Source organism: Gracilinanus agilis, chromosome 1 (assembly GCF_016433145.1).
Source record: "Gracilinanus agilis isolate LMUSP501 chromosome 1, AgileGrace, whole genome shotgun sequence".
NCBI lineage: Eukaryota > Metazoa > Chordata > Mammalia > Didelphimorphia > Didelphidae > Gracilinanus > Gracilinanus agilis.
In genome coordinates, this window is record NC_058130.1 from 501,645,110 (window position 1) to 501,710,846 (window position 65,737).

Here is a 65,737-nt window from a genome sequence, read left to right on the forward strand (position 1 = left end):
AACCCAGATCAAACAGCTTATCAGCTCCTGATAGGGAGAGAGAAGGGAGGGAGGGAGACAATTTGGATCATATAACTTTAGAACATGTGTATGGAAAATTATTACATGTAATTGGTAAAATAAAGTATCTTTACAAATCACCCAACAAAAAACTAACATAACACCTCAGAATTCTAGAGCAGCATGACCCACAAAAAAATGGGGTGATGTAATTTTTTAGCCCAAAACACTTTAGAAGGTCAGAATGAGGGCTCTGTTGCACCAGGATAGATGTGGAGTGCAAAGCACCATGCCAGAATAAGCCCCTACAAGGCAATGAGCACTGGGCACAGCTGAAACAGAAGCAATAGTTTCTCGAGTTCTTAGCCACAGATTGTAAGGGAAAGAGGGGGGTCAGAAAACTGCTCAGAAGGAGATTAGAGGGCTTCCTTTGCTGGCTCTGGGTGCAAGACTCTTGTTACATTGTCCATGCACAGATCCAAGTAGTAGTCTTGGGGTGAGTTTTCAGGGTGAGGAGGAGCACTAGCAAACATCAGCACTTGCAGCTACAGGGAAATAGGACCCAGGTCACAGTTCCAAGTCAGAAAAGAGTGCTTGTGATTACTCACAGGCCAAAGCACAGGCTGAAAGAAGATTAAACACATCTCTCTTTACAGCATGCCACCTTGGAAATGAAAGAAGATAGATCCCCAGAGCCAGCTCCAAAGGCAGCTGCACAAAGAACCTGAAGCCTGGAACAGTGTCCTTTCACCACAGTGACAGAGTCAATTTTAACAGTTTTTATAATTAAAAAAAAAGACTGGAAAATGTGCAAACAACAGAAAAAGAAATCCAACATAGAAAGTTATTTTGGTGACAAGGAAGACCAAAAAACAAACTCCAAAGAAGACAACAAAGTCAATACTGCTGTTTCCAAAGTCCCTGAGAGAAGTATGAATTGGTCTCATGTTCTCCCCACCCCAAATTAATGGAGGAGCTCAAAAAAAAGATTTAAAAAATCAAATAAGAGGAAAAAAAAGAAAAACCTGGAAAAAAATGAGAGTGATTTAGGAAAATCATGAAAAAAGAGTTAATAGTTTGGTAAAGGAAGCACAAAAAATACTGAGGAAATTAACATATTAAAAAACAGAATAAGCCAATTAACTGGTCAAAGAGGCACAAAAATCCAATGAAGAGAAGAACTTAAAACTGGCCAAGTAGAAAAAGAGAGGTAAATAAATTCACAGAGGAAAGGAACTCTTTACAAAGTAGAATTGACCAAATGGAAAAAGAGGTGCAAAAGTCCATTCAGAAAAATCATGTCTTAAAAATTAGAACTGTGCAAATGGAATCTAATGATTTTATGAGACATTAAGAAACAATTGGAGATAAAAGAATGAAAAAATAGAAGAAAATGTGTAATATATCTTTGGAAAACAACTGGCCTGGAAAATAAGTCTAGGAGAAATAATATAAGAATTATTTGACTCCCTGAAAGTCATGATCAAAAAAGAACTTCAATATCATCTTTCAAGAAATTATCAAAGAAAACTTCCCTGATATTATAGAACCAGAGGGCAAAATAGAAATGGAAAGAATTCAACAATTACATCCTGAAAGAGATCCAAAAAGGATAACTCCCAGGAGTATTATAGCCAAATTCCAGAACTCCCAGGTCAGGAAAAAAATATTGCAAATAGTCAAAAGGAAACAATTCAAGTATCATGGAACCATACTCAGGATAACACAAGATTTAGCAGCTTCTATATTGAAGGATTGGAAGGCCTGGAATATAATGTTCTAGAGGGCAAAGGAACTAGAATTTCAACCAAGAATCATTTACCCAGCAAAACTAAGTTATACATCAGGGGGGGAATGGGTATTCAATGAAACAGAGGACGTTCAAATTTTCCTGATAAAAAGACCAGAGCTGAATGGAAACTCTGACTGAAATACAAGACTAAAGAGAAGTTTAGAAAGGTAGACAGGAAAGAGAAATCAAAAGACATTCAACAAGATTAAACTTTGTATATCTCTACAAAGAATTTTACCATTATTAGTGCAGTTAAAAGAAGATAGATGATAGAGGGCTAGGGTATGAGTTGAAATTATGGGAGAATATAGAAAAAATTAAAACATGAGAAAGAGGAATGCATTGAGATTAGGGGGAAAGGAAAAACAATGGGGTAAATTATTTCATATTAAAAAGGCATGAAAGAACTTTTACAGTAGGGAGGAGATGGGAATAGGTAAGGAGGGAGGTATGTGAACCTTATTTTCATTGGAATTGGCTTAACAAAGGAAGAATATGCCCAATCAATTGGGTATAGAACTCTATCTTACCCTATGATAGTAGGAGGGGAAGAGGATAAGAGAATGAAGATTGCAGCCAATAGAAAACGAGAGCAAATTGGGGGAAGAAGTTATCAGAAACCAAATTTGGGGAATTAGGTTGGAGTATAATACATCACAATCATAATGGAGCAATCTTTTTTTTTAACAAGTCTTTTTAATAAGGGCCTCATTTTCATAGAAAAATGAGTCAAATATATAAGAATACCAAAAATTCCCTGACACATGGTCAAAGGATAAACAGGTCTAGAAACAGGCAGTTCTAGGACAAAGTAATTAAAGCTCTCTTTTGTTGTGCAAAAAATGCTCTAAATCACTATTAGAGAAATGCAAATTAAAGCAACTCTGAGCTACATCACACCTATCAGATTGGCTATTATGACAGAAAAGGAAAATGATAAAGCTTGGAGTAAATGTAGGTAGCAGGGATCCCAACTCCTTCATAGGCACTCAAGGTACTACATGCATACTGAGTATGGGTGAGTCTTTATTTCACCCAATAATATAATTTTCCCATAAAAAGAGCAATGCCTCTTCTTTGATGGGTAGCTTGAATCAGAAAAAACATTTTCTAATTTCCTAAAAGCAATCAAGGTCTATGAAAGGAAATTCTTGGTTCTCTTTGAGTTCACACTTATGAAAAGTTCCTTTTTTTCTAAAAAGTTCTCTTTGCCTAAATTGAAGTTAAAACTTTGACAATAACTTAAGTACCCCTACTCAGTACCTTACTAGATTGTGAGGACAAGAGTAGCTCTCCTTTGTCTACCTTTTGCTTGAATCAAAACAAGCTTGAACTAGGTGGAGGAGCTCACAAATCACTTAGTGAGTTCACACCTTACTTGATGCTAGGTGAGGAGCTAACAAGATACTTGGAGAGCTCCACCTTTTCCCCCAAACTCAAACAGCCAGAAACTTAAGAGTTCACACACTTAGAAAGGTGTGAATCCAAAGGTGAGAACTCAAACAATTTGGAAACTCTTATTGGCCCCAAAAGGGGCACGGATAGGAAGCCACCATAAAAGCCATGAAAATCTCTGAGCAGTTAGTTTGGTGAAAGTTGACTCTAGTGAAGAGTATCTCCTGGAGATAGTCTTCGAGGGAACTTCACTGGAGACTGTGGCTTGGATTGTGGCATCAACCTTGGATTCTGACTCCTGGACTACTTCGCTGGGTGAGTGAAAAGGGCTGACTACTTTCCTAGTTTCCTAAGAGACTAGCTACCATCTTGGAGGAGGTCTCATGGTTACTCACTACCCACCCTCCTGGCTGAGGACCAGTATAGGTATTTTCTCCAACCTCTCTCACATTTCTCTACCTTATTGTTTCCCACTCTATTTTGTAAATAAACTTCTGATATAATAATAATAACTCTGGCTACCACGTTATTTCACATAATTTAAGTCCAACCACTAAATTTAACCCTCACATATCACTTTTTCCTCCTATTCAACTCTGGGTCAACTCATTGTCTGTTGGGTGAAATAAAGAGTCACCCATACTTAGCATGCATTTAGTATTTTGAGTGCCTGTGAAGGAGTTGGGATCCTTGCTACTTACATTTATGAAGAACTAGACATAAACTATATCATGAGTTTCTTTAGGAATTTCCCTTGAGAATTTTCCATGTGGAAACAATGACTAAAAAAAATTAATACAGTATCAACAGGTTCCTAAGTCCACATGGGTACTGCATCAGCTGTGCAATCTGCACATTCTCATAAGGACTGTCTGGGCTCATTGGTCAGTCTTATGTTTTCATTGCTGTCCAGTTGTTTCAATTATGTCCAACTCTCTGGGACTCCTTTTGGTTTGTTTTTTTTTGGGGGGGGGAAGCTACTGTAGTGGTTTGCCATTTCCTTCTTATTTCACAGATGATGAACTGGGGCAAACACGGTTAAGTAACTTTCTCATTCACATAGCTAGTAAGTGTCTGAGACCAGCTTTGCACTCAGGAAGATGAGCCTTCTGACTTTAGGTTCGACACTTTACCCACTGTGGAAAATGTGGATTTATCCTAGCTGCCCTGTGGACCCATGTTATATTCCTCATATTGTCTTGGCTTCATACCAAATCATGGGGAGAAAGGGCTAGTGCTCTGCTACACTTTGAAAACTGATCCACCCACCAAGATGGGAGAATTTCTTGAGAAGTCCTGTCTTAAGAGTCTGAAAGGAGCTGGAGTAGTCTATCATGGTCCCTTGTCCCCACGGTAACTGAAAAATCTATTGATTGAGAATTTTTACTTCAAGGAGGCTATTGGAGACAGCTCTAATATCAGCATTCTTCGAGTTCAGGTTTGGTGCTGGGATAAAAGGAGGCTCCCAACATACCACTGAACAACAAATAAAAGGAGGTTTACTTTACCCTAACGCGGAAAGGACATACAATAAGGCTAGAGTGGCACTTACTTTCTTTGGATATGCTCCTCTTTAACCTACTTATCCGCAAATAGAAACACATCTGATCATCAGAGGAAGTTATAGTGAAGGACATGATAACTCACCTGGTCTTCAGATTTGTCAAGTCTGAGGAGCTCCAACTATCCATGGCTGGGACTTTTTTATGTCTTTAGGGGACCAGGATGTTTCTTTGGGAAATGTGGGGCCAATCAAATTCCAATAACAGTTTTGTCTTCTTTTAGGAAACCTATTCCCTAGGGATTAGGGAAGGTGAAGGGGCTTGAGCTGCCCCATGTGGTGGGTAGAGGGGAAAGAAGTTTCTAAATATTAGTGCCATTGCCTGGAGTATCCAAAGCTTCTTTGAGCTCCTAGAGAAGCTTGCATATATCACTGTCCAATAGGGAGCTATTTTCTGGGGGTGACCTCAAAGCTGGCCCTACTAGATGAAACACCTTGAAGTCTGCCTTAGTCTGAAGCCAATCCTCAGGAATCCTCTGCTGCTTCTGACCTGGGTGAATTCAGGCTGGTCATTCTTGCTTTCTGAGGCCCTGGAAAGTCCTCTACCCACTTCGTAAGAGTCTAAGGAGCTTGTGGGATGTCAATTCCAACTATTGTCTAACAGTTTGCATCCTATAGAACAACAAATATGATGCTATTTCCTTAATTTCCTTATTTCTACCTGCTCCAACTGTCATCACAGCTCTGTAAGTTCATACTGGAGTATTTGCAGTACAAGCCAATGGTTCTGTCATTGCTGTCTGTGGACAGTTTGTTAGAGAAATCAGACAATACTGTCGTAACCCTGCACAGTGGGGCTGATGTTAGCCACTGGTCATAGGAGATAATCATCAGGATTTAGGGGTGGGTTGTGGGGAGTCACCTGAGGAAAGAGGGTTGGGGTTTGAATAAAGCTACAGGTAAATGTCAACCAAAGTATAAGCTGGGTTAGCAATCTGGCTTTCTCTGGAGCAACAAAGTTCAAGGGCAAGTAGAAAGCTGGGTTCACGAGCAGCATTTTAAGTAGGGAAATTTAGTGCCAAGTCAGTTGGCAAGATACAAAATGGGTGAACTGTTTTTCTCATGCAGCCAGCTTTCCCAAAGCTTCTCCCTTCTTTGGTGATGGCTTAGATTCTTTCTTATGTGTGCTAATGCACCAATATAGTCATAGACCTAATCTGCTGTAATGCCTCCTGACTCAACCACACTAATAAGGCTGTGAGTTTGGGTAATATTCAGTTCATCTTCCTGCCCAAGTCACTAACTAGATTTGGCTCCTAATTTTTTCGTCTGCTTCCTCTCTCTTTTCTTAAATAATTTTTCATTATGAATAGTCACAGTACAAATAAATGGAGTCACCATATGTAAAGTATGCTTGGCAGGCAACTTCTGAATAGGGATGTCTCCTGCATGTAGGAATTAGAGGTGGCTCCTGTGGGTAGCAGAGATCACTCTTTCCCAGGCTTGGATCACTTTTGCCTCAAGAGATTATTTCTACTAGGGTGAGGGGCATATTTATTTTTATATTATCTCTCTGTGCTTACAGACTCTCCCGTTTATAGAAACAAATCCTTATTTAAACGTACTATTTTGAAGTGCCACCACTGCCTTTGTGAATTCTGAATGGAGGTACTGTCTGGTCCTCCTTCCTCAGCCTCTTAGAAACCTTTCAATTCTTTCCCTATATCTCCATCTCAATCAGGGTTATTCATATATCATGCTAAGCCTGTAGCATTTTGCATAAGATTCTCTTAACTAGCGGCAAAAATGTTAATTCCACACTGCTACTGTGTGAGAAGCAGAATTGGAAAGAGAACTTTGAAGAGTAGAGAAGTTTTTTATTCCTTCTTCAAGAGAGACATATGTGATATGTGATTCCAGATTCCCTTCAGGACCAACTCCAGGAAGGAGAAAGAGAAAAAACTCTGGCAGACATGCAGGGAAAGCCAACTCCTCAGACTCCTCAATGTATCCTTGATTTCCAGCTTGCCTCTCTAGAAACCTCACAGAATTTCTTCTTGGGTGATATCAAGCTCTCTCTCTGTGTTGAACAAGAACTTACCTTTTTCCAAGCTAAAGAATTTCTTCTTCTGTATTTTCTAGTATTCTAATCTATAAAATATCTCTAATTTACATTTACTACCTCCTTGAATAAAAGGGGCTACTCACTATTCACTCTTTGTGACAGTCTTTTGTATAACTAGCATTAGAGGTAAGGGTCTAAGATGGAAGAGATTTAAGCTTGGAATGCTCTCTCCCTTTAATTGAGAGTGACCAAGAAAGTGCTTGAGTCTAAAAATCAGCAATATTTAGGATCAGCAACTAGATATAATTCTAGTTTGATATCCATTTGTTTCACAGGAGAACAGAGTATCTAATTTTATACAGTTCCTTATCCTGATCTCAAGACAAGTATCACATTCTCCTTTGGATAGAAGTGGGTGAGATTGAAGAGATATTTATTCTTGAGCTACCTGTCTATATATTCAGACATTTCATGTGGATAAATGCACCTCACAACTTACCTAAGGATCAGCAGCCAATATATTTTCTTTTATCTAGATGGAGACGTAAAATAATGGCAATGAAAGGATAATGAGGAATGAGAGAAACTCATTAGGAAGCAGCCATTGGATTATCTTTGGCCAAACTTGCCCTCTCCTATTCCTATTGAAGGTAAAACTCCCTATTCCTAACAAAGGTAAAACTGTCCAGCTTAATGAAAATGTGAACTTTGAACCAGTGCATTTTTAATAACCAAGTGAGGAGAAATGCATGGCTCTTTCCAGCTGTTGTATGGTCTCACTAATATATACTTTTCAGTTCTTGGTAAAGAGAGGAAAGAACAAATTTTCCTACTCAGTATCTAATTCCCATGATTATCTATTCATTAGGTCTTGAAGGAAGGGGAAGAAGAACCAGTATCCAAAAGATGAGTGCCCAGCTTGACCCTATCTGCCTCAAATCCCATGTGGTATTTAAAGGCAGGGAATAGCGCTGATTCTCTTCTCTGGCTTCTCTTCCTGAATCCTTCCAAAAACAGAAGCTCAGATACCCAAATTTAAAAAATATTACCAATGATGCCTTCTTGAGTCTCTTGTTTCTATAGCAGTACTTACAATAGATGCTCTCTATTAACAAAACTAAAAATTAAGCAAAGAAAATGAGGAATAAAATTATATATAGAATCATAAACTCTATAATTTTTAACCTCTGAAAATGATAAAAATATCTCATTTGTTTTGTGCTCCTTTATGATCTCATTTTCATCTCTGTACTTATCAGATTTTTTTTGTAATTTTAGTCAGTGTCTATGTTCTGTTTCTGCTTCCTTTGCTCTGCATCAAATAATAACATCATGAATTTAGAACTATAATTTGTCTCCTTCAATCCCTTCATTTTACAGATGAAGAAACTGAACTTCAGAAAAAACTAAGTAATTTTGTCATTTTGGGGGAGGTAAGAGGCAGAATGGAGGTTTTTAAAATATAAAAATATAAAATATAAAAACAATTTATTTTTAAAAAATAAAAATGCAACTTTCTTATCTTTTCTGATTTCCTGTATAGTGAATATATCAGTTTCAATATAAAGGTTAGTGCATGGTACCATTTAATCCAATAATGCCACTAATAAGCCTATATCCCAAAAAGATCATAAAAAATTTTGTACTACATATATAAAAATTTTTATAGCTGCTCTTTTTGTGGTGGCAAAGAATTAGAAATTTAGGGGCTGTCCATCAATTAGAGAATGACTGAGCAAATTGTGATATATGATGATGACAGAATACTAATGTGTTGTAAGAAATGACAAACAGGATGATTTCAGAAAGAAATGAAAAGACCTACCTGAAATGATGCAGAGTGAAATAAGAAGAACCAGGAGAACACTGTACACAGTAACAGCAATATTATGGGGATGATCAACTGTGAAAGACTTAGCTACTCTCAGCAATACAATGATCCAAAACAATTCTGAAGGACTTAGGGGTAAAGTATGCCATCTCCCTCAGAAAGAATTGTTGGATTTGGAACGTAGCCCAAAGCATTCAGATCTTCACTTTAGTTTATTTGTTTTTTTTGCATTGATATTTTTGTTTTTATATGATTATTCTCATACAAAAATGATCAATATGGAAATATGTTTTGTATGATAATGCCTGTATAACTCAGATTGAATTGCTTGCCAGCTCCAGGAGGTAGGAGGGGAAGGAGAGAGGGAGACAATTTGGAACGTATAACTTTGGAAAACTTATGTGGAAATTTGTTATATATGTTTGCATATAATTGTTGAAATAAAATATCTTTCTAATAAAAAATAAAATATATACCACTAAAAATAAAAAAAAAAATTAAAACTAAAAAAGTATGTCAATTGGAAGTGGAAAAAATAAGGTTAGTGCATTGGTATCTTGAAAAAAGTTGTCATGGAAAATATGGTTCTGGTTTGAGAAATAAAAGAGACAAAAGGTAAGTAGACTACATAGAAGTTTTATATCTATTTATCATAAATCCTTTCTTCAAGAAAAAAATTGAAAGGGACCAGACATGGCAAAGACTGAAAACCATCATAAAAAAAATCAGTATTTTTTCCTTTTTTTATTTAGAAAAATTTTCCATAGTTATGCGATTCATGTTCCCTCCCTCCCTCTTTCCTCCCACCTCCCAAATCCAATAAGCAGTTCCACTGGGTTATACATGTATCATTGTTCAAAACCCATTTCTGTGTTATTCATATCTGCAGTAGAGAGATCCTTTAACATCAACATCCCAATCATATCCCTATCACACTACATGATTGATCACATAAAAATCAATATTTTTATAGATAGAAATGATGGAAAAAAATTTTTGTTCAAAATTAATTTGCTAAGGGAAATATCAAAATTAGAATCAAATTCAAAGAAAGAATGAGACCGAAAAGCTATGTAATCAAAATAGCTTTGATTTGACTGATTTAAGCAAATAATAGATCTAGAAAACTGGATATAGAAACAGACATGGTCACTTTTTTAAAAAAATCATGTTTCCCAAGGAAGTTCCACTAATATAAATCAACCATTACAACAATTGGGCCAAAAAGTAGAAATAGAAACCACTTCAGCCAGCAAAAACTGGATCTCCTTGTCAAGTGGAATGATAATGGCAACAAAGGGCAGCACTGGTTAAGAATATAAACTCATTTATAAAATTTTAAGGTAGAGCATGGTGATAAATTAAGAGTGATATCATCTCATAAAATAGCAAAAAACAATGGAAGGAAATGATAACACAGAATGGCATTACTAATCTGCAGACTCCAGGGTTACAGTTGGAATAATAATTAATAATTGACTTATTTATTCAACAAACCCTTATTAAGTATCTACTATGCATCAGGCAGTAAGCTAGCTACTGGGGATATAATATTTTTAAAAACTTCTTTTCCTCAATGAGTTTATATTCTAGCTGAATCAAAAACAGATTTTAATCATTTTCCATTCCACATTGGGATAGTCCTGGGAGACACACTTTAAGAGGTCAACCATACTAAGTGTCTACTATTGGACTATGAGTTATGAAGTGACTATGTCTTTCTGATTTCTAAGGAAACTGAAGCACTAAAGGATAATTATGCTGTAATTCCCCTTGAGTACCAGAGATTATACTTCTTGTTTTATTATTTTAATTCCTTCCTTATTATTTACAATGTTTCATGTCTTAACTAAATGCTTTTAATAGAGTTTATTCAGCTTTAGAATGGTCTACTAATAGCATAATAAATAAGTCAGATAGGATCTTGGGTCATAAATTTAATAATTATTACTCCAAACACCTACACTGAAAGTGAGAATAGTTGAGGTATGTTATAGAAATATGTACAATTATACTCAAGACTTCAATCACAAAATCATCAGTGGTGGATTAATCACAATAAGGCCTTTATTTAAAGTTTTAAAAAATTATAAGTTATTTTAACAAGCAGTGGAATCCTCAAGATAAACTAGATGTTGTGAAAGCTATTCTCTGGTATTTAGGTGTTGTTCCTTCATGTAATCCATTCCTGAATGGACAGTAGACAATTTTTAGGTTCTTCATTTGGCCAGAACCAATGATATTGCATCTGTTTGCTTTAGAAATCTGGTTGTCTTTTCTCTTGTGTTTAGCAGAGTATATAAATTTGCCTTATGTTGACTTCTGAAGACAGTATGCAGAGGTGTGCTAGTAAATGTTTAACAATCAGCTTTCAAAAAAAAATTATGCATGGCACACTTTTAAACTTAATCTGTATTTGTGTTAACATTTTCTCCATCATTTAAAAAAGTCTAGATAATCAACAAAATGATAAATCAATCCTTGATTGTAACTTGAATACTGCACCAGATCTCTTCCATCAGAGCAGTGAAAGAAAACCTTTATCAAAACACACTTCTCTTTCTTATGACTTACATATGGTCAGAAAGTCACTGTACTGAGTAACTTCTGATTTTACATCTCTGTTCTCGTGGCAAGAAAGAGCATCGTTAAAATGTTGAAAAATACACTGGAAAAAGAAGAAATCCAGAAGATGGAACAAAGACATTTTATTACTACCTTATTAAATTTAAGATACACTTAAAAAAATCTAAACTGTACCTAATTTCTTTAACAATACTATTTCTTGTTAATACTTTAAAATGTTTGTTTTTGTTGATACTTAATAATAAAAAGGAAAAACAAGTAAATTATTATACTCTTTTATTTCAACTCAGGGAAAGTTAAAAATGTATTTAATATTTTTTAAAATCTCACTGTCGATTCATTAAATGTATAAAAATGCAAAGAGCTCTAATACTAAAGACAAACTTCATCTATTTCATAATTTTGCCTCTGGCTTATCTAGCTACCAGGGACACTGAAAGATACAAGTTCTTAGAGATGGTAAATATTTACCATTTTGTTTCATTGCCAGCTATGTGTTCTACATCTTCTATCTCCTCTCAAGATCTATTTGTGATTATACTTCAGATTTATATCATATTTTCCCCATGACCACTCTATGAGTTAGGTAGTGCAAGCATTCTTTACAAATGGGGAAACTGAGGCCCAGCAATTATGGGATAATTGAAATCATATGACTATAGGTGGCACATCTGGCACATTCTTCATTCAGAGCTTTCCTCCTATGTTATACTGTTTCTTCTAGAACAGAGGAAACCAACAGTGAAGTATGTTAGGTATTTGGGGAAGTTTTCTTTCCAAGAACCACATCTTTGTAAATAATAATAGTAACAACAGCAACACAATCTGGAAAACAACATAGAGAAAAAGGAAGTTCAGAAAGGGACACAGAAATAAAGAGGTTAATTTTATAATTATCTTGTTAAAGTTAATAGATTTTTATATTTTTACAGAAGAACAAATAATCAAAGGTTATACTTTTAAGTATAATCTGTTAAAAAAACTTTTTTGCATATTTGAATGTTTGTGTTTGATGATGGTTGTTAAGTTTATAATGATTCAATTTACTTTAAAGTGCTTTAGAGGCAAAAGAGAACAAGATGACAGAAAAAGGGAAACATTCATTTAATGCTTTATCAAAATATAACACAAAACTACACAATTACAAAAGGAAGAAGATCCCTCTGGTTTGTGTAGCTTGAATCCTTCCTTGTTTCTCTTTGTCACGCTTATGAACATAACTGATTGATATACTCCCAACCCAACAGCAATCATTTTTCATTTTGGCAGATTGGACTTTGTTAAATCTCTTTAGTCTTTCTAGTTCCCAACTCAAATTTGCAAGCAGCAGAATCTCAGCTTCCTTCTCTAGGAATATGTGTACTTTTATTCTTGGGTCATTGAGAACTCATGGCATTACAAAAGGACATTGCAGTCTATCTTGCTGTTGGTTAAAATGAAGGGAAATGCTAGCTCACCTTATGAAATTAAACTCCAGATCTTGAGAGTTGGACTATTTTGGATGCTCCCTTCTTATCTATGGATGCAAATAAGCTCTGACTTGTATTTAGATCTCCTCTTAGAGATTTACAGGTAGAGATGACTCATGCATTGTGGGAAAAAATGTGAGTTCCTAGAACTGGAATAATGCCCTGTACTCAACAGGAGACATCAAGTAATAGAGATGCTGGTTGAACTCAGTCACTCAACAAAAGACGGTTCCTTTCTTGCATAGCAATGTATTAGGTGCTGAGTAAGATCAGTAAATTGGGAAGGGAGGGGTATCTGATAAGGTAGTTAAGGGCTTGGATGATAGTGTCAGAGCTGAATTTAATAAGATGAAATCTAAAAGAGATAAATATGAAGTCTTACAGTTAAATTTAAATATCAGGTATATCAACATTAAGTTGAGAAGTACATCTAGACAGTAGCTACAAAAATAGCTAGGGTTTTAATAGAATAAAGCTTAATATGCCGTTGTGATGTTGTGATATGATGGCTGAGAAAGTTAGCCTTAGGTTGTGTTAAGGGAGGTATAGTGTTAAAGAGAAGCAGGGAATTGGGGGGGGGATATTTGTAGCAAGTTTCTCTGATAAAATTCTCATTTCTGAGATATATATATATATAGAGAGAGAGAGAGTGGATTCAAATTTGTAAGAATAAGAATCATTTACAAATTGATGAATGTTTAAGAACTTTGTGGATAGTTTTCAGGGGAAGAAATCCAAGCTATCAGTAGCCATATGTAAAAATGCTCTAAATCATTAATAATTAGAGAAATGCAAATTAGAATGATTCTGAGGCACCATTTTATGTTCATTAGATTGGCAAAATTGATAAAAGAAAATGACAAATGCTAGAGGGTCTTTGGCATAATACCTACATTAATGCATTGTTGGTGGATTTGTGAACTGGTCTAGTCATTATGGAAAGCAATTTAGAATTGCCTCAAACCTCATAAACTGTATTTTATAAACTTTTTAACCTAGCAGTATCACTACTAGGTCTATACTCCACAGAGATCAAATGAACCTATATGAATGAAATTACATACAGAGCTCTTTTCATGGTGGCAAAGAATTGAAAATGGAAGGAGTGCCCATTAATTGGAGAATTCCTGAACAAGTTTTGGTATATTAATGTTATGGAATACTATTGTGTTGTAAGAAATGGATGAAAGTGATGACTTCAGAGAAACCTGGAAAAATTTGTATGGAACTGATGTGTGGAAATGATTTATACCATAACTGATGTTGTAAAGACAAACAACTATAAAAGACTTAGGAATTCTGATTGATACAAGGACCAACCACACTTCCAGAAGACTCACGATGACATGCTTCCCAACTCCTAATAGAGAAGTGATGGACTCAGAGTGTAGATTGAAGCATATTGTTTTTGGATGTGACAAATGTGAGAATTTGTTTTGCTTAAACTGTACAACTACATTTATTTATAACAGGTTTTGTTTTTCTTGTTTTCTCAGTTGGTGAGGGAAGGGAAAGAATTTGGAATGAAAAAGAAAATAATATTGAAAAAGAAAGGAAGGAAGGAATAGGAAAAAAAGAAAGGTAGGAAGGAAGGGAGGAAAGAAGGAAGGAAAGGTATATTGTTCAGAAAGAGGAAGATTCTTCTGTACTGTGTCCTGGTTAGACCACTTCTGGAATATAATACTCAGTTTTGAGTACATTTTAGGATGTATGTTGATAATCTGGAAGAGCAACCAATATAGTGAAAGATCTTGAGATTATTACATTTGAAGAACTGTTAAAAGCAGTTATTTCTAGCATGGAGAAGAGGAGACTTTGGATGGATATGATAGCTAATTTCAAGTATGAGAAGGGGCTACGGAGTGGAAAATGAGCTGGAGAAGGATATAACAAACTACTCAAGTATCTTTGCCAAGAGAGCATCAAATGAGGCTATCAAGAGTCAGATGTAAAATAGGAAAGGACCTGTTTGTACAAAAATATTTATATCTGCTCTTTTTGTGGTGGCAAAGAATGGGAAACTAAAGGGATGTCCCTCAATTGGGGAATGGCTGAACAAGTTGGTAGTATATGATGGTGATGAATACTATTGTGCTATAAGGAATATATGTATGAAAATACAATTTTTAAAGAATCAGATGTGACTGAAAAAATCAAGAACAACAACAAAATGAAGGGGAAAAGAAATTAAAGTTATTCTGCTTGGTCTAGGGACCACACTGGCAGTAATGTGTGGAAGCTGCGGGCAGATTTATATGTTAGGTAGATATACCAGAGATATACCAAAGTAGCAACTGCTCCTGGGACTCACAGGAACTCAGACTACCCACCCCTCTCTGTTCTCTACCCAGCCATGAAGTTTTGTACCAGATTCTTTATCAGGATTCCATAGTCTCATATTAATTGATCCTTCCTACTCCAAAGATAATGCTACTTTGGGCTCTAGTCCAGGGTTTCCTCCCCAAATGGGGGGAAGTTAAAAAAAGATTCCTAAGGTACAACCAAGAACAAGGTACAGAATGATTTATTATTCCCAAAAGGGAATGCCAAGCACAAAAGAAGCATAGCATGCAATATAGAATGATTAGAACAAAATTCATTAACTTATTTCTACTGACACAATCCATTGGGAAGCTAATATTCAAATCTGATTTGGACACAAAATAGTTTTTACCAAGGCAACTAATCAGCCTTTTCATATTTTACCTTTACTGACATTTTATTACTACCTTATTAAAGGATGAAACACTAACTTCATTCTTCTCTCTGATGGTCTGTCTCTCTAGTACTAACTCTTCTCAGGATACTTGTTCATTCCTGAGCTGCAAAGATATTCTTTTCTGGAGTTCACCAGGATCTCCCCGCCACCCCTTTAACATCTTCAGATCCTTTTTTCTTCATTTTCACACTATTCTTCAAATTCTTGTTTATTTTTTATTTTAATTAATCTTCTATTAACTATTTCTATAACATGGTCATCAAATGTGTTGTCTGAATAATGAGCATAATATTTATCATAGAATTTGGAGACATTTTAGTGGCTATCTAGTATATATTTGATAGGATCATATTTTCATTATTTTGAGCAGAAAATAAAATATTCTGCTTTTGGAGACCTACAGAGAAGAAGCTTAATTGGCTCTGTGCCCACCCCCCAGTTATGTTGTAATTACTTTGTATATACTAATCATGTACTTATATAAGTATATATTGTTACCTCTGATAGAATATAAATCTCTTGTGGTCAATACTCTGTTTTCATTTTTATCATTGTAACCTCAGGGCCTACCATAGGGAACATTACAGATAGTTAATAATTGCTTGTTGATTGATTACAACCTCCTTAGACAATTTATTATCATCAAGTTCTTCCTCATGCATACACTCCCTTATGTATAAATATCTTTTAAAAGAATTACATTAAAATTTTATTTTTATCTTAGTTTTAGATCTGTATTCTCTCCCTCCATCCTCATCTTCCCCCCACCCCCTTCCCCTTAGAGAAAGCAAGAAAAACAAAATCTACTATTATAAACATACATGGTAATACAAATAAGAAGAATGAGTCTAGGGCACTATCTATTACACCATGAAAAAGTGCTGTGTACCTAAACTGAGTATTATCACATCTCCCAGAGAATACCAGGGCAATCCAATATACTATTGCATCTCTGCAAGAAGGTGGAAGAGAGGATGTCATAGACTATATACGTATAGGAGATTCTAGGCAACCCATTCATATCAGTCTTGGGAAAACTTTAAAGTTTTCTTACATTCTATCAGATAAAAAAGAAAAAGCAGCTACTCAAAATGAGAATTTTGTCAACTTTAAAATTAGTCAAAATTTTTTGTTCCTTTTATCAAAGAAGTTCTCCATTGTTCTTCTTTTTGCTTTTTTAAAAACAATTTAAATAAGAACAATTTTCCCAACATATTTAATCCTGGTGCTAAGGAATCTAAAATCTTGGCTTCAAGATATTTTATTTCTACTAAACACTTTTATCGCATACTTTGCTGACACTTGATAAGATGTTTCTTTGCCATCTCCTGACTTTGGGCAAATTGTTTTACTTCTCTTTCCTTTGATTTCTTTATCTATCAAATAAAGTCAGATGACATGATCACCAAGGTCCCTTTCCAGCTCTCACATTCTATTACTGTGGAGCTAAGTCAACAGTCTCCAGGGTGCTAGAAAAAAGTTCTGAGCTCTGATACTAGCAGCTGTGGGAAGATTAAGAGAATTGTTATTGCCTGCCCATACAGGCACCAAATGTGTAAATTATGTCATTTGGTTTTTCCCATCATGGATTGACCTTGAGGCAGATGACACACCTGTCTTTCTTGTTGACAGGTTTTTCAGGCTATTTGTTTCTTCCATAATCAAAGAGCAAACAACAAAAGAAAAAAATTATAACAACCTATCCTAAAAGAAATGGAAGCCTTGAAAATCCTGCCCCAAACCACCCACCAAAATAAAAGAAGGTAGATAGTAGGATCCTTAGCATTGGAGGGAAATTAGTCCTGTACCAAAGAGAACAAACTTAATCCCTCCTCCCAATGACAATCCTTGAAGTACTTAAAGATAAGTATCATGTCCCCAATTAGTCTTCTCTTTGTCAGGCTAAAATAAACCCATTTCCTTCCTCCTGAGATATAGATTCAAGGCCCTTTACCATCCTAGTTGAAATGTTTGAAATAGACGTAAGAAAGTAAGAATCAATCAAAAGAACACACAAATGAGAAGAGCTTTTGTGCTGTTTATAAGGTTATTGTTTTAGTTCTTTGAGCTCTTTAGAGGAAAGACAGTAGATGAAATTTAGGTGGTTGTGTGGAACTCGATCCATTCATTTATCAGTTAGTAATGTACTGAATGAACCTTATTGGGTGGACCTCCATTCCTCATCAAGAAGAGACATCCTTCTGGACATTTTCTAAGTTATCAATGTCCTGCTTAAAATATGGCTCCCAGCACTGAGCACAACGCTCCAAATGAGTTTGGTCATTTCCAGTATAAAGGTCATTTTCCTTTTCAGAGAAAGCAAACAAAAAATAATTGGCCGACTCTATCTTCCCTCTTTTGTTGGTTTTTGTCACTATTATTTCATCCTCCTAAAATGAAAACGGGTCCTATGCCTTTCTGATTGTCTCCTTTCTCTAAATATTGGTAAAACAACAAAAAACAACTCTAAAACCTTTTTTATTAACCTTAACTTCCCTCACCAATCTCAGCTCATTCATTCTGAGTTTTAGTATTTTTCTAGTTCCTGGTCACATGTAGTCATATTCTATTGTCTGGCCTTGCTTTCATCTTCTGTATATTTCTTTTAAAAATTTTAAATGGGCTGGTGAGTTCCTAATGCATCTACTTTGGTCTTTTCAGACAAATCCTACAAATTCCTTCCTCATTGCAATTATTTCTCTTTGTCTCTTCAGAATTTTATTCTTAAGGAGGCAGCTAGATCACGCAGTAGATTGAGAGCCAGGCATAGAGACAGGAGGTCCTTTATTCAAAACTGGCCTTGGACACTTCCTAGCTGTGTGACCCTGGGCAAGTCACTTAACTCCCATTGCCTCATCTTTATTACTCTTCTGCCTTGGAACCAATATAAAGTATTGATTCTAAGATGGAAGGTAAAGGTTTAAAAAAAAAATTTTTTTTTTAAATAGACTTTCATTCTTAAGCATTTTCCTTTCCTCCAGGGCTGTCTGTCCCTGAATCATGATAGTATCTGGGATGCTACTAATCTTTTATCTGGATTCTTTGACATCTATGCATATCAGACAAGGGCCCAGATTTCCTTTCTTTCTCTATTGCAAACTCTAGGATGGATGGATCATTTCCCTCCAGGATTTAATCATTATTTCTTTAGCAACCAGTTCCTTTCTATGAGGGAAAATCAGATCAATAGTAGAATTTCCTTTTGCTAGTTCTTCCTCCTTTTATGCTTAGAAAAACCTTCACTTGACCTGGCCATTTTTTCAAGCTATCATTTAAATATATAATTTGTATCCCTCCTTTTATTCATAGCTAAACTTTTAGAAAGAGTCCTCTATCAACTGTCTCCATTTTTTTTAGTTCCCACCAGTTTCTCAATCTCTTCCAGTCTAGCTACCATTATTTTATTGACATGCCTTCTAAATTATTATTAGTGAGCTTTTACTGGTTAAATATAATTATCTGTTCTCAGTCTTCATTTTCCTAAACCTCTCTGCAGTTTTTGACACTGTGAGAATTTATTCTTCATGTATGGTATTAATTCCTGTATATTAGGGAGAATTATTGTGTATTCCTGTTTCTGTGATCTGGGTCAGAGATATCATCTGGTTTGCTGCTTTTTGCAATTTTCTTTTTCCTTAGGAAGCCCAAGGAATATCTTCCTTTTTAATAGAATTTGGTTAATAAATGAAAGGTTCTTTTCCTGCATATTTAGGTATTCTCCATGATATAGGTATAATCAGAGATGGATAGGTTGATGGACCACCTCTTATTTAGCTGTTAGCAGTTAAAGATGTCTTGGGATGGTCAAGGGAGGAAATGAATAATGAGCTCCTAAAAAATCTATTTTATAAACTGCCTGACCCAATTCAGGTCAATTCTGTTCATGAGAGAGCCATGGAGAGCTTTTTTTTTAGTTACAATGCTAGCCTAACCAATAACCCAATATAATCAATAAACTTATATTCTTACTGGAAAAATCAGTTTCTTGAGATAACTTTAATTATAACAACACTATTAAATACCTTCTTCTAAACACTCATATCTCCTTCCTGGCTTCTGTGATTCATTTATCATATCATCAGTTGTTAAATCTTTCATATCTTTAATATGTCTTACATCTATCCATTTTTCTTCTTTATGTGGCCTATTTTGTTCAGATTATCAGCATCTCTCACCTAGTCTATTGCAGTGGCCTCCAAATAGGTCTCTCTGCCTCAAGTTTCTCTCCACTCCAATCCAACCACCACAAAGCCACCAAAGTGAATTTTCTCAAGGGCTGTTTTGGTCATGGCATGGCCTAATGAAGGAATTCCAGTGGCTCCCATTTTGCTTATAGGATACATTACAAGCTCTAATTTGGCTTTTATAGTCCCACAACCTGGCCCAACCTTCCTTTCTAGCCTCATCACACATTACTCTCCTTCCTATTCTCTACTATGTAAATAAACTACCCTTTTAGTTGTCTCTTACACATGGTAGGCATGGCAAGATTTTGTCTATCTGGTTTCTCTAGGTCTCTTTGAATTCAGGATGAACCACAACCCAAAGAAGCTCCTGACTTTTTGAATGATGTCCTACTCACAGAAATCTCCTAAATAGCTTGTTTCTTCTCGGCCACCTTCCACACCCTGTCCCCAGATAAAGTGGTTCTCCTTAAAAGTATTTCTTTTTTTTCTGGGTTAATATATTTTTTCCTCCTACCCTTTTAAAAATTTATTAATATAGTATACCTGTCAGATCTCTGGGAAAGGAAAGATTTTAAAACCAAGCAAGAGTTAGAGAAAATTACAAAATGTAAATTAAATGGTTTTGATTATATTAAGCTAAAAAGCTTTTGTACAAACAAAAACAATGTAGTCAAAATCAGAAGGGAAACAACAAATTGGGAAAAAATCTTTATAACAAAAAACCCTGACAGGGGTCTAATTACTCAAATATACAAGGAGTTAAAGCAATTGTATAAAAAATCAAGCCATTCCCCAATTGAAAAATGGGCAAGAGACATGAATAGGCAATTTTCAGGTAAAGAAATCAAAAATATCAATAAGCACATGAGAAAGTGTTCTAAATCTCTAATAATTAGAGAAATGCAAATCAAAACAACTCTGAGGTATCACCTAACACCTAGCAGATTGGCTAAAATGAAAGAAGGGAGAGTAATGAATGCTGGAAGGGATGTGGCAAAACTGGGACATTAATGCATTGCTGGTGGAGTTGTGAACTGATCCAACCATTCTGTCTGGCAATTTGGAATCATGCTCAAAGGGCTATAAAAGAATACCTGCCCTTTGATCCAGCCATACCATTGTTGGGTTTGTACCCCAAAGAGATCATAGATAAACAGACTTGTATGAAAATATTTATAGCTGCGCTTTTTGTGGTGGCAAAGAACTGGAAAGGGAGGGTATGTCCTTCAATTGGGGAATGGCTGAACAAATTGTGGTATATGCTGGTGATGGAATATTATTGTGCTAAAAGGAATAATTAAACTGGAGGAGTTCCAGGCGAACTGGAGAGACCTCCGGGAACAGATGCAGAGCGAAAGGAGCAGAGCCAGAAGAACATTGTACACAGAGACTGATATACTGTGGTAAAATCGAATATAATGGACCTCTGTACCAGCAGCAATACAATGACACAGGACATTTCTGAGGGATTTATGGTAAAGATGCTACCCACATTCAGAGGAAGGACTGCAGGAGAGGAAACATAGAAGAAAAACAACTGCTTGAACACATGGGTTGAGGTGGACATGATTGGGGATGTAGACTCGAAACGACCACACTAATGCAACTAACAACAATTTGGAAATAGGCCCTGAACAAGGACACATGTTACAACCAGTGGAAATGTGCGTCGGTCATGGGTGGGGGGAGAGCCGGGGGGGAGGGGGAAAGTAGGGGCATAAAGTATGTAAACAGGTTAAAAATGAATATTAATAAATGTTTAAAAAAATTTATTAATAGAATTTATTCACTAGTGTCTCCACCCACCCTCCCCACATCACAGAAGGCTTCATCATACAAATCAAGTCTTTCACATTTCCACCTTTCAGCTCACTCTCTGGAGGTAACATTTTATTCTTCCAGTATTAATTCTGTAGCTGTGCATGATGTTCTCTTGCTTCTACTCATTTCGCTGTTCAAATTTTTTTGAAGTATTTCAAATCTTTTTCAACTGACCTAACTTGGGTACGACTATCTGATATTTTTTTGCAGTGAGAACTAGGTCTTTGTTTTCCCTGCCTAAAACAAAGGCTCATCTTCTTAACACTAATATTTTAACAATGTTGTTGTATGGTGCTGTAGTAGAACACTTCAGTCTTCAAAGAATTGAAAATGGGTCATCAGAGGATACTTTAATGGCCACCCATCACCTCCTGGATCTAATAGAAACCCTCTGCTTCACATTCAAAGCCATTTACATCCTGGCCTCCTCCTACCCTTCCAATCTTCTCATATTTTTCCCTCCAACTTCTCCCACCACACTCTGTGAGTTAGTGACATTGGCTTTCTTGCTGTTTCTTGCATAAGATACTACATCTCCAGACTCTGGGTGTTTTCACTGCCTTTTTTCCATGCTGGAAGTACTCTTCCTCTTTATCTCCATCCCTGGCTTTCCTAGCTTCCTGTAAATGTCAGCTTATATCCTATCTTCTATTAAAAAGCCTTTCTTGATGACTCAATGCTAATGCCTTCCCACTACTGATTATCTCTAATTTAATGTATATATTTATCCTGAGTCTATCCTTTGTGTGTATATATATATATATATATATATATATTTGTACACAGTTGCCTTCATGTTGTCTCCCTCATCAAATTATGACCTCCCTGAGAATAGCAATTTTTTTTGTCTTTCTTTGTACCCTAGTGCTTAGTACAGTGACTGATAATAAATACTTTAAAATTAAATATTTAATAAATAAAGTTGACCAACTGCCTGGAGAGGCACATGGTACATGTGAGAAGTCAGCAACATATTACAAATGAAGAATAAAAGATGTCATGAAGAAATGTAGGAGCAAAACAGATGTACATGGTGACAGCAATAAAATAACCAGCTCATTTGACTACTCCACTGGTAACCAAAATGTCAACAGAAATTGAAAAAAATGCTGTATAAATATATTTTGTCAATCCATTACAGTGAACTTATGGAGACCTATTTGCCTCAGTTTCCTCATTTGCAAAATGAGGCTAATAATAACACCCATTCCCAGGGTTGTTGTGAGAAGAAAATAAGATAATCATTGTAAAATTCATAGTACAATGCCTGGAACATAGCAAACACTATATGAATGTTACTGTTGTTGTAATTGATAAGAATCGCACAGATTGGTCAGGTGTGAATAAGTTGTGATATGTCTTGGTGAAAGGGAATACACGCACTGATGAACTCATAGATCCATTTCATGCTTTGGATTGTAGGGATTTCTAAGTTCAGAAATAGATGTGGAATTTATCACAACTCTCTCATGTTCAGGTTCCAAATGCCTCTGTTACACAAATTTGTTTAAAGGAAGAACAATTTTCCCTTATAGTTCTTGGACTTGGAGCATCAAAAAGGATCTGACAATGGGGATGTTTGTGAAGGATGCTAATTACTTCCTCAGCCAGCTTTAAATAGGTGACCTCAAAACTGGCCTAGGAGTAAAAGAGCCTGGGATCACGACCAGAGCGAACCTAATGGTATCAGCTCCAACACATGCCAGTCACTCCTAGGATCACAGTCCAGGTCAAATTATACTGCAACTTCCTCTGTTTTCTCAGAGAAAGATAGCCATCAGTCTGGCCTGGCTAAGGGAATTTGTAAAACCCATTACAAGATAAGGAGAAAAAAGAAAAGTTAATTTATGTTGGTTATTAGAAAGGAAAATGATCCTGGAAAAGGGAGGGGAAAATGCCTTTCGCCCTGTACTGTGACTAGAGAATTATGAATCTCTTTAAGAGTAAAAGTACCCAGAGCCTCCCAAATTTCTCTCTGAAGGAGGCATCCCAAAATGCATAGACTTAAAAAAATAGATGACTTGACTTTGTTCTTATTACCACAAGATCCTTCCTTGTGAGGGGATGACCAATTCACCCTTTGGAAACTAGTTACCCTGCCCTTGGAGCTCCAAATCAAGCCATATTCCAGCCAGGTTATGCATTTTTAACATCTTTTGCGAAGAGCAAATAATGATCAAACCTCTCTGGTACTTCAAGATTAATATCAGAAGATGGGGGAGGGGGAGGGGGGAAGACCTGTTTCTTCTGTAGAGTTGTTTAATTTTATAGCAAATAAAGGGTAAAGGGGACTTTTCTAAAACATTTGCTTAAAGAGACCAGAATAATACTTTGTCCTGGATCCCTTTATCACCTAGATCTAAAAAAGGAGGTGGGGAAGGAAGAAAATAGGCAAGAGTACTGGAGTCCTGAGGAAAGGAAACATCTGTTACTAATGTAGGTGAGGGTGAGATATAAATTCAAGAAGTATGATTTCCAGATAGTATAAGCTAAGGGGTTTGTCAAATTCTGGAACTCTCCCTGACTCTCTCTACCTCTATTTTTCTCTCTTTCTACTCTTCCCTTCTCAATGCTTTGTGGAAACAGGATAAATATTAGGAAATATTTACATTTCCCACCTATGTGCCTCATCTCACTTATTTCCCTCTCAGCTTCCTTTCCCTCTTTGTTTTGTTTTCCTTATCCTTAGGAAGAAAGAAAATGATAACGAATGGAAGAAAGGAAGAAGAAAAAGATAATGAGTGAGAGAAAGGCAGGAAGGAAGGAGGGATAGGAGAGAATAAGGAAAGAAAGAATGAAAATGAGAAAGAGTAGCAAGGAAGGTGGGGAGAAAGAAGAAAGAAAGAAAGGAAGGAGGGAAGGAAAGAAGGAAGGAAGAAAGAGAAAGGTAGCAGATGGGGAGAATAAAAAAAGATTCTGGAAGCATAAACAATAACTTTGAAGTTTCCAGCTGCAGCCCAGCCAAGTGACTGAAGGGAAGGGGCTGGCTCGAGCCTCCTTGAGTCAAGAAGATGAATGACTTTTGTTTTGTTTTCCTTTGTGCGGTGTCTTGTGGGACAGAACCCTTGGGGTCTAAAAATGTCCCCTAGGGATACAGGGTCTGTTTTATCAATGATTTGTAAATATGGGAACAGAAACAAAAACGGCGGTAGAATTATCCTCCTCAGCCTTTCCTACAGCTCAGCAGTATGAGCTGGGAAAGGAACGGGCTCAGGAGGGCCAAGAAAAAGTGTAGAGCTGGAGGTTGTGTGAGGCCAGTGTAGTCCTGCATGCCAACAAGCTCCGCAGGTTTTATCCGACAGCTAATTCTGTTGATAGGGAGCTGGCAGGCGGGCAGCCAACCGCAGCAACTGGCCGGGAGCAGGCAGGCTCCAGAAGAGGTTAGCGACTTTTGAATTCCCCACTCAATGGAAGGGAGGCGCCTCCGGGCCACTCACTTCCTGGGCTGGCCAGGGGCATCTAGCCAACTGCTTCTGTCACTCCTCTTGGACTAGGGTCCTACATTCCCACAGTGGGCGGGGAAGGCAGTCCGTGGTGTTCCAAAGGAACCTGAGCTGCTCGGTCTCCCGGACTCTCTCTCTCCTCTCCCTCTTCTCACCCCCTTCCCCCCAAACAGGGATGCTAGTGCAGCCTCTGCCGGAGGTACTCCTTCACCTTCCTTTGTCCCCTCCCGGGTTGTTCCTCTTCCGAGACCCTTACCCAGACGGCAGTTTTCTTTCAAACCCTCTTATTATTCTAATCGTGTGCAGCAGGAGGCTTCCTTTCTAGAGGGGATTTGACATCAGTTAGGATCTTTCTAGCTTTTTTTTTTCTTTTTTCTTTTCCATTTCCCATCTCACACACTTAAGTTCAGCCAATCTGTGGCTCTTCTGGGAAGCTAGGCATTCCGTCACCTAGTCACCTTCGTCTGTAATCCACTCCCTTCCTCAATCAATCAATCCAGAAGCATTTTTTAAATTGCACAAATGGAGATATATACACACCCTGCCCATTAAAATACTTCTTACGTGCCTTCGAGGCTCAGCTCAGGTGTTACTTCCTCTTTCAAATTTTCCTGATTCCTTTAGTTATCAGTTCTTTCTTCTTAAATTGTCCCATAATTTACTTCTTTTTGCATATGCTGAATGATTTTGTTGTGGGGGGCTTGAGGTGAACTCCCTGGGTTGGGTTTGGGAAGGGTACCTTTTGCAAGGATGCAAGACTCCCGAAACTTAGCTTAAAAATGAAAAGAGAAATGTATTAATTTAGAAGGTAATGTTGAATCTGGCCAGGAGGACAGCATAGGCGGAAGACTGCCTCCTAGGTGGAACAGCATAGATGGAAAGCTGTTTCCCATGACATCAATTCCGAGATCTTTATACTCTACAACAGTGAAGATGTGACTCTGTAGAGTGGTATGCACTGAGGCATGGGCAGGGGGAAGGTTTGCTTGAAGACATAGGGGGTGACTCCATAGTTTAGAGGACAGATGGATGTCTGAGATACAACTTGATGATATCAAGGATTAGATATCGGTCCATCTAGATTCTAAAGGATGACCCAAGGAGGATAATCCTTTTAGGGTCTTATAGGAGATATCAGATGTTTTGGGTTAGGAGTCACAAGGATTGAAGGGAGCAAAGGAATTTCCCTGCTTATAGTTTGCCTGAAACACTTCTATAGTTTTGGGGGTACAATGCCCATGCCAGTTTCAGTACAATTTATACTCCTTGAAAGCTGAAGCTACTTATTTCTTAATCTGTGCTCCACTAGTATAGTGCGTTTCATATTGAGATGCTTCATGAACATTTGTTTAATTTAATTACAATGATGGGGTCTCTGGTCTTCTCTGTTTGGGTTGGGTCTGGTGCTTCATTGGTAGCATAGTTTTCTGCTTACATGATGTGATTAGAAGGGTCCAGAAAGCTCCGCTGGTCCAAAATATCTTTCCTATTACTCTGACACATTCCTGAAATTCTCACCAGTGAGTAACTTCTTTGGGTTAAGACACCTTAAAGGACCATGTTAAAATGAAAATATTAGTTTTGTATAAATGGAGATTTTGAACCTTGGACTTCATCTCCCATAAGTCCTTAGTTTTCCCCAAATCCCCTTTAATCTCTCCTGCACCTCCACGTTTATGTGGTCACCTTATTGTTTTATAGTTGGCTGTAACTCTTCCCTCTGCCTGTTTGGTGATTTGGATGGGGAAGGGAGGTAACAGGATGAGGGTCTTTTAAAATGACTCTCAGCATGGCACGTGGCTTCATTTTTCTAATGGCTACCAATAAATCTTTAAAAACCATAATATTTTTAAATCTATCCTTTTATATCCTTTTTATTTCTTATAGCTTACAAGGGATTCAGATCAAATCCTGTGGGACCATTTAACAGATTATTATAGTTTCTTTATCAGATTAACTAACCCAGATAAATGAGTAGTCAACAGAACAATGGTTTATTTAATGCCTACGATGTGCCATCATTTTACTTAAGTGCTGGGATTCAAAGAAAGGCAAATAAATAAATAAATAACTTTATGAATGAATAAGGTTTTGCTTTTCTGGATAATTCCAAGACCTGGGGAGACCCAAAATTCTTTGTAGCTATCTCCTATATTTCTAGAGAATTACTGGAGTCAGGCAACATTTTGGGTAATTATAGGGAAAAAGATCTATTATACTGTTTGGAAAAATTATCATACTGTTTGAATCCAACCTTATGAGATTAAAGGTTCTCTATATCCAGAATGTCACCTGACCCAACCTTTGTAAGAATTCTGGAGATGGCTATATGGTACTTTAGGTTTCCCCAAATTCTGGATCCATCCAAAGCATTCTTGTTTTGGGTCTCCACATTATAGGTCTTGTTTTGGTTTCATCCAGTTTTGAATTTTGGAATCCCTTTTACTTTGACTTAGCTCAAATTTTATTGAACATTTACATTTACTATATCCATCTCAATCTACCTTACTTTCAAGTTAAGCAAAATCACTTAACTGTGTTCTTGTTCAGGCATCCTTGCTTAAATCCTCTATGATGTAAATCTTCCAGAGTGGAGATGAGGGAGCCACACATTCTTTCCTACTCTCTCTCCTCTACCAAATAACCTAATACATTTCTTTCTAAAACTATTTCAGATTTTGGAATTTATTCTCACTTAACAACATTCTCAAAGAGCTCAGAGTCTAATGGAGGAGACATTTAAACCACTAAGTGCCAACAAGATGTAAACAGATTACATAAACTTGACATAATACTGACATATACAGAATATATAAATTGGAGCTAAGGACAAATTAGAGATAATCTTAGAGAGAAGGAACTCACATTAAAAAGGATATCCCTTTTAATGTGAATGCTTCCCCTCTAAGAAGGCATGATTTTAGCTGGGATAGGAAAATTTTGATGGTAGGGAAGAAGCTGAAGAGAGAAATAGAGTATGGACCCTATCTAGAGAGATCCCTATCTAGGATCTGAAAAGACCAGGGAATACAAGCCCAGATGGCAATTCTATAGATAACGAGATAATGACCTTTTTTTAGCATATGTTCTAGAGCTACCAGAGATATTAAAATGAGTATAAAATAATATCAAACACATTAAAATGAAAGTCTTGTTTTAGTGTTTTTTTGTTTATTCCCTTTGTTAGGATTATGGTCACAAGGAAAGGAATAACTCCTTTCTTCTCTTAATGAAGAAAGGTTTGGTTCCCATTATATATATAATATAATATGGAAGAAACTAGGTATAGACCAACATCACACACACCAAAAGAAGGTCAAAATGGGTATATGATTTAGACATAAAAGATGATACCATAAGTAAATTAAAGAAACAGAGAATGGTTTACCTATCCAATCTATGGAGAAGGGAAGAATTTATAACCAAATAAGAGAGAAAGAATGTTACCAGATTTAAAATGAATAATTTTGATATATTAAATTTAAAAGTTTTTGTTCAAACAAAACCAACGTAGCCAAGATTGGAAGGGAAACAACAAATTAGGAACAAAATTTTATAAAAAAATTCTCTGATAAAAGTCCAATTTCTCAAATATGTAGAGAACTAAGTCAAATTTATAAGAATATAAGCTATTCCCCAATTGACAAATGGTCAAAGGATATGAACAAACAGTTTATTAGATGAAGCAATCATAGCTATCATGTGAAAAAATGTTCTAAATCATGCTTGATTAGAGAAATGTATATTAAAACAACTCTGAGGTAAAACCTCATACCTATCAGCATTGACCAATATGAGAGTAAAGAAAAATGATAAATGTTGGAGGGGATGTGGCAAGACTAGGACACGAATGCATTGTTGGTGGTGAGCTGATCTAACCATTCTGAAAGGCAGTTTGGAACTATACCCAAAGAGCTCTAAAACCATATATATCCTTTGATGCAATACTATTACTACTAGGTCTGTATCCCAAAGAGATCTTAAAAAGAGGAAAGGGCATACTTATACAAAAATATTTGTAATAGCCCTTTTTGTGGTGGGTAATAATTGGAAAATGAAGGGTTGTCTATCAGTTGAGGAATGGCTGAGAAAACTGTGGTATTTGATGGTGAAGGAATACTATTTTTGCTGTAAGAAATGATGATCAGGATGATTTCAGAAGGAGATGGAAAGATCAACACAAACTGATGCAGAGTGAAATAAGCAGAACAAGGAGAACATTACACACAGTAAATGCAATATTGTGAAATGATCAAATGTGATACTTATCTACTCTCAGCAATACATGATCTAAGACAATTCTGAAGGACTTATGACAAAGAATGCTGTCCACTTCCAAAGAAAGAATTGTTGGAGTTGGAATACAGATCAAAGCACACTATGTTTCACTTTAGTTTATTTGAGATTTTATTTCGGAGTTTTGATTTTATATGAGTATTTTCTTACAACAGCAAACAATATGGAAATAAGTTTTGCATGATAATACAAGAATAACCCAGATCAAATTTCTTACCATCTCCAGGAAAGGGGAGAGAAGGAAGAGAGGGAGACAATTTGGATCTTATAACTTTAGAAAACTTACATGAAAAGTTGTAATTACATGTAATTGGTAAAGTAAAATATCTTTAAAAAATATATATATATATATATATCTGCTATTTTATACTCTAGGTACTTGGGCATCTATACAACTTAAAGGATAGAATTACTGAGGAATTAGGTGACACCTGAGCTATGAAAAATCAAAAAGAACCTAAAGGGGGCAGCTAGGTGGATTGAGAACCAGAACAAGAGATAGGAAGTCTTGGGTTCAAATGTGACCTCAGATACTTCCCAGCTGTGTGATCCTAGGCATATCACTTAACCTCCATTACTTATCCCTTACAGACTTTCTGCCTTGGAACCAATGCATAGTATTTATTCTAATATAGAAGGTAAGGATTTTTTAAAAAGAGAGAGAACCTGAAGAAGGAGCTCCTATCATCAGCTAGGAAAGGCTTGATTGAATATGCATGTATGTTTATATAATTTATTTTTATATATACTATGTTATATATACTATGTAGTATGTATATTTATGTTATATTATTTTATATATCATATATTTTATATATAGTATGTATTCTATAGAGTATTTGGGTTTATATATAGTCTTCATGGAACTGTATGTGTATATGTGTGTATATGTGTGTGTATATATAATCTTAAGGGGGAAATCACAAATAATTTAGGGGATGGACAACAACAACAAAACACTTCCTGTTGAAAAAAACAGTTTAACTCTCTTTGGGAAATAAAATCTTAGTCTTTAGTTCATAAAGAGGCACAAGCTTTCAGCAGAGACAGTCAGGGAGTCTGCCTTTTGTCATCTGGAATAATGCAGATAAATTCCAGAGAAAGATGGCGCTCATCATGGAGACCATTCAGATTCTTGGACAACAGATGAAGTTAAATTTCAAAAAGCTTGAGTTATCCTTGCTGGATTAATGAACTTACTTCAAATAAATTGATTAAGATGGAGAGAACATCACAGGTTGTTAGAACTAGAAAACATCCAACATCTTCTAAACCAATCCTTTAAAGAATAAGAAGACCGTAAGGTGGTTTGTCCAAGTCCACATAACACTTTTGTGGCAGAGCTGGAACAGGCACGCACCCATGGCTTTGGATTCTCTTGACTCAAAGTCCAATTGCTCTTGTTCAGAAACTTATAATGGGAAGCAAAAAGTTCTTTGCTCATCTATCCTAGAGACTCCATGTATATTCAGTTGTGGTGCTTTAATTGTAAAGTCTCTGATGATGTGTGACAATCATCCCCTAACTACAAAGCCAGCTAATCCATTTGCTTTTTCATTAAATGGTCGTCTCCATGTTTGGCATTCTACCTCCCTCTTCTGTGTGTTTGCATGGGCAGCTCTCTCCCTCCCCACATGTCTATAATATGCTTCCTTCTCACCAGAGCCCAACCTAGCAGAGTGTTAATGTTGGAGGGATTATTGCCTTCTCCTGGTGGTAGTGTCAGATGGCTTGGGACTGGTAGGAGACCGCTGCCAGGAGAAAGTTTTCCTGTATCAGCTCCCTGGGGGCTCAGATGTGTGCCTTTCTTGCTTCCAGACTGCTCCCCATTCCTGGTGTTAACCTTTCCCAACTACTACACTGTCTATCGCACCGGCCCAGGTTGGGTCTGGCCTAGGGACTCCTGTCACATAGGACTACTGGAATCAGCAGTGTTGTCTGTATATTTTGGCTTCAGAGTATTTGGGGGTGTTTCTTCCCCTGACTCCCCAACTACATTTCTGCCAGATGCTGAATGTTGGGTCATGACTCTTGTCCTCATCTCCATCTTTCAGGATTTTTCTTTACTTTTAAGGCTCAGCTCAGCTGCTCCTTTCTCTGTGAAACTTTCCCTCATCCTCCAATCTTTAAGTGATGTTTTTCTATTTAGTTTTTTTCTAAAGCACTTAGAGTGCTTTTGAAAATGAGAGTTTTGTGTTTCCTTTGCCTAGCGTACACTCTGCCTAGAGAAAAGGAAGGGGCAAAGCTGTAGAGGAGGAAGGAAGAGAGAGAGAGAGGTTGAAGCACAGAAGCTCACAGGGACACATAGAAACAACAACATATGGAGGCTCTGAATCATGCAGCTTTGAGTGTGAGGAAGAGGTGACAACAATTATGGATCTTGTTCTCTATCAGAGGCAGGTTTTGGCTGTTGGTATTCTCGTTCTTCCTTTTCCCTATCCCCTTTCCGAAGCAATACCCATTGAGAGCTTCTCTTTCCTGTGGGAGATAAGGGATCTTGGATATCATGGTCCAGCAATTCCACTGGGAAAATTGATGGTCCCTTAACTGGGGAATAGTTCCTTTAAGAGTCCTTGAACTAAAGGTTTTCCTCACTGAGTGATTTGGCATCATTTTGCTTAGTCCTTGATTCATTGCCCATGACACAGTGCAAATTAGTTTCCTTCATCTTCTGTCAACAGAATATTCTTTATTTTTCTTAGACTGCCTACCTTAAGCCTTTGTCCTTAAGGGAAAGTACTATGTCATTTTCCCTTTTTGTATTTCCAGTACTTGACTCAGTGCCTTGTATGTAATAGGTACCTAATGAAAAGCACTGGATTTGAAAATGGAAGACCCTAGTTTGAATTCCAGTCTTGTCTTTTATTCCTAAAGTGATTTTGGGAAGTGACTTAGCTTTCCTGGGCCTCAGTTTCCTTAACTATAAAATTAGGGAGTTTGTACTCCATTTCAAAAGGTTTTCCCAGATCCAAATTTATTGTCCTGTGGTAATTGTTATATTAAATGACAATAATGTGTTTATAGATTGAATGAGTGAATCTTGGCACTAATGACTGATCCTCAGAATGAGTTTTCTCCTTCAGCCTATTTGTAAAGCAGTGATACATTCATTACAAAGTCCCTGTAAGTTGAAATTCTTATAATTTCAGATTGAATTTATCTGAATTCAATATTTAGATTGAATACTGAATTGAACAAAATTATAGTTCTAAGGAGAAGCCATGGCTCTTGTCTGTGTTCCTTCTTTCCTGTTTTTTCCCTCTCTGCCCCAAAGAAAATTGAAAACTTAGAAATCTTGTCACATTATTTATTCTAAACTTGTTCTTTCATCTGAGACAGCTTTTCCTACCCCCTGCCCATCTGCAAATTCTACAGGGGATTTGTGGGCTGGGAAAGAAATGAAGATTTGCTTCAAAGAGCCCTGGTAAGAACTGAAGTATTTTATTGGACTTGATCCTAACAGAGGCTATTTTCTTTCCCTACAAGTCCTGGAAATTCTGATTCCTCTGGCATGAGAAAACACCAGCTTTGGTCATTCTGAATGGAGACGCCACCCAGACCGACCAACCTGGAAGCTGGCCTTGTCTTCAGCAAGTGGTTGGGGCATTATTCATACAGGAAGTTTCAGATGGGGCTGAGTGTGAAATGGGCACCAGAGCTGGCATCACTCATCTCCAGTTTTCAGAGACCTAGCCAGGCAGCTGAATTGTCAATGTGTTCTGGGACTTTTCCTACTGACTGAGGGTTTAGGGATGTAGAACAAATCAGAAAGGAGAAGAAGGCTCTTATGTTAACCCAGGGCTGAAGCACTTCCTGAGCAGAGTTGGTAATATTAAAAACAGACAATGGAAAGAATGTTTTATATCCTTTGGTCCATTCTAACTTAGGGAAAGGGGCAATGGCAGATTTAGATTCATATTTATTTTCCTTCCGTGGTTGATCGAAAAGGAGTTTGTCATTCATCCAAAAAGGATCACACATTCCCTGGCATTTCCTATTGTTTTTATTCATGTCATACACAAAGCATACCTACTACTTTTTATCTGAATGGCTGAGACAAAATATGTACCACATGAGAACAGTACTCTATTGGCATTATATAAATAAATATTAAATAACTTACATTTTGAAAAAAAGGTTACATTTTGCATAAATCTCCATGTATAAGTACAGGCATTTGTTATACATTAAATAAATTAAAACAAAAATAGATAACATCTCCAACTATAGGATAGTAGATTGGGTACAGATGCCTAGTTTCATTCCAATCTTTCTGTACCCAAATCTTGAATAACTTAAATGTGCCATTATTTAAAACTCAAAGGAGGCTTTTATCACAGTACTTGATGCTGAAGGTTAAGAATTATATTTGCAGAATATAGGCAGGTTCTAACAATTTGAATTTGGTGGATTAGACCATGAGATGTGGAGTTATGGTTCTGTTTCTTGCTCATGCCTTGATGGATCAGGTTAGGCCAGTCTACTCTTAAATTTGTGATTGATTGGAGACTTTAGGGACAAAGTAACACTGAGGACTGGGGAAAGTGGATGGTCCCATAGTAACTATATCCTTTTGGCAGAGGGGGCCTTAAGAAATGGACCTAAATCCCATATGGGATTTGAGGGAAGGGGTTGCTCGTTTTTTATCTTTGTAGTCCAAGCTTTCTTCTGAACTTTCTGGTTCAGAGCATTCGGGGTAAGGCAGGCAAACTGAGAATACTTAGGGGAAGGAAGTGTGAAGGTTGAGTCACACTGAATGAGCTGTGTTCTTGGGGTACAGGCCATGCTGCTTTCTGTGTGAGTGCAGCATGATTCTCTAAAGGACTTTCCAGCTGCAAATCTAGGATTGCAAAAGGCAATGGCTATACAGAATAAGTTGCCCAGATAATTTTCTTCCTTTGCTTGCCACACTTTAAAGGTATTAGACTGTGATATTTTGGGGGATGTTTTATTTTTTTAATAGCTTGGTATTATGTGATGTGGGAATGGGTCAAAGCCATGTGTCTGTTCTATACAGTAAGAGACATTCTGACTTATGGCCCAAATGAGACTTTGGGACTTTAGGTGTGAACCAAAGCAATGGCAGTAAAGAAAGTTGTGTAAAAATGATAAAACATTAGTAGTCACACTCTAAACCTGATCAAAAAGGAGGTGATATGAAAAATAGAAGTCATCTTAATCTTAAAGGAGAATACTTGAAATAAGATCATTCTTCTAATTTTCACTGACAAAAAAAGACTTAATGAACTACTGATAATCTCTCTCTCTCTCTCTCTCTCTCTCTCTCTCTCTCTCTCTCTCTCTCTCTCTCTCTCTCTCTCTCTCTCTCTCTCTCTTTTTTAAACCCTTGTACTTTTGGTGTATTGTCTCATAGGTGGAAGAGTGGTAAGGGTGGGCAATGGGGGTCAAGTGACTTGCCAAGGGTCACACAGCTGGGAAGTGGCTGAGGCCAGGTTTGAACCTCGGACCTTCTGTCTCTAGGCTTGACTCTCACTCCACTGAGCTACCCAGCTGCCCCCTACTGGTAATCTCTTTTACCAAATATGAAAATTGATTTTCTCTATCATACTGCAGAGTTCCTTAAAAAAGGATTTATTTTCTTTGGTCAAAGATTAATTTTCAAGACTGAAGAAATGTATGTGCATGTAAATGATAGGAACCAAAGTCATATATACTTAGGTTATAGAGTTTGAGCAAAGACAAATTCTTCATTCCTTAGCATGATGTCATAAAAAAATTGAGTTTTGGGTTTGTATTTTACTAGGCTATTTGATCATGGGCACATAAGTCACTTAAGTAAACACTGCGCCTTAGATTTTCCCATCTGTAAAATGGGGACGATAAGATTTACCTATCTGCCTATCAGGAATTTGGAGAGGATGAAATGAAATATTGAAAATACTTTAAAAAACTTAAAGTTCTTAACAAATATAAGGTATTATTTTTTCCCACTATTTCCCCCCCCCCCACTTTCAAATATGTTGATTTTCAGCACTCAATTCTTCAGGAACTGGCACATAGAAGAACTAAGGATTCACTCATGCAATGGTGCCAAAGGACTGACAGAAACATCTTGATGACAGACTGAAGCTGATATTAGAGTTGGTTAAAGGAATATCTTTTGGAACTTTATCATACCCGATATGAATATTCATTAAAGAGGAATGAATAAACAAGTAAATGTGGTAACAGGAATAGCAAGGACCATTGTGCTCACTTATGACTCAACAGCCATTCCTTATAATGACATCAGAATCGGGAACAGTGCAAGAGATTATTGAGGGAAGTTGAAGACTTAGATGTGGAGGGATCTTAGAGCTCAATCATCAAATCCCAGGGTTCTTAACCTATTTTGTTATTATTTATTTTGTGTGGAGGACCCCTTTGGCAGGCTGGTGAAACCTACAGACCCCTTCTCAGAATATTGTTTTTAAGTACATAAGATAAAATATATAGAATTATAAAGGAAATCAATTATATTGAAATATAGTTATCATAATATACATATTTTTAAAAAGGTTAAAGACCCTAGGTTAAAACTTCTTGATCTAATCCAACCCCTTTATTTTATAGATGAGAAACCAGAGGACAGGAAACCTCTTATGAAGGTCTTTAAAAATAGGAAAGAGAAGTTTGCTTCAGACAAAGTCGTGTTGGAAAACAGGTGAATGGACCACATATCAACTCAAGATCCCTTTCAGGCTTGTGACTGCTTCTAAAAAGATCTCTTAAATAGATCTTATAAATGTTATATCTTGTTTTTGAGGGGGAATCCTTTTCTTCCATCTCAAGGAGATGTATGAAAAAGGAAGGAATAATGATATATTCTGGATTATCCACTAAGAGAGGGGGAATGTGATTCAACACCTTGTATAATTAGGTTATTAGATGATTCTAGTATTTGGAGCTGGAAAGTATCATTGTCTCTGCAAAAACAATCTGAATTTTCAGTAATCTGAATTAATTCAGCAGCTCCAGGAAGGAGGGTCACCTTTCAGTCAGCCTCAAAGGCGCAATTTGTGGCTCCCAAATACTCTGACTTCTTCTTGTGCTTCAGCCACATTTTCCGGAGGATGTTGGGGGTTCCACAGCTAGTTCTGCCTGTCAGTGGCACAGAGGCTTCTGCTCCCTGGGGGAAGGCCGGATCATCTTCAGGCATTTTTCTCGGCAGTCTTCTAGGTCTAAAGAGAGAGGTAGAAGAAGAAACAGAAATAATTTTTACTCTCTGTTTCATCTTGAAACAGTGATCTTGATCAGTGATCTTGAGTCTCTCTCCCTTTGCAATGGGCCCCTTTCCTGGGAAGGAGAAGAAACCCTCTGCCCCTTTCCTCAGACTACCTCCATTGGGGCCCACTTTTTTGATGTTGAAAAAACTTTCAGTTCTTCCTATTGTCACTCATAGCTTAGGATTTAGGAACCTCCCTCCCCAAATCTGACTCCAACTTCCATTTCTAGCCTTTTTTATAAACTAATAAATGTTATTCAATGATTATTGGTATTGTTATTACTATTATTATTCATTGTGTTCCAAACACTGTAGTCTCAGAGTATATACACAGGCCTTTAGATGTTGTTCCATTTTGCCTGACTCTGTGGCTGTATTTGGGAGGTTCTTTTCTTTTCTTTTTTTCTTTTTTGGTCATTTAACAGTTGGTGTGCCTGTTTTTCTTCCCTTTTTCTTTGGGGTTTTCTTGGCAAAGATACTGGAGTGGTTGGCCATTTTCTTCTCTGGCTCATTTTATAGATGAGGAAACGGAGGCAAACAGGATTAAATGATTTGCCCAGGGTCATAAAACTAAATGAATGAGGCCAGATTTGAACTAGAGAAGGTGATTTTTCCTGACTGTAGGCCCTGTGTTCTATTCATTCTGTGTGTGTGTGTGTGTGTGTGTGTGTGTGTGTGTGTACTATATGTTGGTCCACTTACATAGTTATTTGCTTTTTTCCTCCTTCATTATTTTGTGATCTCTTGGAAGGAAGGGACCATGGTTTTTCTTTTTTTTTTTTTCCCCTCTTTTTTTGGCCTTTCTTGGTATTTCCAGAGCCCAGCACTGTGCCTATTGATTGAAGGTACTCCCTCCTTACTCAGCCATTTCAAATTCTTACTTTCTTTCAGGCTTCTTTTAGGTATCACCTCCTTCCAAAAGACTTCTCTGATGCCATGAGTTGAAAGTGACTTTTTTAGATTCAAATTTTTCTTGAATTCTCCTTTGCCCCTATCATGTTCTATCTTTAATCAAAAATCAGTCATTCAGGATTTTGTTAAGCACCTACTATGTGCCAGGTACTTTTTGGGAAAATGTATAAAGAATGAAAAAAACTCTTACTCATAAGGAGTTACCATGTATCCTATTTATTTGTGTACATCACATTCTCCCAGCTGACTGTGAAGTACTTCAGGATCCATAGTGCCTAGTATGGTGGCTTGCAAATGGTAGATGTTTACTAAATGTTTATTGAATGGAATTGAATGCTGGGTGGTGCAGTGAATAGAGCACTGAACCTGGAATCAGGAAGCCCTGAGTTCAAATTTGACCTGGGCAAAGTCTTTTAACCTTGTTTGCCTCAGTTTCTTCATCTGTCAAATGAGCTGGAGAAAGAAATGGCAAATCTGTCCAGTATCTTTGCCAAGAAAACCCCAAATGAGATCATGAAGAGTCAGATATGACTGAAAGAACACAACAACAACAAGGGAAACTAGGGGGGGAAAGGGTTTAAATTTTTTTTTTCAGTGTCTGGTGTCATGAAACAAATGCAAATATAAGTGTATTAGAACCAGCTGCCTAGACTGTTTTCAAATGCATTCATTTACATTGAGCAATCATCTATGACTACTGGGATGCAAAGTAATATGCAGTGCAACAGTATGGAAAGTCTCTTGGCTGTGACTCTTGTGGCTTAGCTCTCAGGTGTTAGCTAATGATTCAAATCTATTTTTAAGTCTTTCTGACAGATTCTCCGAGTTGACCAAATGGTTTTGGTTTACACTGATCTCACTAGTTTTTAAATTCTTACATAGCATTTATTTTCTGACTCTCTCATTTTGACACATAATCACATCCAAACTTGGATTCATGGTTATAGATGTTTCCGTAACTAGACTGTAAACTCCTTGTAGGTAGACTCTGTTTCATAGATGTAATTGAGCTGTTTGATAATGTAAAGGCACTCTGCCAAGCTCCAAGAATAGAAAAGTTAACAAAGGATCAGTCCCAGCCTTCATATTCAATAATTAATTTCTAGATCCTGTGCATGCACTATATTATATTCTGTCTTATGGACAAGCTAATTTATAGGAGGAGCAAACACAATTAGGATGGAAGGAAGGATTAATTAAGGAGGGAGCCTTGGAGCTGAATCTTGATGGAAGAGGAGGCTTCTGAGAGGTGGAGGTGAGAAGGAAGTACATGGGAGATGGTCTGTGGGAATGCACAGACACCGGAGATGGAATGTTGCACGCAGGTGATAGCTGGTTGTCCAATTTGGCTGGAATGTAGAGTGTAAATGGGAGTGAGAGACTCTCTTCTATCCCTCTTGGCACATGTCAAAGCTCTACTGAGCACATACTAGTGTTTTAACTTGACTTAAATGACCTTGACTTGAAGACTCTTATTTAGCATCTTCCACCCTTGGTGAGATATTAAAAGGACAGGAAACAACATTTATCCACCCTGGCAGTCCCTACCTGGTGGATTTTAACTTTATAGTAGTTCTCCCTGACTTGTTTCTTCCCCAGTAAAGACACCCTCCACTTATCTTTCAGAGTGACCTTCCTGAGATTCAGGACTGACCAGATTATCCCACCTTTCCCCACTTAATAAACTTCTGTGGTTCCCTATCACTTTCAGAATGAAAAATAATATATTCTCTCTGATTTTTATTTATTAAAAAACAACACCTTACTTTCTGTTAGTAACTTCTTTAAGGTAGAAAGGCAAGGGCTAGGCAAATGAGGTTAAATGACTTGCCCAGGGTCACAGCTAAGAAGTGACCAGATTTGAACCTAGGACCTCCCATCTGTAGGCCAGATTTGAACCTAGGACCTCCCATCTGTAGGCCTGGCTCTCAATCCACTGAGCCACCCAGATGCCTCTCCATATTGTGTTTTCTTTACCTCAATGAGGAACCTTTGCTTTAATTCAGAAGGTAATTTTGATACCAATTACTTAGACTCTGAAGGTGATATATCTTGTATTTACATAGTTATTTATACATTGTCTCCTCCTTTAAAATATGAACTCCTTAAAGGCAGAGACTGTTTTTGCCTTTATTCCCTCCCCACCCCCCAACCCATATCCCCTGCCCAGGGGCCTGGCACCTAGAAAATGCTTAATACATGTTGACTGGCCTTTTAAAAAAAATGAACAAAAATAAAACCAAATTGATAGTCCAGGGCCCAGCACCTAGAAAATGTTTAATATGTGTGGACTGGCTTAAAAAAATTAACAAAAATAAAACCAAGGTGATATATATCCATCTCCTAAGAGCCAACCTTCTAAAATAGATGCCCAAATAAGTGGAATTACTTTTATCAAAAAGTACTTCAGACCAATCCTGGAGAAATAAAATGATGGGGCAGCTTTCTAGAGAGCAGAAATTTATTGCCCTCATTCGAAGGTGATTTATGATGGACAACGTTTTTGAGTCACTGGATGACCTGTGACCCAGACCACCTGCTACTCCTCCGCCTCTTTCCAGACAGGCTTTTGCCATGAAGCTGTCATCCCAGACCGTGCAGCCTCAGAAACTCAAAGAACTTACTCTTTTGTCAGAGTTCGGCCACTTTCTTCTGCTGCTGCTACTTCACTGACAGGAGGCTGTTTCACAGTGATCCTGGGCACGGAGAGGGAGGTCTGGGGTATCTGTGCGGGGCAGAAGAACACAAGAAAACCGTCAGGATGCAGCTATAAACCCATGTTTCTAGTCACATTGGCTGGTAAAAAGGGAGACTTTAAAATTGAACAAAAAGGGTCAGAGAAAAAGCTGAAAGGGGACAATCATTTGATGAAATTGCTAGCATGGAATGAAGAAAGAGTTTTGGCACTTAGAGCCATTTTTGACTTTTGACTTTTCCTTCTTCTTCATCCCCCCCTTTTTAAAATTTGTTGTTGAATCTGAATATTAATTCTTCATTTGAAAAGACTATTAGATTAGTGACTTTGTCTCCATTCTACAACCATTGCCAAGTCAAGGCCTTTTCCACCTCTTGTTTGGACTAGTACAATAGCTCATATTTCTGTGCACCTAAGGATTGACAGAGCACTTGCTTCTGTAAACCCTGTGATAGGAGTGTTAAGTACTATTATCTCCATTTTATAGAATGCAAAACTGAGGCAGAAGGAGGTTAACTGACTTGCAACATAGCAAAATAAATATCAGGGCTGAAATTCAAATTCAGATCTTCTGACTCCAAGACCAGATCGGTGTTCTTTCCAGTAATAATCATAATGATAAGTATAATAAGGATTTATATAGCATTTACGATGTGGCTGGCACTACGCTAAGCACTTTACAAATATTATTTTATTTGATCCTTGTAATAACCCTGGGAGACAGACCCTCTTATGATTCCTATTTTATAGTTGAGAGAACTAAGGCAAACAGGGGTTAAGTCACTTGCCCAAGGACACATTGTTAGCAAGTATCTGAGGTCAGATTTGAGCTAAGGTCTTCCCAATTCTGTGCTCAGCATACTGCCCATTTTGCCATCATGCGCCATGGTGGTCACATAGCTTACAGCAGTGATTCCCAAACTTTTTTGGTCTACCACCCCCTTTCCAGAAAAAATATTACTTAGCCCCCAGGAAATTAATTTTTTTAATTTTAATAGCAATTAATAGGAAAGATAAATGCACCTGTGGCCATCACCACCCCACTGGATCGCTGCAGCACCCACCAGGGGGCAGTGGCACCCACTTTGGGAATCACTGGCTTACAGGGATGTATGAGGGTTTTGAGTCATTCCATGTCTTCCCTTCTGAGGCCACCATCTTTGATTTCTGTTCTCTGTCTTCTACTTTACAGTTATTGCCATCATGACCACCTGATCCCCCTGATCCCCCAAGCCACGGCCACTGCTGTCACCCTTCTGAGGACAATGTTTAGTCCCGAGGCTAAGTGTTACAGTCCTTCAGGCTCCCTGGCTATTGTGGTTGTCATCCTTCTTCCTTTGGTTTCCAAAGTGAGAATCCAGGACCAACTCATAGGCTATATGAACTTGGGCAAATGACTTTATTTGTCCAATTGGGATGATGATACTCAACCAATCTACCTGATAGACAATTGTTGAGGATCAAATGAAATAATAGTTTGGAGAATTGGCTTGATTGTTTTTGGGGGGTGGGGATAAAGAGTGAGTAGGGTTATGTTATGGTCAAACTAAAGCTGCTATGGGTAAAACTATTTTTTAAGCAGTGGATAGAAGGCTGGAAGCAGTTTGGTACACCACCGACAACTATTTGTTATCAGGAGAGTAGGGATAGGAAATAGGAAGTAGGAAAATAGGAAAGTATTTATAATTCTTATATTATGTCTTAAATTCGAATCCAATACTAACATATCTAAATAAACCCCCCAAATCGAACTGCTTTCTTCTCAGTTTCTTCTTGCCTGGAAGAGCAAACATCCTTAAACTTACTCTCACTATCTAAAATAATATTCTCTATATAACTAAACTATGCTAATTAATAAAATCTTCTTTAACCTCCTTAACCAAGTACCAGAAATTCAAACAGTCAGTGGTGGAAACTGCCTGTCACAGTGACACAGATGGTTCCCCTGAGCCCTCAAGTTCTGAGAAGAAGAGCCTTTAGGGTCAAGCCCTTCCACCTCACGGTGCGGAGAAAACCCCTCAGATATAAACTTCTTTCTTAGTTTTGTATATAAACTCCAACTCTAAATAGCCAACTGCCAGATATTCCTAACACTGACACAGAACCTTCAAACTCCTCTCAGACCGAAGCCAGAGCAAAATGGACTTTTTCTAACTGATTTCTTCCCTGTTTTATAGTTTTCTCTTAAAGAGACAGAGTTCAAGTCTGTCTGCTACTGCCTCTTTAAAGAGACAGAAGGTGAGAGTTGTCTAATGCTATCTCTTAAGGAGAAAGTGTACAAATTAAAATCCTTCCTCTGACCTAAAACTTCTGCTCCTAACGAGACAGAGTATAATTACAAAATTCTTTATAGCAGTTAAGGAGGTAGAGAATTGGGGGGCTGAGCCCAAAGTCAAGGTAAGAAGAACATTTGAAAAAAACCCTGTACTGGCAACTAGAAAAGCTGGATTCTAGTTCTTTGTCTTCTTCCGATGCCTTCTATGATTCTGGCTGAGTGACTTATTTTCTCTAGGCCTCAGTTTACTCATTTATCAAATGAGAAAGTTGGATTAGATAAGACCTATATTCACTTCTTTCATCTTTGAAAATCTTTACAGTTTATTTAGAGTTTTTTCAGGATCTCTTCAAACTTCTGAGCTCATGTCATCTTAAACTGCAGGCGTGACTCCAATTAGTCAATAAACATTTATTAAGAATCTACTATTTGGGGCAGCTAGGTGGCTCAGTAGATTGAGAGACAAGTTGCAAAGCAAGTGAATCTTGGCTGGAACTCAAGAAAAGAGTTCCAAAAAGAACGTGGGAACAGACTAAAGGGAGGACTTGAAGCTGGAGCTGGGAGCTGAGTTCCTATTTCATTTGGAACTTAGGAAGGTGAACTTCCTGGAAGTTAACTGACCTTCCTGTGAGGAGCAGTGGAGCCATTGGACCTGTTTCCAGCTTCTGGACTTATCTCTCCCTCTGTTCCTGCTTTTGTTCCTGTTGTGTTCCTGAATTTAATTTTAACTTACCTGTGTGACTCTGAGAAGAAAGCCAACTTGAACCTAAACTGTGATCTGTCTGTGTTCCAAGAACCCTGCAGGCATTTATTTGCCTATGGATCTTGGTGACCCTACCATCTGGTCATCACCCTTATCCAGCTGACCTGATCTATTCACCTTTACCAAAGACTGTTTTGGAGTGGCCTTAGATAGTGAAGTTAGAATAGATATTTTGGGGTACAGCACAGAGAAGTCAGGGTGATAGCTTCAAGATCAGAAGGCAAGTCCATGTGGACCTCTTAGATTGGTGGGATGATTTTAGAGTGTCTAGTATTAGAAAAAAAAACCTTCGACCCTTCTTCCTATCCCATTCCTTGTTTATTTACATCATTAAACCTTTTATTGCTACATAAAGCAGTCAGATTGTGTTTCTGAGAGATCTAAGACAGAGGGCCACCATATTTCCCTCTAAGCCTGAGACAGACAGAAACACCAGACTTTCAACTTCATCCACCTTTTTAGTGGTCAAACTCACTTCTTTCACAAGTCACATCCTATTGCCTAGCTCTTACCACTCTTCTGCCTTGGAACCAATACACAGTATTGATTCTAAGGTGGAAGGTTAGGATTTAGGGGAAAAAAAGAGACTGTCTTACAACAATGACCAATATGGAAGTGTGGTTTGTATGATAATACACATTTGGCCCAGATCAAATGGCTTACCATCTCAGGGGAGGGGAGAGGGAAAGGAAAGAAGAAAGGAGATAGTTTGGATTTTATAAATTTGGAAAATGTATGTTAAAAATTATTATTATATGTAATTGGGAAAATAAAATATCTTCGAATTGAGAATTTTAAAAAGAGCCTACTGTTTCAGGTACTGTGCAAAGTGCCGGGGATACAAAAGAGGCAAAAGACAGTCTTTGCCCTCAAGAAGCTTATAATTTAGTAAGGGATACAAACAAAAATGTACAAAGTGAGCTATGTATAGGATAAATAGGAAATAATTAAAAAAGAGAAAAGGTACCAGAATTAAGAGGGTTTGGAAAAAAGCTCCCTGTAAAGTGAGATTTCAGCTGGGACTTAGAAAAACTAAAGAAATCAAGTCATAGCAGAGGAGAGAGAACATTCCAGACACTGGAAAATGCCCCAAATCTAAAAAACACAGGAATCCAGGGTTACTGGCCCAAAGAATACCCATCGAAGAGTAAGGTATAAGACAATTGGAGAGGTAAAAGGAGGCTAGGTTATGAAGGGTTTTGAATAACAAACAGAATCGAAGGCAGGCTGGCTGCACAAGAGATATTAATGTTTACAAGATGAAAGAGAGGATGTGGAATTTATTCAGATGCCAAAGGATTCCTTGGCAGGAAAGAAAAAAGGAATACTTATTCTAAGTGATTTGGCTGAGTGGCGTTTTGTTTTCTTGTGAAAATCTTATTATTCCTTCAAATGTAACTGGTAATTAACGAGCTATTCTCAAAATGATTTAGTGAATGACTGGTAGTAGGCATTAGATAGATGTTTGTGACTGATTGATTGATTTGGCAAACTGGAGGACTGCCCCTCTCCCCCAGGCCAGGCCACCTAGTGTGAGGCAGTGACAAAAGAAGGAACAAAAACATCCTCTGTGTCTCTTTGTGACCAACTTGGCAAGGTTCCCTACTACATTAGACTAGCTGCATTAAAATTTAATTTTGGCTTAAAAGAGAGCTATTAGTGATATGTAACTAATTAGTAAGGTAAAAACCAACGGTTTTAAAAGCAGAGAAGATTTCTATTTAATAGTGAGATGCTTTTCTATCATTCTCAAGTCTAAAACGCCGGACGCTCAACTCCTGATCATGGAACAGGGGATAGGCATAGCATGGCAGATATAGGTAGCTTAATTTCTCTCACTTACCAGAGATTTTCCATATGCTCGATTCCCACACAAAATTAATGGTTTGGGATCAGGAATTCCCACTGCAGAGCAGAACAGAAATAGCATTATCGTTTAGCAGTATCATCTGTCCTGCCTCTCTCTCTCTTTCTGAATCTGATTCTCATAGCCAATATTCAATGTAAAGACATTGAGGACTGTACTAGATGCTAAAATCAGAAAGCAGCATGAGCATCTCCAGAAAGGCAACTGGAAAATTTCTGGCTATTAGGTGACATAGCCTTCTCTCTTAGTACTTTTTTTTGATGGGGAAAGTTAAAAAAGAACCATTCCTGTACCTCTGTAATTTACACCTAGGGATCTAGCATCATGGGAATTTATCTGATTTGCTTCAGAGAAGTGGAAATTGCCCAACCCAGAGAGTTCAGTCTTACTAACCTTGGAAGTACATCACAGTGTCATAGAAATAAAGAGTTGTAAGGGACCTCAGAGATTGCCTATGGTAATAACAACAATATATTTATATTGCAGATTAAGGTTTGCAAAGTGCATTCCTCATAATTACTCCATAAACAAGGCAGACTAATTAAATCTCTGATCAAAGCATGTCAATAATATCCTGACACATAATCATTCAGCCACTTCTTGATGAAATCAAGCAATGGGGCACTTCATTACCAAGAAATCAATGGATCAATGATCACAGGGTCTCTGTGGACTCTTTTAAAAAAAAAAATAAGAAGCTCCCTTTCTTGTGTCAGTTATTCCTTTGGAGATGAAATAGGAGAATCCTGTCCGTCTGCTAGATGGATCCTCTTCTTATAAGAGACCCCTACTTGCTGACTTGTTGAGCCTTCCCAGATCAAAGAGCATCATATAAAAAAAAGGATTCAGCCTCCTTCAAAAATAGATGTGTCTACCAAGAGCAATCTTTGTAATTTCAAGGTATGGTTATATTCTGTAACAGTGATTCTTTTTTTTTTTTTTTAATAGTAGCATCATCCATTTATTTATTTATTTATTTATTTATTTGCGCCTTCACTCATTTATTTATTCATTCATTCATTCATTCATTCATTCATTCATTCATTTATTTATTTATTTATTTATTTATTTATTTATTTGTGTCTGTAAAATTAAATACTTATTTTTTAGAAAAATTTTCCATGGTTACATGATTCATGTTTTTACTTTCCCCTTCAACCCTCCTTCCCCCATAGCTGACACACATTTCCATCTCACAGTGATTCTTATTTTTTTTTTAAACTCTTACCTTCCATCTTGGAGTCAATACTGTGTATTGGCTCCAAGGCAGAAGAGTGGTAAGGGTAGACAATGGGGGTCAAGTGACTTGCCCAGGGTCACACAGCTGGGAAGTGTCTGAGGCCAGATTTGAACCTAGGACCTCCCGTGTCTAGGCCTGGCTCTCAATCCACTGAGCTAAACAGCTGCCCCCCTCACAGTGATTCTTAAAGCATTTCTCAGGAACTGAGATCCTTTCAGGGTATCCATGAGGTCAAAACTATTTTCACAATAATAATAAGACATTTTAATTTCTCATATACTAAAAAGTTATAGATATAATTCATATAGACGAAAGCTATTTTAATAATTTTTAAGAATGTGGAGGGGTTCCTGAGAACAAAAAATTAGAGAACCACTGTTTTAGTATAGTCTTGTATGATTGCCAATTCTCAATTTTACCTCTGATGACTATTGCCTTTTGGAATTTTATGATAGATCCAGTCAATGAAAAGAGATAGATGACAATTTAAGAGAGTGGTAATAATGCTCTGGATGTCTCCTGATTCTTTAATTTTACTTAGCTTGAAACATAGATCAGATCAGAAAGGGAATAGAATTTTAAAGTCCATTTTAGTTGAATGATTTGATAAAGTTAATTTTTGATGATGAGTGCTTGTTAAGCTACTTGAGAGCAAGGACTGTTTTCTTTCTTTCTTTTTTTATCTTTATTTTCCCAGAGCCTAACACATTATAAGGACCTAATAAAATCTTGCTGAATAGGTAACCATTTTGTATCAAACTCCTAGTGCTTCCCAATATTATCCTGCTTATTCTCATAATATCTTAGTAAAGCAGGTCACAGGATCATAGAGTTTAGAGGGACCCTAATGGTCCATTCTTGACTCCTCTTCCAGATTTGGAAACAGAGGCCCAAAGGCACATAGCCTATAAATAGCAGAGCCAGGATTTAAACCTAGGTCTTCTGCCTATAAATCTAGTTTCAATATACTCCATACCAGATGGCTTAGCTAGGATGGATGAAATATTACTGGATGAAGTCAGTTGCCATTTTTAGGACTCCAAGAAAGTCTTTGCTCACTCAATAAGGGCAGTAGGCCTCTTTCATGTTGGATAAAACTGAAAATTCAGAAGTCTTTTCCTTTAGTTTAGCAAAAAAGGATGCTTAGATTTCAGTGCCTATAAAACTCCTTGTAATTTATCAACCTGCACTCCCTTCACAATGGGAGAACTGAATACTTGGATTCATTTATAGATGAGTCATCCTTTGGAGAAAGACAAGTTGACTGGGCTGGCTTGGAAAATCCTCTTCATACAAATCTTCTCCCTTCTCTACATGGCAAGGTTGGCATCTTTCAAATGGGAGGATCTTGGAGAATTGGATACTTCCACTGCTCAAAATCAGACAGATAAATGGACTTCCCATGAACCATGTCCATATCTGAATTCCTGGGATGATCTAGGTCAGACTCCCAATCCTTGTTGCCCTACTACCTGATGGGTGGATGCTCAGAACTTGAATTAATATCTATGCAGACCTCATGAAATAGGATAATTCCACCCAGCCACTGCTTCCCATAAGGGTAATAGGGCTTACTTACCATGTCTGGCTGTGTTTCTGGCCAAGGGTTGTCCTTGTTGCCCGTTCTGGAGGCGGCCAAACCTCCTTTCTTCACCTTCTCTGCAAAGGACCTGAAGTCGTTCATTCCGGTGGGGCAGCAGCTCCAGAGGCCCATGGATGTGATAATCAGTCACTGCTACCACCTACAGGGGAGAAGAAGAACTGACTTGGTCATACTTATCGCAGAAGGTTTAAGGTCATTTCTTCGCATACCTCCAATTACTATAGGGAAGCCTTTCTGCTCAAGGTCAAAGGTTTTTACTGATAAGAAGTTATATCTTCTTTCTGAATCTGGTTAAAATTAGAAGACTTAAAAATGCTTAGAAATTCAATACTTTTAAAAAATTGGGAGAAATTTTCCTTTGCTTTAATATTGGTTAAAAACAGTCACAAGATCTCAGAGTTGGAAGAAACCTCATTGATCATCTAGTCCAACCCTTGCAGACAGATGCCTTCTAGAACATCCCTGATAAGTGACCACTTAGACAGCTTGAAGGTGTCTAGTGACAGGGAAATCACCCCCTACTTACTATTCCCCTTCTGGACAACTCCAATTTAGTACTCTCCCTACCCCATTTATCAAATGCCTTTCTGAAAACTCCATGCATCAGGATTAGTTTTGAACTCTGAAGACAAGAAGTTCCTCATACACACTGCAATCCTTTAAATATTTAAATGTTTTAAAACAACTTGTTACTTCCAAAATTTCTTCTCTAGCTTAAAATGTCCCTATATGTCTGGAATAATCTTGGATGTTTTGAATAATATGGTATGAATTTTAGACTATAAGATTTCTCCTTAATTTTATCTTATTTTGTTTCTATTTTCTCTGAAAAGATGAAAGGCTTTTATTCTGGAAATGATAGAACAAAAATTCCTAACAGGGAGATGATACTGAAGATAAATAAGGAGATAATAAAAGAGTCCCTAGGTCACCATAATGCAGTCAAATCAGATGGCCCAGATGAACTACATATTTTGTTCTTGATACGAGTAGCAGATGCTGAATGATTGCTAGTAGCATAGGAAAGATACCACAGAATTGGAGAAAGACAAATATCCTGATTTTTGAAAGAGGGAAAAGAAAATAGTGTAAACTATAGGACAGAGAACTTGATTTCAATTCCTGGGAAAATTCTAGAAAGGATCATTAAAGAAATGGTTGGAGTACACTTAAGAAAGAGAAATCTTGGTAATTTCAAAGCAGTTCCATGGAATCATTAAGAATAGGTCATGCCAGACTAACCTCATTTCATTACTGGAGAGGATTACTAAACAAGTAGATAAGGAGAAGGCTGTGGATAGTTACTTAGATTTTAGTAAAACTTTTGATAAAATATTTCATACTATTGTTGCCAAGAAGATGGAGAGATAGGGATTGGGCAATAATCAGATGGATTAAAAACTGGTTGAATAGCTGGAGTCAAAGAGTAGTTATTAAAGCTTCAGTGTCTTATGTGGCAGGAGGTTTTGAGGGTGAATCTCAAGGATCTGTGCTTGGTCTTATGCCATTTGATATTTTTATTAATGCCTTGGATAAGGGACAAATGCTCCAAAAGGCTCTTGAAAGGCTAGCGTATTGGATTGAATCTAAAAATTCAATAGGGGTAAATGGAAATTCTTATACTTTGTTACAAATTAAAAGCAACTTCACAATTATAAGTTGGTGGGGGGAGAGTTGAGGGGTGGCATGAATAGACAGAAGTTGTCCTGAAAAAGATTTGGTGGTTTTTGGTGGATTGAAACCTTTATATGAGTCATCAGAGTAACATGGGAACCAAAAAAGCTAGATGACTTTTGGCTGCACCAACTGGAGCATAATTTACAGTAATAGTTTAGAGAGATACAATTTAAGTAAGACATTGATAGAACAGTGAATAATGTCCAGAGGAGGGCAACAAGGAGAGTGAAGGGCCTTGATAAATTCATGACATATGAGGATCAGTTGGAGAAACTGGTCATGCTTAGCTTAGTAAAGAGACTTCTAGGGACCCGATAGCTGTGTTCATGTATTTGAAGGGTTACCATGTGGAGAAAGGAGTAAACTTGGCTCTCTTGGCAGAAGTAGAAACAATGTCTGAAAGTTGCAGGGAAGTCAAATTAGACTAGATGTTGGGGGAAAATTAAGAGATATCCCAAAGAATGCTTTGTCTCAGGAGATTTCTTGTCTTTGGAGGTCTTCAAAAAGAGGTTGGACAATGATTTGTCAGATATGTTATAGTGGGGCTTCCTTTCAAGTATGAATTGGATCAAATGGCCACTGAGATCCTGTCCAACTTTCAAATTCTGTGATTCTTCCTATGAGGACATTCCAGATAGCTAATGTCCCTCCCAATATGTGGTTCCCAGAATGGCACATCATACTGTAAATATGGTTTGATCAGAACAAACTGGAGTAGGATTATTACCCCATCATGAATCATTTATTCACCCAAGAATATTATTTATATATGTTTCTCCTCTCCATGTTCCAGGTTGAAGTATCTCAAGAATATTTTCCCTATAGCTATGGAAAGGAGACTCCAAAATCTACTTTGTGGCCACAGCTGCCTTCTGCCCATCTATGAATTATTTTAGGGGATTATTCAAATGTGCATCTGCTTACTATGGAAGACTTCAATCTTATATTGTTGGGAACTGAGCGTTAGTCCATCCCTTAGCATGTTAGAACATGGTTTGTGGTTAGCTTCTCCTGTAGATAGTCACATAGCAGGTTCTTTTTATTTTTCATATCTCATCTGGGTTTGTTGCATCTGAGAACAGTTTCAAATCTTCTGAGATCCAAATTCTTGCCCTGCCCATAGAGTAAAAGGGAACAGAATCTATTTCTGTGTTTGTGATCTCTTTGGTCAATTTGACCATCAATATGGCATTGTTTAGGGAGTTGATTTATTGCTAGTTTGGTTTATCTAGGTCAGGAAATGAACCATGCCATGGCCCAGTTTGGGTTTCTGACTCAATTCCAGCCATTTAGAGCATTTGGATTTCACTATTTGCATTAGGAGAAAGTCGTTTTTCTTTCCTGGATGTAATAGAAAGTCCAATGTTCATAGAATTCTGCCGTGAACCAGGGAAATGTCAGACCTTAATCCAGGTTGAGTGGCACCACTAATCCACTCTCTGAGATAAATTGCTCATTTTGTGGCTTCAAGCCTCTGCAGTGGGTGGTCCTGTATACAGCATTCCCAGCTCAGAGCGGGGTATAGCCCCTTTCTCTCAACTCTTCCTCTTTCCCATTAGTCATGCTTAAGGGACTCGCCTCTGGTCACACAACTTTGCTCTGCCAGATCTGACCCAGTATATTAAAATTTTGAGGATGATTAAAGGCAGTTCTAAAGCCATTGGTGCAAACAGAAACACAATAGGCTCTGGGCATTCAGGGCAAACTTTTCAAGGAAGTCAGTTCACTCCTTTTAGCCTATCCATGTGTCAAGGGAACAGGTATTCCTTTATGAACAGGGAAGTAGGAGAGAGAAATGCAGTCACTTTTACTGAGTGAACTATTTTACCTTTAAAAATACTTTTGTAGTTAATCTAACTTCATTTTCCTAACACTCCCGGGAGGTGGTAAAGGGGAAAATACACCCATTTGGCAGATGGAAAAATTGAAACACAGTCCCAACTCTGTTCTTACTTGCTGTGTGGCCTTGTACCAATTGCCTAACCTTAGACCTTTATTTTATTTCATTTGTCATAGAACTTTCACTCTCTGAATCACAGGTTATATTTTGAGTCTTGAATGAGATAATGGATGTAAAAACATCTAGCAAAGACCTTGGTGAGCTGTGAACTAGCTTATTTTAAACCCATTGTGGTCATGTAATTAAAAGAACACTAAGCTTAGAGTCTAGAGGAATTAGCATAATATAACAATTATATAGCACTTTACGAACATTATTTCATTGGATCCTCACAACCTCCCTGTGAAGTAGATGCTGTTATTTTATTAACTCCATTTTACAGGGCAGAAAACTGAGGCTGAAGAAATTTAGATAACTTGCCTTAGGTCACAGGACTAGTAAGTGTTTGAGGCAGGATTCGAACTCAGGCTTTCCTGGCTCCACAGTCCTAGGTTCTGTCTGCTGTATCACCCATGGTAGCCGCTTGAAAGCTATGCCCATGTTCATGAAGAAATGGAATTAGTTAGGACTGTCCTTTGGAATTTCTGGATTTTGCTCTGTTCAAACATCCCTTTTGATGCATTTCTCAAGTGATTCTGGAACCAAATTTAATCCTTCAACATCAGAAAAATGGAAAGTTTTTTTTTCCCCAGCCATGGTGGATTGGGGCAAGTAGGGAAAGATGGTCACCTTACTAGATCATCTGCATGAATGTGAAGTACTCAGCCAAGCAGGGACATACTTGAGGTTTGCCAGGCCAGGGAGTGAGCCTGGTTGATCTCCAGGTTATCTGCTGTTTTGCCTGCTTGTGAAATTAAATCTGTGTATCTAGGGATATCTAGGGATAAGAGAAAGGCATATTTTTTTTTGAAAGAATAAATTTTCTGTCTGTATTTCAAGGAGAGGAGGGAGTAAAACTTATCATTCTCTTTGCTTTTTTTCCCCTGACCCAAACCCCTTACCCCAGCCAGCTATGGTGCTCTGTTTCTCAAAGCCATACAATATCTTGGGGCTATTCCAGTGGGCCCCCACAGTAGAGTACATTAAACCGACACCAGGAAATGGACCACTGAAAGGTTTGATTGTGTGACTCTTTGCTCCTGAAAGGCTGGTTTATTTTCTAGTTTCAACAGTACAGCCTGTTCCTGCTGCTGGACTTCAGGCTTCAAACCTGACAACAGCCATGCTGATCTTTCTTAGCAGAGGGGGTAGGAAAGAGGTAAGGGTCCAGGGACCCCTAACTAAAAGAAGGCTGAGAGGTGATGGTTCAGCCCTTTCTTATGTATGCTCCTTGGAGGCAAATGGTTTCCTTCCTGAAAATAGGGGGAAAGAAGCTAAAGACTTTGATAAAAATCTAAACCACAGAGCAAAATGCCATCAGACAACTTGGATTTTTATGGGAGGGATCCTCTGATTCCTCAATTTCCATTTGGTTATCAGGAGAGTACAGAAGGTAGAGTTCTTGTGAATTAAGTTCAGAAGAAAACGTGGCTGGCAATCACAGGACTCAAAATGTGTCCTGAATGGGAGAGTGCTGAAAAGAGGAATGGGAAAAATGTGGAAGGAGAATTGTGAGCAAGGGAAAAATCTGGCAGGAAAGCATCTGGCTACATTGAAGGTTTTAGAGTAGACGTAAGAGTAGACATAAGAAGGGCTGGTCAACATGGAATATTAGTAAGTATAGTTTTGGAATCTCTCTTGGAATCTTTAAAATAGAGATGGAGTGTCATCTGTTTGGAATGGTTTTACATGAAGGCAGGGGAATAGATTAAATTAGTGTTTACCATTCTATGGATTTCAAGATCCACTATGAATGCAAATCAGTTCAATTCAACAGGTATTTTTTAAACTCCTACTATGTACAAGTCATTGTGTTGGACATATAGACAAAATGAAAAACATTCCCTGTCCAAAAGGAATTTACCTTTTCCTGAGTGGTGGGTATGTCTGTGAATTCTCATGCACCCAAAGTATCATTAAATTATTCCTTGCTATCTTTCTATGGCTCTATTTTAACTAGCCCCCTATATTTATTGATAAATAACCCTGTCTTTCCCCCATCCCTACTTTTTCCTAGCTCTGGGATCATGAAGAATCGACACATAAAGTCAGTTTTTGTTTTGTAGGAAAAAAGGTAAATAATTGGGTGGATTGGTGATCTCCCTGATGGAACATTCAAGACTACAACCCAACTACAATTTCTTATACTGAGTCTATTCCATGTCCTGTAAATCCACCACAGTGGGGAGGTCACTCAGTGAGCTGAGGGCCTTTAGATCTGGGCATTGCAGAGATTTCAATGGGAGCTTGACCAGACATTTCTTTTCTCAGTCATAAGTCTCTTTGAGACTATCATTTACACTGGTTTTCCTGCACAATTACTCTTTGGTAATATGTTATAGCCTTCTCACACCTAACAGGCACCTCTGCAATGTCCTTTGAGTGAACCACAATTTTGTTTTTTAAAGGCATTCAAACTGTCCCATGTTTTGTAGCCATACAGCATCATTAGAAGGATATTGATTCTAAAACTGATGAGTCTAGGGCAGCTAGGTGGCTCATTGGGTAGAGTCCTAGGCCTGGAGATGTAAACTCTGGCTCCAGATCTGGCCTCAGACACTTCCTAGCTTCCTAGCTGTGTGACCTGGGCAACATTGCCTCACCCTTACTGCTCTTCTGACTTAGAACCAATACACAATATTGATTCTAAGATGGAAGGTAAGGGTTTATTAAAAAAAATGATGAATCTTTGCTTCAGGGAGTAGTTTTGGATCATTAAAAGGCATTACATTATTTCCCTAAAGTAATTGAATAAACTATCCTTCTATTTAATTATAGGTCCAGTTCACTGTCCATATGCATTATGTGATTAAGACAGATATGCTGATGGGTTCTATGGGCTGTCCATCAAACTTATAAAATCATCTAAGCATTCTGGCTCCACTTGTTTTGATTATAGATCTCATTTAAGGAGCTCTGAAATGTTCTGGAGATTGACACAATCAGCATAATGTCACCTTCAAATAGGAACAACCAAAGGACACCAGCATTTAGAAGGAACCTCTCTTCCATTTGGATTCAGTGTTGGATGTCCTCCATGACCGTGTCAAATACCTTTTGGCAAGCCTGCATGTTTTATGCTTCACTTGATATTAATAATCCTGGGGTCACAAGACAATGCTATCTCTGTTGTTATACCATTTGAGGTGTCCTAGGTTAGTTTATTCATGAGAGTCATCTTTTTAGAGGAGAGCCTTTAAGATATCATTTTTAGGGGGCAGCTGGGTGGCTCAGTGGATTGAGAGCCAGGCCTAGAGATGGGAGGTCCTGGGTTCAAATCTGGCCTCAGACACTTCTTAGCTGGGTGACCCTGGATAAATCACTTAACCCCTATTGCCTAGCCCTTACCACTCTTCTGCCTTAGAACCAATATACAATATTGATTCTAAAAGGAAGGTAAAGGTGTTTTTTTTTTAAGATATTTTATCCTACTGGATGTGTAATATCTTTTGCGTACACTCCCTTCTCTGACATTGCTAACACACTTGTGTGGGCCCTCATCACCTCATTTCTGGACTATTGCAATAGGCTTCTTTCCACATTAATTCATTTTCAACTCACCTGTCAAAGTGACCTTCTTAAATCAATCTGATCATGTTACCCCCCTCCCCCACTCAGTAAACTCCAATATCAAATATAAAACCCTCTATTTGTTGCCCTTCAAAACCTGCCCACCCTCACCTTTCCTGTCTTCTCATGCCTTACATTCTCCTCTTACCTTAGCATCTCTGTGATCCAGTGTCACTGGACTCCTAACTATTTCTCAAGATCCATGATCTTTCATTGCACTTTCATTGGCTGGCCCCCATTCTTATAATACTCTCCCTCCTCATCTCTGTTTCTTGGCGGTAATATTCTCTATCCCTAATTTCATGTCCTCAAGTCACTCCCCATCCCAATCTACCCAACACTTCAAGTCCCAGCTAAAATCCCACCTTTTCCAGGAAGCATTTCCTGATCCCTTAACTCAAGTGACTTCCTTCTGCCAATTATTTCAAATTTATTCTGTATAAGAGCTTGTTTTCCCAAGGCTATTGCCACAGTGTCCCCTTCATTGGGCTAGAAGCTCCTTGAGGGCAGAGACTGTCTTGCTTAGTCCAGTGTCTGGCACATATTAAGCACTTAATAAATGTGTATTGACTGATATGTAACAATTGGTTGATATATTGACACATATATATCTAATTTCCATACATACATACATATAATTCCATCCATCCATCCATAACTATATACATATATCCATTTACATATATATAGAAAATAACTTTAGGGGGGATGGGAAAAAAAGAGAAAGATTGGGAAAGGTCTTTTATAGAAACTGAGATTAGATGAATATAATAGACTTCTCTACTAGCAGTAATGCAATAATTCAGGACAATTCTGAGGGACTTATGAGAAAGAATGCTATCTACATCCAGAGAAAGAACTGTGGGAGCGGAAACACAGAAGAAAAACAACTGCTTGATCACATGGTTCAATGGGAATATGATTGGGGATGTAGACTCTAAACGATCACGTAGTGTAAATATTAATAATATGGAAATAGATCTTGATCAATGACACGTAAAACCCAGTGGAATTGCTCATTGGCTATGGGACGGGGGTGGGAGGAGGGGAGGGAAAGAACGTGAATCATGTAACCATGGGAAAATATTCTAAATTAATCAATTAAATAAAAAAACTTATAAAAAAAAAGAAATTGAGATTGGAGCTGTCTTTTTTTCCCCCTTAAAACTCTTACTTTCCATCTTAGAATCAGTACTGTGATTGGTTCTAAGGCAGAAGAGTGGTAAGGGCTAGGCAATGGAAGTTAAGTGACTTGCCTGGGGTCACAGAGCTAGGAAGTGTCTGAGTCCAAATTTGAACCCAGGACCTGCTGTCTCTGACTCTCAATCTGCTGAGCCACCCAGCTGCTCCTTAGAGCTAAGTCTTAAAGGAGGCCAGGAAAGCCAGGAGAAGGAGGTAGGGAATGGGCATTGCAAATGAATAGAATAACCAATGAAAAGCACAAAGCAAGGTGATAGAATGTCCTGTTTGGAGAACAGCAAGTAGGTCAGTATAGCCAGGTTTCTATGATCTAGAAATGGAGAAGAAAATCTAGGATATAGAGGGAGAAAGCTAGAAGGAAGACAGGCTATTTAGGAAGGGGCAGGGTTGTTTGGGGCTTTAAATGCCAACCAGAGCTATTTATATGTGACCTTGAAGATAAGAAGGAGCCAAAAGAATTTACTGAATAGTGAGATGTCGTCAGATCTCCACCTTAGGAAAATCACTTTGGCAGCTGAGTGTAGGGTAGATTGGAATGGAGAGAGACTTGAGGACATGAAATACTACTGACAAAGGTCCATCTATGGGCCTTGTCTAAGGGAAAACTGAGAGAAGATTGTATATCACAATAAAAATGCCTTTCTTTGTTATTAGGTCAATAAGTATTTTATTAAGCAACTTCTACGTGCCAGGCACAATGCTAAAAGCTAAGGATAAAAAGAAGACACAAGACAGTTCCTGCTTTCAAGGAGCTCACAGTCTAATGAGGTAGGAAACATGAAAACAACAACACACCAACTAGGTACAGGAAATACTGAGTTTTAGTTATACTGGTGTCCCCAAAGTCTTAGTGCAATTTTAAGTTATCAAAGCTTAACACTGCACTAAGCCTTTTGGGACATTCTAGTATTCTTTTGGGGGGTAGTTAACTGGTGCAGTAGATAGAATGCCAAGGCTAGAGTCAGGAAGATTTATCTTTCTGAGTTCTAATCTGATCTAAGAAATATAAAAGCTGAATGACTTTGGGCAAACCAGTTAACACCATTTGCCCCAGTTTCCTATAAAATGAGCTGGAGAAGAAGGGGGGCAGCTGGGTAGCTCAGTGGAATGAGAGTCAGGCCTAGAGACAGGAGGTCCTAGGTTCAAACCTGGCCTCAGCCACTTCCCAGCTGTGTGACCCTGGGCAAGTCACTTGACCCCCATTGCCCACCCTTACCAATCTTCCACCTATGAGACAATACACCGAAGTACAAGGGTTTAAAAAAAAATGAAAAAAAAAAATGAGCTGGAGAAGGAAACAGCAGACCACTCCAATATCTTTCTCAAGAAAACCTCAAAAAGAGTTGGACATGACTGAAATGATAAGCAACAACAGCAACAAGCATATTCTTAAAAAAAACCAAAAAACCAAACACCAAACATTTTAAGGAAGAATTGCAAATCTTAGTCACATTGAGTTTTCATATTCTAAACCTATTTTAGTTACCTAAAAGATGTTATGATTTAGTGCTTTACATTTTGTAAAAATCCATTTATTATAAACTTAATACTTAATATTAACATACCTGGTTAAATTTGCATTTTGACATATTTAATTAAATTAAGATTGATGCATAAGATTTCATAACTTTTCAGTCATTCTCTCCTACTGTCTCTAGTGTTTTACATTTTAAAACTATTTACAATCATCTTGGTAGTCTTTGTAAAGCATGATTTTGTAAGCAGAGACACAGAAATAGAGAAGGGAACTGTCTTCTTGAGGTAACAATAGTGTGGGTGATTCCTTATTCCCAACTTTCTTCTCCATAGTCATGAGTTACCTTTGGCTAGTTCAAATCCAGAGTGATGAAAGATTTTTTGATGAAAGGGACTTTCATTAAAACTAGAGACTTTAATGAAAGAGTGAGGTCTTCTGTAACATTTCCTCAAACAGTAAATCTCCCACAATTCAACCTTTTTGCTCTCCGTTAGTGATTTTTATCACTTCCTTGTGAATTCCTGAATGCCAGGAATATAATTCTTCTAGACTGTGGCCTTTGGTTTTTCAAGAAACATCAGGAAGATTTGAATCATTGCTGTACAACCAAGAATCCTTCAATAGATTAAAATCCAATCTCAACCCCAAGAAACACTTTTTAAAAAATGGAGAGAAATCAAATACAAGAGAATAAAAGATGAAATTTTCTTACGCTTTTGGTCAAAAGATGTTGTGAGATTTTGACTTTTCTTCTGGCTGGGCTGGACACTGAAAAGTGAGTTAAAGAAGACTAATTAGAGAGAACATAGGATTATAGCATCTAGTGATCTTGAATACCCTTTTTTGAGGACTCTCTATTGAATTCCTGGTGTTGGAACTGGGGAAAAGAAAGAAAGGAAAGGCAAGGAAAGGCAATGTGATATATATACATACATTAAGGAAAGCTTTGAAAGCAAAAAAATAAAAAAAGGTTCCCATCTTGTTGGTGATGGTGTAGATTATTACTGTAGAATAAAAACTGTATTCATAAGCAAAAGCACACTTAACTGATGTCATGACTAGGCAACATGGAGTGGTTAGGCCAGGACAGTGTATATGACTGGTTTTTGGAAGATGGAAATTGAGAGAAATCACGACAGATTAAAAAAATAAACAACAGAGTCTTGACTTGGTCACTTTGGAGTAATGTCAACTAACAAAAAAAATCAATTTTACTGATTTTAAGAATTATTTGCATTCTTTCTGTTAAAAATATTTCATTGTGGAGAATGGAGCAGCAAAGGGAAATGCCCCTTCTATATCTAAGTTTTCTTGGTCCTGCCTTGCCATTCAGGCATAGTTCTGACAAAAAACACAAATGCTATTTATTAGTTTTTAAATTATGTTTCCATGACCCCTAACTGAGTGTAATTTTTATTGCATTCTGATCTGAAAGGGATGCATTTAAAATTTTTGCTTTTCTGCATTTGTCTGTGAGATCTTTGTGTCCAATACATGGTCAACTTTTGTGTAGATGCAATGTACTATGTGGAAAAAAGGTACATTCCTTTTTATCCCCATTCAATTTTCTCCAAAAGTCTATTATATCTAACCTTTAAAAATTCTAGTCATCTTCTTCACTTATTTTTTTGTTTATTTTTTGTTAGATATATCTAGCTCTGAAAGGGAAAAGTTGAGGTCACCCACTAATATAGTTTTACTATTTCCTCCTGTAACTCTTTTAACTTTTCCTTTTAAAAATTTGGATGCCATACTATTTGGTGCATATATGTTTAGTATTGATATTGTTTCATTGTGTACGGTGCCTTTTAATATGATGTAGTTTCCTTGTCTATCTCTTTTAATTAGATCTACTTTTGCTTTTGCTTCATCAGAGATTATGATTGCTATCCCTGCTTTTTTTTTAAACTTCAGCTAAAGCATAGTAGATTCTGCTCCAGCTCTTTATACTCTGTGAGTCTCTCTACTCCAAGTGTGTTTCTTGCAAATAATGTTATAGATTTCTAGTTTTTAATCCATTGTGCTATCCACTTCGTTTTATGGGTGGGTTCATCCCATTTCCATTTACAGTTATGATTACTGTGTATTTCCCTCCATCCCATTTTCTACTTGTTTAACCTCTCTCTCCCTCCTCAAAAGTGTTTTGCTTCTGGTCACCACTTTCCCAATGTATTCTCTCTTCCATCAGGCCCCCTCCCCAAATACAAATATATTAGGAAAGTTAACATATTCATTCACTTTGAGATCATCAGATCATAGATTGGTGTAATGGGGTATTGATCAGAGGACTGATCAGCTGAGTTCCTCTCATCCCACTTGATGAAATTATCCTCTAGTGAGGTGTCCCTTAATATTTCCTTGTCTATGTTCCCTGAATTTTATATATGCTAAATTGGCTGGGGAAGGGGAAAAGTTCATAAATTCCATAAAGGAGGGTCCTCTTATGAAGGTCCTCATTACATTTTAAACTGGAGGAGATGTTAAAAGTCATCTATGTCAAGCTACTCATTTGAGAGATGAGGAAACCCAGAGAATTTAAGCAACTTGGTCAGTTTACCTGTTACAGAACTGGGATGCAAACCTAGGATGTCTGAGCCAAATCCAGACATCTTTCCTGTGCCCCCTCTCCTTCCTCACGCCCCAATGTTAGGCTAATGAAGATACTGAGACCTGCTAAAACTGTGCCAAATGTCTCTGATTGGTGCTTTAAGGCTTACAATTCATTTTGTACTCAATTCTCACAACTGACAGTGAGAGATATATATGCCCATTTTACAGATGAAAGACTTGAGACACAGAAAGATTAAGTGACTATACACCTTGCAAGTGTCCGAGGGAGAATCAGGATTCAGGTCTTTTTGCTTCCAAGTCATGCATTCTATACACTTAACTACCCAACTTGCCAATAATCCCCTAGTTTCCTTTGGCAGCTCAGACCATTCTAGCATTCAACCCATGCTCCCACCTTCTCCCCATTAAAATTTTTGAATTTTATTTATTAAAATTTAATTTATTATTATTATTATTTTATTTTAATTTTCTTTCTTTGAAAGGTTTATCCCTAAGCGATTTCAAATGCTTTGTCCAGCTTGCCTTGACATAAACCCAGCCATGGCTCACTTCAGGAAATGAGCACTTCTACTTTTCTTTCTTGGTAGAACTACAACTTTCTCTTATTGTTTGCTTTGAGTCTGCAGGTTTTCCTTTCTGAGGATCCTTTCAGGAAGTCTGTTGGACAGACTAACTCAGGCAACATTTCAAAGCACTTAAAAAGCATCGTGACATTGGTTTTTCCAGCCAATGTTTCCAGGAGCAGAGGACTTTTGAAGATGAAAAAGAGCGATTAAGTGACTTGCTTGGGTGTCAGAGACACTAGACCCTCTGTGCCCCAAGTGAGCCTCCATGTGTAGGTCAGAAGTTAGGGTGTAATACTGAAGAGCTGTCTCGTTCTGCCCCTGAATGGAAACTTTATTATTATTATTATTTTAAGAGGGGAAGGGATGGCCAGCCAGGGCTCATCTGTAGGTTTACATTCTACAAAGGAACAGTGACCATATTTTCTGAACTCCAGATTAGAACTCATAGTCGGTCAACTTTGTCTTATTGGCAATGTCATTTTTTCTACAAGAGCACGCAGGGCATGTTGGTCTCCAGATCTTTACAGCTGAAGACAATGAGTTCTCTCCTTACCACCACTGGTGTCCAGGACAAAGCTGAGCTACTTCCACAGGAGATATTAGGGAGAAGCTACAGTTTACAGCAGAAGGAAGGAACTGAGGCTCAGAGAGAGATCACTGTGAACCAGAAGTTTGACTTGAGAATTAGAAAGATCTGAGTTCAAATACTTCCTCCATCACTTAACTAGCTGGATGACCCTGGAGGAGTCACCTTATTGGATCTTAATTTTGTCATCTGTAAAATGAGGGAAGATGGTTTCAGTAGACTCCACGCTCTCCTCTCATGCTAAATCTATGCCCTTGTGCTCCTATGAAGTGAATTATCCAAGATCATATAGGCAGAGAAGAACCCAGATTGGAAATTGAGTCTGTAGACTCAAATTCAATGCTCTTTTTCATGATATTTTACTATGGTTGCACATAAAGGCTAACATGAACTTTTTGTGTGTGTGAGGAAGAATTGGCATGTTTCTTCAGCTTGTGATTCTTCATCATTCATGACTTTAAAAAAATTAAGCTGTCATAAATTGATCCAACCATTCTAGAAGGCAATTTGGAATTATGCCCAAAGGACTTTCAAAGAATGCATACCTTTTGATCCAGTAATACTACTAGTAGTTCTGAAACCCAAAGAAATAAAAAAAATGGGGATGGACCTGTTTGTACAAAATTATTTGTAGTCACGCTTTTTGTAATGGCAAAAAATTGGAAATTGAAAGGGTGTCCCTTGATTGGGGAATGGTTGAACCAATTGTGGTATATGATGGTGATAGAATACCATTGTGCTGTAAGGAATGATGAATAGGATGATTTCAGAAAGAGCTGGGAAGACCTATGTGAACTGATGCTCAGTGAAATAAGCAGAACCAGGAGAACTTTGTATATAGAAGCTGAAACATTGTGGAATGATCAAATGTGATAGACTTTGCTAACTGAGCAATACAATGATCCAGGACAATTCTGAGAGCCTTATGAGAAAGAACACTATCCACATCTAGAGAAAGAACTGTGGGAGTAGAAATGCAGAAGAAAAGCATAGAAGAAAAAGAAGAAAAGATCACTTGTTTGTTTGGGTATATGATTTGGGGTTATGGTTTTATAAGATTACTCTCTTACAAAAATGAATAATATGGAAATAGGTTTTTTTAAAAAAATCCTTACCTTCTGTCTTGGAATCAGTACAGGGCATTGGTTCTAAGACAGAAGAGTGGTAAGGGCTAGGCAATGGGGGTTAAATGACTTGCCCAGGGTCACACAGCTAGGAAGTATCTGAGGCCAGATTTGAACCCAGGACTCCTGTCTCTAGACCTGGTTCTCAATCCACTGAGCCATCCAGCTGCCCCCTGGAAATAGGTTTTGAGTGATAATACATGTATAACCCAGTGGAATTGCTTGTCAACTCTAGGAGTGGGAAGGGAAGAGGGGAGGAAGACAACAAGAATCATGTAACCTTGGAAAACTTATGTGTAAATTTGTTACTGGAATAAAATAAGAACAAATTATTTTTAAAAATATACTGAAATGGCTAATTAAGTTACTATTATTAAAACCATTGAAACTTCTGTATATTTCATCAGTAGTTTGCTGGCACAATGGAAAGGAATATTTATGTGGTTCCTGTTTTAATACAATATCTGAGATGGGGACTGTTCGGGAAAATCCAGGACACACAGTGTTTTGTTGTTTAGTTATTTTCAGTTGCATCCAACCCTTTGTGACTCCATTTGAGGTTTTCTTGGTAAAGACATTGAATCAGTTTGCCATTTCCTCCTCCAGTTCATTTTACAGATAAGGAAATTGAGGCAAACAGTGAAGTGACTTGTCCAGTTTCACCCATCTAATAAGTGTCTGAGGCTGGATTGGAATTCAAGTCTTCTGGGCTCCGGACCTAGCATTCTACCCACTGTACCACCTCGCAGCTCACATAGCTACTCTAAAATAAGACAAGAGGAATGTTTTTCCCCCAAAATAAATAGGGACACATACACCAGCAAGGCCAACAACACAGTCAACTCTATTCCTGACCCAAGGAAGCTGTGCTGGGCGGGTGGAGGAGTCCAGGGATGGCATTTTCCCCTTCCAACAAGTGGAATCCATCTCTGTTCTTCCCTACTGATAAATAAGCTTCTTTTACTTTCAGACTGGCATCTTCCCAGTTTCAGAAAGAGGGCATCCTCTCTGTGACTTCACTCCTACGTCCTCCTTGCTTCGAATAAGATTTCCTTCTGTCTCCTCTGCCTATCGAAATCCTCTCCATCCTTCAGGGCTTTGTTCAGCCCTCCCGCTTTCCCCACCCAGCCTTCTTGGGTCCTCTGATCCTAGACTCAGAGCCCCGGAAAGGGACACTGGAGGGCATTTAGTCCATGGCAGCTCCGTGCTCCTGAGCCCAAGGCCAAGCTTTCCCTTTACAGATTAGCAAATGGAGAGGTTCTCTATCCTTCATCCAGGGTCCTTCTCGGAAACCTTGTGTGGAGGGCTGTAGATCTAGCCTTTAATGATGGGCTTTTCATGTTGGCGTCATGGATAGAATGCTGGATTTGGGATCGGGAAGACCAGAGTTCAAATCTGGCTTCAGATACTTAATAGTTCTGTGACTTGGGACAAGACATTGAACCTCTCTGGATCTCAGTTTCCTCATCTGTAATATGAGCTGGAGAAGGAAATGGCAAACCACTCTAGAATCTTTGCCAAGAAAATTCCAAATGGAGTCACCGAGAGTTGGATGTGACTGAACAGCAACAAACTTTATAGGGTTGTTGTGGGGATCAAATGAGATAAAGTATGTGAAATGCTTGAAAGATCTCAAAGCATTATATAAATGCTAGCTATTATGTTTTATTATTTGTTTATTTTTTAGTTTGTATTTCTTTTTTATTTGTTTAGTTAGTGTTATTTTATATATGGTTAGTTTAGTATGTATTATTTGTTTTGTTTTTATTTGTATGTATTATTTTGTATTTATTTGTATTATATTGTATTTATTTGTACGTATTACTATTAGTATGTATTATTATTTGTTTAGTAGGTACTAGTTTTGTTGGTCCAAATATATGGTTAACTCCTTAAGGGAAGAGATAGTTAATTTTTTTAAACCCTTACCTTCCATCTTGGAGTCAATATTGTGTATTGGCTCCAAGGCAGAAGAGTGGTAAGGGTAGGCAATGGGGGTCAAGTGACTTGCCCAGGGTCACATAGCTGGGAAGTGTTTGATGTCAGATTTGAACTCAGGACCTCCCATCTCTAGGCCTGGCTCTCAATCCACTGAGCCACCCATCTGCCCCCTAGAATACAATACTAAAGCAGAAGAGTAGTGAAGTCAAGGCAATTGGGGTCAAGTGACTTGCTCAGGGTCATACATGTAGGAAGCATCCAAAGCCAGATTTAAACCCAGGACTACTCCTCTCCAAGCCTAGTTCTCTATCCACCTAGCTACCCCTGGGACAACTAATTTTTTTAAATGTATTTCTAATATCCCACCAGGCTGAGCACATAATAGGAGGCCTGCAATATAATAAATACTTATTGAATAATTACTAAGCCTGTTTCAAATGGAACCCTGAAGATGAGGTTTTGCCAAGGGGACAAAAACTGTTTTTCCTCAAAACAAACCTAAATTTGCTTCTGTAGTAATTAAATTGACAGTTATAGGTCCCCTTCATCTGTAGGGAAAATGCAGAAAATTCACGCCTTGCTGAAAAATCCAAAGCTCAAGATACCTTTAACACGGACGCCTTTGCTGAAGACAAGACCAGGTAGAGTTAATTATTAAAGTGAAGAGGTTTACAAAGGACTATTTTAAATGCAGCTTACTGTTGGGTTTAAATGTCCAATTTTTCTTTACCAGAGAATGCCCTTGCCCTGCAGTGAATTGCCTCAGAATAAAAATGAGTCCTGTTTACATAGAAGTTTACCCCTTGCAAAGCACTCTCCCCCTCCACCCAGAACCTGTGAGGCTGACATCTGTGTAGTGTGTTAAGGCTGGCAAATCACCTTAGTTGCATTGTCTGATTGGATCTTCCACCATGGTCTTATGGGGCGTATTTTTAGGATCCTAGCTCTAGAGCTGGGAGGAGCCCCACAGGTCCTCTGGTGTGCCTCCCTCATTTTACAGATGAGGGAGAGGAGGCTCAGGAAGGTACGCAACCTTCCCAAGGACACTCAGCTAAGAAGAAACAATGATGAATTTAGACCCACAAGCCCTGTTCCCAGAGCCAGATTTCCTTCCACTGGATGGCTCTCTATTATTCTATTTTATTATTATAATAATATTCTATAATCATTATATGCTGTTATTATAATATAGTATTCTAGTATAACAACATTCTAGTATAATAACATGCTATTATTATAATGTTCTATTATAATATGCTATTGTTATAATAATATGCTATTCTATTCTATAATAATATATTCTATTATTGTAACAATATGATATAATATTATAACAATTCT

At 37.7% G+C, this 65,737-nt stretch overlaps 1 protein-coding gene across 1 annotated transcript; it reads right to left on the reverse strand.

Annotated features, from left to right (window-relative positions):
• Positions 1 to 36,099: 36,099 nt before the first annotated feature.
• On the reverse strand, positions 36,100 to 60,217 carry VXN (vexin). Its single transcript, XM_044682586.1, has 6 exons — positions 60,166 to 60,217; positions 58,321 to 58,376; positions 47,662 to 47,824; positions 44,819 to 44,880; positions 39,867 to 39,967; positions 36,100 to 36,286 (listed from the first exon to the last, which is right to left on the reverse strand). The coding sequence occupies exons 1-6, from the start codon at positions 60,215 to 60,217 to the stop codon at positions 36,100 to 36,102; spliced, it is 621 nt and encodes a 206-aa protein (XP_044538521.1).
• Positions 60,218 to 65,737: the final 5,520 nt, after the last annotated feature.

Excerpts from the sequence above, each read along its gene's own strand:
- VXN (XM_044682586.1), bottom strand. The coding sequence starts at position 60,217 with ATGTCTGGATTTGGCTCAGACATCCTAGGTTTGCATCCCAGTTCTGTA. Across the intron at positions 47,825-58,320 it reads AACATCTTTTGACCAAAAGC|GTGGTAGCAGTGACTGATTA; the intron begins GTAAGAAAATTT and ends TCTCCCCTGTAG. Across the intron at positions 44,881-47,661 it reads CAGAAACACAGCCAGACATG|TGGGAATTCCTGATCCCAAA; the intron begins GTAAGTAAGCCC and ends TCTGCTCTGCAG.